The sequence below is a fragment of the Onychostoma macrolepis genome, chromosome 01 (genome assembly GCF_012432095.1).
Source record: "Onychostoma macrolepis isolate SWU-2019 chromosome 01, ASM1243209v1, whole genome shotgun sequence".
Classification (NCBI taxonomy): domain Eukaryota; kingdom Metazoa; phylum Chordata; class Actinopteri; order Cypriniformes; family Cyprinidae; genus Onychostoma; species Onychostoma macrolepis.
The window spans coordinates 24,788,022-24,860,110 of NC_081155.1; the positions used below are offsets into that span (position 1 = coordinate 24,788,022).

General features: G+C 38.0%; 1 protein-coding gene across 1 annotated transcript; it reads right to left on the reverse strand.

The window, feature by feature from the left end:
* Window positions 1–5,536: 5,536 nt before the first annotated feature.
* Window positions 5,537–43,506, reverse strand: pudp (pseudouridine 5'-phosphatase). Its single transcript, XM_058772284.1, has 4 exons — window positions 43,354–43,506; window positions 42,813–43,031; window positions 42,409–42,638; window positions 5,537–5,921 (listed from the first exon to the last, which is right to left on the reverse strand). Exons 1-4 carry the CDS (start codon window positions 43,406–43,408, stop codon window positions 5,745–5,747), a joined length of 681 nt encoding a protein of 226 aa, XP_058628267.1. The 5' UTR covers window positions 43,409–43,506; the 3' UTR covers window positions 5,537–5,744.
* Window positions 43,507–72,089: the final 28,583 nt, after the last annotated feature.

Below are 72,089 nucleotides of genomic sequence, written 5' to 3' on the forward strand. Positions count from 1 at the left end.
ATTAAAAGAAAGAAACAAAACAACCAAAAAAACAAAACTAAAAACAATGAAAAAGTACTAAGAAATGTTAAAGATTATATCATCTGAAATCGTAATCTAAAATAATATTAATAGTGATGTAACATTTTGTATTTTTTCAACATTTGTTCACCTGACTTCTCTACATGCTAAATGCGTAACTTTACTTATGAAATTAATTTCAATATATGCAACATACAAGATACTTTTTTATAGCTTTTATTTCATAGTAGAACCTAGCAATGGCAAGTCTGAATGGCGGTTTTAAAATATGAAGAACCGTCAGTCTTATCAGATGAGTTCCTTTTTTTTTTATTAAAGAATAGAATCACTTGTCCAATAGGGTTTGACAGTCTCTAAGAGGATAAAAAAAAAAGAAAAAAAAAAAAAGGCTTTTATGTTTGAAATGAGGTCATCTATACCAAGAGTCTCTTGGAAGAGCGTGTTCTACTGGTCCACGTAAGGGCCGGATCCCTGAGTGTTGATAAAATCCTGACAAAGACTGACATTGTGGATGGATGTAGTCCACACACTCTGCCCCTTCGGCATTGCAGTGAATAGAGGAAGAGAATGTCTGAAAAGAGCCATCTCTCCTAGTTTCTGCTCCCTGCTCTGTTTCCTATACATCACTGTCACCCTCCTGCATTCTCTCCTAAAGCTCCATTCCCTCTCTCCTTATCACTCTGCTTCTCTTTAAGCGTTCCTTCTCCATATCTTTACTAACCATGTATTCGCCGTCTCTCTCTCTATCATTTTGCTTTTACCCTGGCTATTTAAACCGGCCTCAAATAATGCAGGCTGACCTCCCTACAGACCTGCTTATTATACTCTGCCTCTTGGCGGTCAGGTGACAGTCACATTCCTGACCAATCAAAGTGTTCCCAGGATGGATTTTCAGTGCTCCGGTCAGGCAGAGGTGGCTCATTTTTACATAAACTGAGGACATGGCCGGTGGCCAGCCTAAGGCATCTCCCCCTCTCCGTCTGTCTCGCTGAGCATGGACAAACGCAACAGCTTCTACACCAGTGCACAGTGACACTATGGATTTATGTCATTACATAATGCATTTTATGGTTTCCTTTTAAAGCAAACAAATTCCAAACATAAATGAACTCCTCAAAGTACTGTGTAGGTCAATTTAAAGAGTAGTTCACACAAAAATGAAAATGCACTCATCCTTAGACCATCCAAGATGTAGATGAGTTTACAGATTTGGTGAAATTTAGTATTACACCACTTGATCCTCTGCAGTGAATGGGTACCGTCAATACTGGAGAAAGCAATATTATGGTTAGAGGACTCCAACAGCCAGAAGTGACAGTTAAAACTATTTTACTATGGATTTGTTTCATGCAAACACACAGATTGTTCGCACAGATTTGCTTCACAAGATGTTAATTGATGGACTGAAGTCATGTAGATTACTTGTGGATTATTCTGATGGTTTTATCAGCTGTTCAGACTTTCATTCTGACGATACCCATGCACTGCAGAGGATCCAATGGTGAGCAATTGATGTCATGCAAAATTTCTCCAAATCTATATCTTGGATGGCCTGGAAGTGTGTAATTTTTGTGCAAATTTTCTTTTTTGGGGTGAACTATTCCTTTATATTTTGTGGTGTTACTATGCGAATGGCAAGGCCAATAAAATACAGTTTGCTCATGGAAAAAAAACACTAGCCTATAAAATGTGTCCTTACATTATGCAAAATGACATTGGAAGCAACCCTAACAAGGGTTATGCATTTGTGTATATGTGTCAGTTGGGGATTTAACTCACGGGTGCTCTTTCAGTCACAGCTGTGTTTTCATTCCTGATTTGTATTGGTTCAGCACTGACATCAGTAGAGTCAGGTTGTATTCACATAAACAATTTATTTGGAGATAAATGCAAAAGAAAAAGAACAAGACACTTTCATAAAATTATGATGTGTCATGCTTGTGACATGCTGTTCCTCATTAAGTTGCTTTGAATAAAAGCATCTGCTAAATAATATAACCCTGCAAGGTCAAGTCTGCACACACAAACACTGCACATGCAGCTTATGAAAAACTGGACCTTGCTTAAAGGGGTGTTTTTGTTGTTGTTTTCAGAATCTGCAGTGTTTATGCACGAGAGTGCTCTTTTAATCACAGATGAATGCAGAGTATATTATGCATGTTTAATAGAAGACTTTTTAGGACATTTTAATTTAAATTAAATTAATGGAAGACTTTTTTAGACATTTTGATGCAAATTAAATGAAAATTTAAGACCTTAAGATCTTAAGACCTTTAAGATTTTACAACCCGAATTCCGTAAATGTTGGGACGTTTTTTATTTTTTATTATTTGAATAAAATGAAAACTAAAATAATTTCAAATCACATGAGCCAATATTTTATTCACAATAGAACATAGATAACATAATTAATGTTTAAACGGGTAAATTTTAAAATTTTATGCACAAAATGAGCTCATTTCAAATTTGATGCCTGCTACAGGTCTCAAAAAAGTTGGGACGGGGGCATGTTTACCATGGTGTAGCATCTCATCTTCTTTTCAAAACAGTTTGAAGACGTCTGGGCATCGAGGTTATGAGTTTCTGGAGTTTTGGTGATGGAATTTGGTCCCATTCTTGCCTGATATAGATTTCCAGCTGCTGAAGAGTTTGCGGTCATCTTTGATGTATCTTTGACACTGGAAGGTCTCCCTCCTCTTTAGCCCGGGGTACAAGGCGTCCGTGATTTCCAACAAGAATGTAAAATTTGGACTCGTCTGACCATAGAAAACTTTTTTCACTTTGAAACAGTCCATTTTAAATGAGCCTTGGCCCACAGGACACGACGGCCCTTCAGGACCATGTTCACATATGGCTTCCTTTTTGCATGATAGAGCTTTAGTTTGCATCTGCAGATGGCACGGCGGATTGTGTTTACCGACAGTGGTTTCTGGAAGTATTCCTGGGCCCATTTAGTAATGTCAATGACAGAATCATGCCGATGAGTGATGCAGTGTTGTCTGTGGGCCCGAAGACCACGGACATCCAACAAAGGTCTTCAGGCTTGTCCCTTATGCACAGAGATTTCTCCAGTTTCTCTGAATCTTTTGATGAGGTTATGCACTGTAGATGATGATATTTGCAAAGCCTTTGCAATTTGACGTTGAGGAACGTTGTTTTTAAAGTATTCCACAACCTTTTTATGCACTCTTTCACAGATTGGAGAGCCTCTGCCCATCTTTACTTCTGAGAGACTCTGCCTCTCTAAGACATCCCTTTATAGCTAATCATGTTACAGACCTGATGTCAATTAACTTAATTAGTTGCTAGATGTTCTTCCAGCTGAATCTTTTCAAAATGTCTTGCTTTTCAGCCTTTTGTTGCCCCCGTGCAAAGTTTTTTGAGACCTCTAGCAGGCATCGAATTTGAAATGAGCTAATTTAGTGGATAAAAGTGTAAAATGTATCCGTTTAAACATTTGTTATTTATATGAATAAAATATTGGCTCATGTGATTTGAAAGTCTTTTAGTTTTCATTTTGCTCAAATTTTAAAAAAACGTCCCAACATTTCCAAAATTTGGGTTGTACATTTCAAAGAAAGATTAAAAAAAAAATCATTAAATAATGAGGGAAATGTAATCAACTGTACTGTATTATTAGTAAAGGGCTGGAATATAAAGAGGGAAAAGTAGAAAATAGTGAGCCTTTGATGATACTCTGAAAATTAACAAATGCACAAATGCATTAAAAATCTTGTTAACATAATAAAACAATAATCAATGTTTCAGAAAATTCACTAAATTATTTATGGATGAATAATATTTACAGAGTAATAAAGTAAACTGTAATGCTTTTATAAGTATCTCATAAAAATAATTCTTACTATAACTATTAAAGAAATTGCAGGTACATATTTCTTCTTTTGGCTTATATTTCTTAGTTGAATGCCATACTCCAATGTGATATTAAAATCACATGAAAGAGGTCAATAAGATAAACAAGTTATTTAATTTGCTGAGCCATACGTTTACAAAAGAGAAAAAATAAAGAACACACAAAGTGTGCTTCATTCAAGTATGCTTCAATGAAACGGAGAGCATAGTACACACATAGTAAGCTCACAATTGGCACTATTCACAATTGACACTGCTTCAAATTCATGTTGTTTCATAGGTCTCATCCAATTATTATTGACACACAGTACAAATATTGCCCTGGCAATGCATTAAAGTGAATGCACTTTATGCAAAACTGTGTGAGCACCAGGGTAAGAAATTTACCCAGGGATTGGGACAAACACATCACCGATAGTGACAAAAATGGCCTAGATATTAAATCACAATTTATTCATCCGTGTTTTCTAGAATTTGATATGTTTTGCTATATGCTGTTCTAGGCTATAATGGGTTTTGGTATTGTTTAAAAGGCATTCCAGTATTTATTGTTCAGATTGCCAATTTATTTAAATTAACTGATTCAATTGAAATATTTGTTTATTTTTTATTTATTGGTTTATCTAATCAATTTGACAAAAATTGATAACGTTGTGTTTTTATACATATGAAAAAAAAATCATAATGTAAAAAAAATGCCCCTGAAAATCAGTTTTAGCAAGGCAAATTGTTATTGTTTAGATTGATTGTTTGTTTCAATTAACTAATTCAACTGTGAAGTATTTGAGAAATGGGTGTTACTTTGTGCTTTACATGAAAGAATATGCCTTTGTAAAAGTAAAAATGGCCCTTAAAAACCAATTCCACCAGTGTTAATATTGCTCCTTAATAAAAAAAAAATAAAAAAAAGTTAATTTCTAACACTGGTGTATGCACACATACCCCAGTCGCTCACACCCTAAACCTTAGATCCTTCAGGTGTGAAATGACATGTAAAAGGCCTTCTTGGAGTGGAAAGTCCTAAAGAAGGAAAAGCTTTCCAGATTACCCCATCTTTAAGGATGAAAGAACGTGGCATACGCGTAGGAGGAAGAGGATGCTGGCAAAAACCCTTTTCTTCCTACCAGAGGGGAAAGCTGAAAGAAGACAGGCTTGAACTCTCTGAGATGTTGGACAGCGCTGAAGTGAGTGAACATGCTAACTCTAGCTCTGTGAGGGCGGACACTGGAAGAAGATGAAAGACGACTGTGCTCTCGGATCCCCTTTATTGGATTATGCCACATGGTTCAAACTCAAAAAATCTCTTTGGTATTTTAATAGACCTCTGCAAAGAGGAAAGGTAACGCTAATAGAAAACACGGCTGGTCGAGCGGGACTGTTAAAACCACCACTTACTGTAAATTTAAACCATGACCGGAGAGTTGTGAGCTTGAATTAGAGATTTATACACTGAGACACAAACACTCAAGACATCTGCATTTGGAAGGAAAAAAAAGAAAAAAAGAAAATGACACCCTGTAATTGTTTGAAATGCAAAATGTCAATATGGCCTAATGGTTCGACTGAGGCTAATTGAGCAGCATAATCAAAATTTGTCTTGGTGTCATTCGGGTGGTCAAAGGAAAGAGATCCACAGTTGTGATTGGCTAAAAAAAAAAAAAAAAAAAAATCGAAACAATCAGCATTCTGTTGTGTCCCTGAACAGCAAATCCATGGCTGACAGAAATAATGGTTGAGATTAGTTTCTCTTGTTTTTGATTGCAGGAGCTACACTGCAGCCTGATTCCATTTTTAAAAAATTGACAAGATATAGCGTAGTAGAATTTAAATCACTGTGGTGATTACTGTCCTTATGGGTAGGCTGGGAGACCGAAAAGTTCTGGTCTGAACTCTTCCATGCTTCTAAGCAGCAAGGTGGCCTCCTGGGTGAGGCTGCGGTCCAAGTTATCATCCGGGATCATCACCACCTGCATTCCAGCTGCCAGACCCGCCTTTACCCCATTTGGAGCATCTTCAAAAACCAGGCACTGTGAAGGCAGAATCAGAACAGACTAATCAATTAAAACATAAATGCATGCCATTTATGCTCATAGAACTCAATATACTGACTAGAATTTATTTATTTTTATTATTATTATTATTTCATTTTTTACAGTCTATGATAGAAACCTTTGACGCTCTTCACAGAGCGCTCACACAAATATGAGAGCATCTGAAATCAGTCACCTATTGGTCGGTATCGGTGGGTACTCTGCATTACCAGTTCTGCGAAAGGGCTGGTATTGTTATGCTTTTATGACTGAAGTATTGACTTGGTACCAAAATATTGGTACTTTTGACAACACTAATACTGACTATATAGAGAAAAAATCCAAAACCAGGAGATGGAAAAACCCAATATTTCAAATGCAGTGGTACAAAAAGTAGGCCTACTACAGAGCCATATTTTGACATGCATGTCATCGACTGAAAATGATTTTCCTGTTCTTCTACAGGCAGTTTTATACAGGGCAAATGAGGCATCAGGGTTAAGGTCTGAATAAAATGACTTCAATGATTTGTTAAAGAGTTTGACAGCTGCTGTCAAATGCCTTTTAGAAGTTTAAATGTCAGGTAATCTGTCTCTTGATCTAGGCTAGCTCTCTCTCTTTGGTCCTCTCAGTCATTCATTCATAGCATCCAAGTTCAACAAAACCACAACAACATTAAGTTCAGTGAACCACATCGTGGGCAAAGAGTTTCCAAATATCGGCCCACAATGTCAAAACTGTGCAGTGCACCACACAAACCATCACCCTTCCACTCTGTTGTAGCCACCATTTACAACTGTTTGATATGGACAATTTGTGACCACCATATGACACAGCTTGAGACGGGAATGTCTCGCATACAACACAGCTTTTCCAATTCTCGAGCAGGAGATTTCATTGTGTTAGTGTATATTAAAATAGTGCCTGAATATATACATATACACACGCACACACATATATATATATATATATATATATATATAGTGACGGGAGGAGCCAACGACAGACACAGTGGGTGTGGCGTCAGGCCTCGGAGAGGCTTTTATTAAACAAAAACAATAAAATAATGTGTCCAAGGGGAAAAAGTGCCCAAAAGAAACAGGAGATCTGGTGTCCTCGTCGTGCTGCGGGGCTTGTGAAGGAGGGCAGTGTTCTGGAACGGAGGGCCCAGGTAAGGGGCGGAGTCTGGCGGCCACACGCGCTCCCGCTCCCGCACGGATGCGGCTTCTTCCGGACCGCGGGTTCGGCGGCTCATGTCTCCGGTGGCGCGGAAGTCCCTCGACGCTCCCTTCCTGGACCCACGAGGACACCAGCGTGCATGCACTGGGAAGAGACCGGTCTCTCGAGGAGAGGCGCGCTTGGCATTTAAACAGCGGCGGTGATGAGGCTTCATTCAGTTCAGCTGTGCCTCATCACACGCCGCCAGCCCTCGCTGTTTCCACGCCCCTCCTCTCTCACACACCCACTCCAGTCGGGAGCCTGGTGAAGGGCGGCGAATAAGGGACGGGGTGGTGATGACAATAAGGGGGAGGGCAACCGACTCATCACAATATATATATATATATATATATTCAAAATCTTGAGACCAACGGTAGCAGATTCAAAGCAATTAAATAATACATCAAGGTCATTTCTCAAGCTTTGTCTCACAAGTCTACGTTTGCCTTCTGACCAGCTGAGGAAAAAGCAAATCGCGCCTACCAATGGTAATTTAATCTAAAGATCAGTTAACTCATATCACATCATACCGTGCAAAGTATTATTATTGTTATACTTTATTCCCAAATTATTAATGTTAACAACATCAGCATTGCGTGATTATGAGTATAGTGTGTTTTAGCGTGTAGATTTCAGTTTCTGTACAGTCTAATATCTAACCGTCATGCCATTCGAATTTCATATTAAGAAATTATTTTAACCCAAAAAACTAATTATTCTCCCTTCGAATTGGTTTTCTTTAAAATACAAATCTTGTGTAATCACAGGCTATCTGTAATCAGAAGCACATTTAAAACTGAAATATAATTTCATTTCATTCACGTGTTTCATAAACACATAATCCTTTCTGGATTACAATACGCCATCAAAACGATACATTTAATTATTCCAGCTGCTGTGAGAAAAGGCTATAAACCATCCGCCATCTGCAGGATCTTCACATACGATAGCATACTAGCCGGTGTTCTGTCGATTTGTGCTACACTGTCAGATTTTGCTACCTCCCATTAAAACAGTGGGTAGTACAATTCGACAACGAAAAATGCTACCTGTCAAATTATGATTTATTAATGTCTACACCTACCACAACCCTAAACCTACCCTTACAGTAATGCAAATACAGTAATTATTTGTTATATTCGCGGTTGTGGCTAGAAGGGATACAGCTACCGGAAACCAACAATAAATATGTTTCTACCTATTAGATTGTGTTTTATTAATGTCTACACCTACCCCAACCCTAAACCTACCCATACAGTAATGCAGATACATTAAATATTGTTGTTCAGCATGAGAAAAAAAGACGCAATATTGATTTGCGCATGCGCATTAAGCACTGGTAGGAAAATCTGACGGGTAGGATAAAATGTCAAGACACCGGGATAACTTCCTTATGTTTACAGACGTAACGTAATGACGCAGTGCCATGCTACCCGTGCCACTCAAATTAGAAAACATTATTATAAGCTAACCGCTGTGAATCGGGCTAAAGTAAGGCGATAGTTTTGAACACTGGCTAGTTATGTACTTCCTCAAATATTGATTTCGGAACATTTTTAATCAAAAAAAGTTACGGACTGCAGCTTTAAATAAACAATATTTTCTTACAAACACAAATATGCATCATCCGTCGATTCATCTTTCAGTATATCTTTGGTATAACAAGAGAAATTGTGTGTTTCGTTGTAATTAACCAAGTAGGCATATTATGAGATCTCAAAACTGTGAATATCTCACATGTTGGTCTAAAAGCCATTAGAGTCAGAACGCTTGCTTAGGAGCCACCCAGTACATATAATTGACCCTCAGGAACAGAGATTCCACATTTTGTCCACTCATCACAGGAACAAATAAAAAAGGCACTTGAGTTTCCATGAATGGCTGTAACTGACTGATGTCACTAAGCCAGTTGTACGATGAGTGGAAGTGCCTCAACAAAGAGCAGCGGAAGCATGGAGCTCACTTTGGAGAGTAAAGCTTAGCTAATTCCCTTGTACCAGGGGCACAATTAAAACTTCTAATTACGCAAAGAGCCCAGCAAATGACCCATAATTACTAAGGCGCGCATTTCTGTGAACATAAAGGAAATAAAAAAGCTTGAGGACAAAAGCTAAGCGTAGCACAAATGCTGGCTTTTTCTCAGTCAGCAATTTGAAGTGGAGCATCTTGTTGGATTAGAAACGGTCCAGGACATCTAACACAAGAGAGATTCAGTAATTAGTCATAGCTAGTGTATGAGAAGGCTTAAGATTCACACGTCACTTGAGCAGACAGCTGGGGATGAGAGGGTGAGACGACTGTCTCAAACACCTCTAATTAAGACAGTAAATCAGCGTTTTACAGTCAGATTTGCTTCTTACCTCAAAACATGGAGGAATGCTAAAAGGTAGACTTTGTTACAAGTTTATTTTAAATCCTGATTTTAGGCATTCATATTACATTAACAGACAAAGAATACCTTTAAAAAAGTTAATGAGAGAGTGAATGTTTCACAATAAAGAGAGAACAGAAAAAGTGCAGCCATCCATGACATAGCCTTTCCATCACAAATCATCCGTCATGCACCTCCACAAATCTGGATTTCCTGCAGAGCAATTCAGTAGTGCAGCTGCACAGCAAAAACATATAGCTATTCTTATATATATATATATATATATATATATATATATATATATATATATATTGCCAATAACTAGTCATCTTCTGTTGCACTGTCTTCACTACACTAAAAACAAACAGTGTAATGTATTGCCCAATTATGAATGTATGACTGGTGCTGTTCTTTCTAGTGATTCAGTCAAACAGATTAGCGAATAATACTGAACTGAACAAAGGAGTCATGGGTCTGAATCCTGGTTTGGATCACTCTCTCCCCTCTCCCCCAACAGCCACTTAACAAGTTATTAATTGGCCCTGCATTTTGGGGGAAAAAAAAAAAAAATAATAATAAATAAATAAATAATTTAATTAATTAATTAAATTAATTCCGGTCACTGTTTTTTTTTTTTTCTCCCCACACAATAAGAATAAAAGTTTTTCCAATTATATACTCGGGATTGGGCATAAAATGTCATACATGTGAAAATGGGCTGAGAGTTGAACTAACGGTTGTAATCGGACTTAGAGAAAGACAGAAACCATGTTTTTTTGTGGCAGCTATTCTGCTGATGAAAGGATAACACAAGACTTCTTCACCTTACAAATGGTTGTTGAAAGCAAAAATGTCACGAAATGCATATATTTTGTGATTAAAGTGTGACAACTAGTACTATTTTGGAATCAGCATCTCAAAATTAGTAAGAAACAAATATTGTATTTCATTCAGCATGTATGATGTACTTTGTCATCTGTGTCATAATATATATATACAGTATATATTCAACAGTTTTCACATTCATGTAAAAAAAAATATATATATATATATATATATATATATATATTCTTTTTTTTGATTGCGAGAACACAGAAAATAAATCAGGATTTGAACCCAGATCCCCTTGCATAAAAAAAAAAGAAAAGAAAAAAAAGAAAAATGGATGCACTGCTGTCTGCTGTTCTACAACAGAAGAAAAAAGGAAACTTTACTAAAATGTCAAAGGCAATAAATTGAAAACACCTGTTGTACTATGCTGTTGAATCTCTCTCAGCACATGCCAGCCAACTCATATCTCATTGTGTTTAATGTGAGTTGACGTTGTACTCACCATCACAAAGAGTTATTACAGTAATGGGCGTTGATGGGGAAAAAACAGTGAGGGGTCCTTTCACAACAAATCTATTGCTAATAATAGTTACCTCCTACAGATAGCAAAAAACTAAAATTAAAAATGATTTATGTAGCAAGCATCTAGCAGGTAGATGTTTACCTGTTTAATTTCAAATAAAAAACACGGTGGGATATAAACAAATGGTGAGGGTGACGTAAGGCATAATATTTAGCACTTCCATAGGATGCCCAAAAAGCTCTAGCACGCACAGGCAAACGTGCCACACTTAATGACTAGACATGAATTCTAGGATGATGCAAAGATGACCTGACACAGTGGAGTCCATCTACGGTCCAGCGCTCTGGGAAATGTCAGGGGCCAGATGACCATCTCAGCTAGGCAACATCAGAGTGACTAACATCACGTGTTATATAGAGAAGACGCATCACTGATGTGTTGAAGTTAACACACACACAGTGGACTTAAATAAAACTGACGGACTATAAAAAGTCTTATTAAGTTACTTATTCTTGTGAGATCTCACAGATGGATGTGTGCCTATGAAACACAACACACGTCCTATGTGCACTGCATGATGCAGTCCTGAAGGAATATGTTAGTACAAGTCCCCAACAGGGGAACCTCTTTGTGTTCCCTCAGAGAATTCAACAACAACAACAAACATAACTATACAAAACTAAAGACTTTTGTGTACAGTATTTAAAAAAAAAACTGTTTGTGTTTAACCACCCACACTCTAGTTTTACCCATAAAAAGCACTGAGTATTTAAAGCCACTGTCACAATTTTTTAGCACAAACATGCCTATTTTCTATGCAAATTAAGCTCATTATGCATTGTGCCTCGTTCACAAAACTCAGCATTATTTGTCTGGCTCAATTAACATTGTGTTATTACCTCTGACTAATATGCTGATTTGCTGCTAAAAAACATTTCTTATTATCAATGTTGAAAACAGTTGTGCTGCTTCATATTTTTGTGGAAACTTTTATTTTCTCTTTCTTTCAGGAATCATTGATGAATATAAAGTTCAGAAGAACAGCATTTATTTGAAAAATAAACATGTCTATAGCTTTATGAATGTCTTAACTGTCAATTTTGGTCAATTTAATGCTTTTGAAGAAATTATTAATAAAAAATAAAAAAATCTAAATAAAATCGTATTGACCCCAATAGTGCATGTAAAGATTGATGGATGGACTATTTTGATGGATGGATGAAAAAAATTAATTAATAAATTATTGGAATATTTTAATGGGTGATTGGATTAAACATTTTGATGCATGTAGGGATGTATGGATGGAATATTTTAATGGATGGATGAATGGATGGAATATTTTAATGGATTGATGGATGAATGGAATATTTTAATCAAATGACAGATGGATAGTATATTTTCATGGATGGATGATGGAATATTTTAATGGATGACTGGATTAAATATTTCAATGAACTGCCAGATTAATGGGATATTTTAATGGTTTGATAGATGGATAGTATATTTTAATGCATGGATTGATGTGGATGGATGTATGGAATATTTTAATGGATGGATGAATGGATGGAATATTTTAATGGATTGATGGATCAATGGAATATTTTAATTGATTGATGTATGGATGGTACATGTTAATGCATGTAGGGATGTATGGATGGAATATTTTGATGGATGGATGGACAGACAGACTATTTTGATGGATGGATGAATGGATGGAATATTTTAATCGATTGACAGATGGATAGTATATTTTCATGGATGGATGATGGAATATTTTAATGGATGACTGGATTAAATATTTCAATGGACTGATAGATTAATGGGATATTTTAATGGTTTGATAGATGGATAGTATATTTTAACGCATAGATTGATGAGGATGGATGTATGGAATATTTTAATGGATGGATGAATGGATGGAATACATTGATGTATGGATGGGATATTTTAATGGATTAATGAATGGATTGGATATTTTAATGAATGGATGGATAGAAAAATTAAAAGGCTGACTGGATTCAATAATTTAATGGACTGAAACATGGATGGAATATTTTAATCGATGGATGGAAGACAGCAAAAAAAGAGGATGTGAATCTAAGAATTACTGTAGGAAATGTGTATCAGTTCTCTGCACTTGCAGGTGTAGCTCTTTCTTAGTGAAAGAGTTCTAGCATATTCAGTTGTTCTATCAAGGAAACAAATAATAATTTTACCACATGCAAAAATGGCTATACTGTAGCATGCACAAGTGTCATGCTAAACAACGCTCATGACAAGTAACCACGATTTAATGGCTTGGCGCCAGTTTTATAAGGCTGTGGTCATTAGCCCGAGTCCATCTGCTCTGATATGGAGCCAAAACTCAGGCATGACAAGGCAGAGATGACAACAACAGGAGAGGGAAACGTGTCCTCATCATCATGTGGATTAACATGTGAGTCACATAAGTGACTGTACACATGCCACGTGACTATAGGTATGTGTGAATATATGTGCTAGTAAACAAGGTTGTTAAAGTTCTGTAGAGACTTTGACAGATTGCTGACAGCATCTTCTAAATGATCAGTGGGCCTGTGGCTAGCCAGAACCGAGATGACGTGTAATAGAGAGAAAGCAGACTGTCGACACCCACGCTTAACACAGAGCACTTTATTTGGTCAAGATGACCGAAACACCATGGCTACTGTTTCACTCTAAAACTTAAACATCATTGGATAAATGCAATCTTCACCCATCACTGCCTCTGCCTCAGCCTCAAATGGCCTGTTCTACCAAATATGAAAAATCATTTTAAACGGAACCCTCAGAGGTCGGAAAGGCATCTTGGTCAGCATTTTTGTTTTTATAGACGACAGTTTAAATAGACTTTCACAAGTTCTGTGCTTGATGACAAAGTCTATTCAAAAAGCGCTTACTTAATTTCTCCATGGACATATCTTTACATATTTCAAAGGATTCAGCGAACAATTGGGGCCCGTCTTTGGATGATATATTTGGTCTAATCTTAAATTGCATTTCTCAACACCCAGTTGGCATGTTCTTCAGAGGGACTTGGGCGGGTGATCGATATGGCAAAGCTCCTCAATAAACTCACACACACTCCACTTCTTCAGCCCACTCACACTCTTCATGAGGTCTTGAACTCGGCACGGTCTCCACTCTGCACAAAGCTGTGGGTTGATAAAGTGCTAAGAAGGATTGTGAAGCACTGCTTGGTTAAGGAAGATTTCAGTATCAGCCTTGAACACAGACATAAGAAACTAAACACGCACACACTAAAATGCTGTATAACTGACTTAAGCAAGCCAAGATTTCTCTGTATTTATCATAATTTAGAATGTGCACAATACAGCACAAATTCGTTGTTTATTCTTACCTGAATAATATTTACATTTACCAAAAAATTCTACAACTGACTAGTCAATAAGCAAAGTTTTGATCATTTTAATGGAAGCAATTTAATTAGCATGTTTACCAAGTGTTAGATTTGGGAAGTTTATTCTTCAGAATTTTACTATTTTAACCTATCTTTACCACACTGTATGATTTTGGTCACAGTTTGCCATCTGAGACAAATGTTTGGGGTCGTAAAGGATTTATATTGTTGTAGAGCAAAATTATTGTTTTTTGTGATGAATTTTAGCCTCCGACAAATTGCTGGTAGTGTCAAAGAATTTAGGTCACACTTCTGCAGTGTGACAGCTCTTACTGCTCATGTGCATTTAAAGAATAAATAGGGTTAATGAATTTTGAACACAAAGTTTTCTATTCTCCACACACATTGTTATCCAATAAATTACATCATAATTGTCCCAAATTGTTGTTATTGCGCCTAATGATTTCACCTTAGGCTGGAAGATTGTGTACTGTGCATTTTTTAATAATACATTTGTATTTGCACTTATAGTTTTTTTGTTGTTGTTGTTTTTGTCGCAGTGCTTCTCATCCAATGTCTAGATGTCTTGGCTACAATTTATTGTACAGTCTGGCATGAAAGATTGTAACTGCCTTGTCAATCTCTTTGAAGTCACATCATTAAGATTTCAAGAAACAGTTTATAGCGGGCTTTACAATTCTCACTTTCTTTATTTTTTGCCAACAAGTCTCACGTGTGTAACGTTTTGGCTCTGGTGTATGAAACAGTCTGTCTGGTTATCAACTGTACCTGTTTTCTCTTAGAAAAATTGTGCTTTGAAATTCAACCCTTTGAAAACCCTGCCACTACAGCCATACACATGCAGACATGGACATCTTTGTCCACTGAGTCGCATCTTGTATTGTTTTCTGAGTATCCCATTTTGAGTGTTTCACTTCCAATGCAAACCATTTTATGCAAGAATGTGACTTATGTACATGTTCCCAAAGAAATGTGCACAACTGGGGTTAGACAACACCAAATTCAGGCCAATTATACAGTGCATCATTAAGACTCACTGACTAATCACTGAGACAACCCACCAATTAGTCGGTTTCAAAACTATATGGATCCCTAGTTCTCTAGTACCTCACACCACAGACAAATTCACAAAGTTTGAATCCAGTATAAAAGAATCGGTGAGCATTGGATTCCATTCCTCCTAAAAACCACATTCTCTCATCTCAAATATGCTGGATCACTCCACACTTTCTCTGTCATTATGATAGATGACGGCAAAAAATTTGACTTCCCTCGTGTTCACACAAGTACATGAACTTCAGTTCCTCTATGTTTCATCAATCTAAGCCACGGGACTGAACTCACCTTTTATAAAGCTCCACTCCCTTCAATGCACTGCTCAGCACTGAGGGATGCAAAATGCCGGACTCTTCCAGAAAAAGGTGGTCCACTTCCTTGCCTCTGGTCACAATGGAGACAGATGACTGGGCATACATACATTACTCACATGCATGAGAGGGCTTCCATGCCTCTGGAAAGACTACTCAGTATTCATGTCATGGTGGCCTTCCTCACATTGCCACGTGCATGCAATGGATGGAGATCAGAAAGTCGCCTTTAAATTCCTCCTGTAATGCTACTCTGCTCTTAGCTAGAACGAACTTGAAAAGGTTGAGCTGATTAATGGCCCTTATGGTTTGGTGATAGTTGGGCCAGATCCTTGCTATGGGAAATACATTCTTACATGTGCTTGAGACTTATCAAGTTCGATCCTGAGGAAGAAAAAAAAAAAAAAGATCTAAACACCAAAGCAAAACGAGTGTTTTTTTTTTTTCAAAGGAAACCATATATTGACCATGTCCAAAGCCAATGCTTGCACAATGGAGAAGGATTAATTTTTGATCTGAGGTTCCCTTTGAAGAGCAGGAACCCACATATATTATTGAGAGTATTCTGGTGCGGGGTGATGAACAGTCTGCGATCACAGACAGACGTCCATGCTTGGAATATTTTTCTCATTGATATCCAGACCTTCTTTCAGATGTCAGTGCTCTGAAATGACATGAATCGCATTGGTTTGGTTCTGGTAACTTTCGTTACCTGCTACGTCCTTGTGCTTTGATCACAGATATACTGATTTAAATCAGCAGAATGTTTCAGAGGGTTTTCACCTTTGCAAGCTTCCACGTGAGATAATAGCACAAAGTAATGATGCTATTTCTTTGAATTTAAATGTCTTTTCACAGGTTTTAAAGGTTGAAAGATAATTCAAGAGCAACTTCTAAACCGCTGACCTCCTGAAACGACAGCTACATTAGCACCAGCAATTGCCTTAACAAAGAGGTGCCACTCTGGCATTTCTTCTCGAATCTTTTTCGCTTTGCCCCAAGGACATCTCATCTAGTGTGGAAATACATGGCACTGAATTAATCAATTGTCTTTTAAATGCATATTAAAATAGTTAAATGGGTAGATCATTCCAAAACGAATATCCTGTCATGATTTACTCACCCTCATTTCACTCTAAATCTGTGATGATCTTGGCAGAATGTTCATGCTGCTCTTTTCTATATAGTCAAACTGAATGGCAAACAGGAGCTGCCAAGTCCCAATAAATGCACTCATGCATTATACTTCAAAGTATTTTTTTTAAACTTGCTATTTACTGATAATCTCTAAAATAGGTCAAACACCATTCAAACATCAATGTTTCATGCAAACATCAAACTTAATTCACACATCAATGATGCCAAATATCATTGAACAGAGACTTTCAGTTTCAAAAAAAGGACTTTGGAATGACAAGACTTTAGTTCTAAAACAGTTCTAATATAATCCTGTTAGTCAACATAATTCTAACTAACATGAATAAACGGAAAATCGTCCAGAAAAGAATGGGCAAAAAACATATTATAAGGGTGAGAATCTTTGGGTTGAGAGCAAACTGAATTCAATTTAAAATTCACTGATTTTCACCATGAAAAAAATACTAAAATGTATTTGAAATATATGTAAATATGTACTTAATAAAAATGCCCAGCAATTGTACTTTTGGTATACTAAACTGAGTATACCAAACTTAAAAGTCTGCTAAATTGGAACAACTAATTTTGTACTTAATGCACTTTAATTGTGCAGAAGTAATGCTAAAGTCCAACTAAAGATAAACTGAAGTATATTTGATTGTTCTGAAGTGTAACTATTGCAAGTACAATTCAGAAAAACTTTAAACATCTTGCATTTAAAGACTGATATCATTCAATGATCATACAATCCTCATCAATAGTGACATTAAAACACATTTTAGGCTTAATATTAAAAAAATGTGCATTGTGTACAAGTAGTACTCAAAATAAAGTTTAATAATAATTTTTAAATCATTAAGACTCCAGCGATATGTCACTAAATGTGTTAATAGACTATACTTAGTATGAAATTAATTTATTTTAAATACATAATTTTTTTACTAGAGTAATGTTCAAAATGATTCTATTTTATTTGATACTGAAACTTTTAAAATTCATATGATTCATATGATTAAAAAAAATAAAATAAAACACACACTAATATATGGCAAGAGAAAAATGAATGGCAAACAACAATTTTCTGCACAAAATTAAGCATTGCCTATTTCCAGGTACACAAGCTACATACACACTTTCAAACTTGACACGTAAAGGAGTGTCATGCCAGGTTTGCTGTCACTGATGCAAAATTGGACAAGTAAGATATGAGACCTGTGGCGTTATAGGAAGATTTTCAGTGAATAACAGTCTAATCCTCACTCAGAGCTTTCATATGGCTTCAGAAGATGTGCAATATCTCTGTAAGGAGGGGAACAAACTGCAGTAAAATGATAATGAATAATGTTCTGTAGAAAATTACTAGCACCATTTAACTCAACAATTAAAATCACAACAAAATGGAATTCGAAATACACATAAAAAATACAATAAAGATAATTACATAAAAACTGTATATTTGGTGTTATTTTATAGACCTTTCTTATAGAGTAGCACACAAATAATATGGACTTTTTTGGAGCTTAACAGCCCCTGGCCATTTTTTTCCTCTTTAAATGGAAAAAAAAAGCACTATAAACATCTAGCAAAGCATCTCCTCTGTGGTCTACTGAAGAAAGAACATTATTTGGCTTTGGAATTACATGAGGGTGAATAAATGATGACAGAATTTTCATTTTTGGGTGATCCCATTAATATAAAGTGTTCATGGGGATCTGGAAAAAGAGAGAAGCAGAGACAAAGAGAAACAGAAGTCTCTTCTGCATTATATTAGATTTTTTTTTTCTTCAACCATTTTGAAAAGGATAAGAAATTCATGGTGCATATAAAGAGGCAGTGATGCTGCAAACATGCAAAGTGCTGAACGGCCACTCTCCTTCCCTCTTTCTTTGTCCTTTTCTATCAGTCTCTTGGATCCGTCCTCATTCTCAATTCCCCTCTTCGTCCACTGTTGTTTCACCTGCTCTTTCTCTTTTTTACACACACAAACAAGTCAAACATTGGAGCACACACTTCACATTAAGGAATTATTAAGCATTATTCCCTTGATCACTCTGCCGATTGCCTCTCAGCACCACTATCATATTTTATCAGGCGAGATTCAGGTTTTAATCACAATTTAAGACCCAGCTGACTGGACCATGGACCTTTTTAAAAAAGTTGCAAGAAGGGACGACATGCTAGACATTTTCACCTCCATGTGTTCTGGAAAATCACACAATGGCCTATTAAAGGCTACAGCTTTTGACATTAATAACCCAATAAGATGATTTAAGACTGATGAAGCTCTTCTAACAAAAAAGAATAAGGAATGAGATGCTTGATGCAAATATTGAATAAACATCTTGAGAAAAGAGCCCAGTGCCAGCGGACAAATATCAGGATTTTGGAACGCCGCTCAGCCAATCAAACACAAGACCTGGTACTAACTGTTCTAAACTTCGTGGCTACAACACAAAGTATATGTACAGTGGGGCAAAAAAAGTATTTAGTCAGCCACAAATTGTGCAAGTTCTCCCACTTAAAAAGATGAGAGAGGCCTGTAATTTTCATCATAGGTATACCTCAACTATGAGAGACAAAATGAGAAAAAAAAATCCAGAAAATCACATTGTCGGATTTTTAAAGAATTTATTTGCAAACTATGGTGAAAAATAAGTATTTGGTCAATAACAAAATTTCATCTCAATACTTTGTTATATACCCTTTGTTGGCAATGACAGAGGTCAAACGCTTTCTGTAAGTCTTCACACACTGTTGCTGGTATTTTGGCCCATTCCTCCATGCATATCTCCTCTAGAGCAGTAATGTTTTGGGGCCGTCACTGGGCAACACGGACTTTCAACTCCCTCCAAAGATTTTCGATGGGGTTGAGATCTGGAGACTGGCTAGGCCACTCCAGGACCTTGAAATGCTTCTTACGAAGCCACTCCTTCGTTGCCAGGCGGTGTGTTTGGGATCATTGTCATGCTGAAAGACCCAGCCACGCTTTCATCTTCAATGCCCTTGCTGATGGAAGGAGGTTTTCACTCAAAATCTCACAATACATGGCCCCATTCATTCTTTCGTTTACACGGATCAGTCGTCCTGGTCCCTTTGCAGAAAAACAGCCCCAAAGCATGATGTTTCCACCCCCATGCTTCACAGTAGGTATGGTGTTCTTTGGATGCAACTCAGCATTCTTTCTCCTCCAAACACGACAAGTTGAGTTTTTACCAAAAAGTTCTATTTTGGTTTCATCTGACCATATGACATTCTCCCAATCCTCTTCTGGATCATCCAAATGCTCTCTAGCAAACTTCAGACGGGCCCGGACATGTACTGGCTTAAGCAGGGGACACGCCTGGCACTGCAGGATTTGAGTCCCTGGCGGCGCAGTGTTACTGATGGTAGCCTTTGTTACTTTGGTCCCAGCTCTCTGCAGGTCATTCACTAGGTCCCCCCGTGTGGTTCTGGGATTTTTGCTCACAGTTCTTGTGATCATTTTGACCCCACGGGGTGAGATCTTGCGTGGAGCCCCAGATCGAGGAGATTATCAGTGGTCTTGTATGTCTTCCATTTTCTAATAATTGCTCCCACAGTTGATTTCTTCACACCAAGTTGCTTACCTATTGCAGATTCAGTCTTCCCAGCCTGGTGCAGGTCTACAATTTTATTTCTGGTGTTCTTTGACAGCTCTTTGGTCTTGGCCATGGTGGAGTTTGGAGTTGGACTGTTTGAGGTTGTGGACAGGTGTCTTTTATACTGATAACGAGTTCAAACAGATGCCATTAATACAGGTAACGAGTGGAGGACAGAGGAGCCTCTTAAAGAAGAAGTTACAGGTCTGTGAGAGCCAGAAATCTTGCTTGTTTGTAGGTGACCAAATACTTATTTTACCGAGGAATTTACCAATTAATTCTTTAAAAATCCTACAATGTGATTTTCTGGATTTTTTTTTCTCATTTTGTCTCTCATAGTTGAGGTATACCTATGATGAAAATTACAGGCCTCTCCCAGTGAAGCATGTTCAGGGCTCGCAAAATTTCAAAATCCCTGGTAGCCCTTCGGGCAGGTACTCTTCAGATTTTGGTAGCCCGAAAATTAATTTAACTAGCCCAAATAAAATTTTTTTTTTTTTTTTAATATAGAAAATCTAAAATATTTTCAATACACAAATATAAACAAATATGAAGGAAGGAATCTTATTTCACTATTTACAGGGTATCTGCAGAATTTTTAAAATGAACAAAGAATGAGCGGGGTTGGACAATGTCTATGGTAACATACAGTATTGAGCCATAAAATTACATGATTTACAGTTCAGATACAGGTATTATGTTAATTTAAAACTTATGAATATTACTGTCTTAATTGTTTAAATTTTTAAAAGGCACATAACTTCTTTCTCATTTACAACTCTATGTGTTTGCTGCGTAAAAAGTTGATATTTGCATTGATCTGACCATAAACAGCAAGAAAGGCTTATTGGAAATGCAAATTCATTCTCTGCCACGAGGTGGCGCTTTAGGAGCGCTGAAATATTGCGGTTTCCCCGGAAACGCTGTACACTACTCTGCTCTTCGCTCATAAACGCTGCTTTATCAGGAATTATAGGTAAAATGAAATTAAATTGCCAACGACACGTTTCTGAGGACAGTCGGTTCCCTTCAGATACATTCACATAAAGACATCCACGCCGCGTTTTGACTTGAAACGTGCAGCGCTCATTATTTATGCAATGACATCATTGCCTTTTGAAGTTTAATCCAGCCGTATCGCGACTTTTGTCTTTCCGTCCCCAACTGTAAGACCTCTAGAAATTATAATTAAGACATTTCTTATACCATTTAAAGTATTTAAAACTTTAAGTGTGATACAACTCACTTTAAGAGTTTTTAAAGACCCTCGGGAGATCTGTATTTAAGGAGCCCGTCGGGCAGGCAGTGATACATTTTGGTAGCCCGACTGGAAAACACAATAGCCCCGGGACGTCGGGCTAGCGATTTTGCGAGCCCCGATTGTTGGTGCATTGCTAATCAAGAACAGAAAGCTACATCAAATTCTCCTGACACATACAAAAAAATAAAAAATAAATAGTAGTAATAATAATAATATTAATAATTCAAATATAATGACAGCTTTGTATGTAACACTGGCCTGTATGAGAGAGTGGCACAAAAATGGTATTCAAAAATAACTACTTTTAGAGTGATCAAGCTACCAAAGTAAATACGCAAATAAATAAATATGGATGAGACCAAAATGGACATTGTTATCCAACATTTGAAGAATGTGACAGACATCTGACACTAACCACAACATAAAAAAATAAAAATAAAAAAAACTGACTGAGACTTAAATACAGGGCAATCATGCACCAGAACCTGTCTGTAAAATAACGTAATGATTTAGTTCACCAAAAATGACCTCTGATTATCATTTACTCATCTTCATGTTGTTTCAAACCGTATCATATCCTGGCAAGTGGAGTGTTCAATCCTAAAAAGGAATTGTGTTCCATTAAAGAATATCATACAGAGTTGGAATGACATGAGAATTACTAAATAACGGCATTATCTGCATTTTTGGATGAACTTCCCATTAAGCCTGGAAGTTTCATCTTTCAGCAAAACATATTTTTGGAGTGAACCAGACCCAAAAATGGTCCTACAATGGCCCGTATAAGCTGGTCTCTATCCAACTGAGAAACTGTGCTACTACAAGTTGGATCTGTATTTCAGCATTTCATCTCTGGTGACCCTGCCAGTGAACTGTGACGCTGGAACATGTTCAATGATGCTGCGGAAAAGCTTATCCATGGATTTATTATTTTATTTATTGTTTTAATGTGTGTGTGTGTGTGTGTGTGCCATCTCACCTGAAAACAAAAAATAATCTGTGGACTAAAACATGAAACAGAGGCATGTAGACTCAAATAAGTAAAAACCGCTGCATTGATTTCTTCTTTATTTAGAAAGAAAGTTCTTAAAACCAAAGCACAATACTGCTGACCATAGACATTCTGACTTGTAGTTGACTTGTCAGCATAAGAATTGTGTAATTTATATGGTTAAAGTAACCATATTACCATTATTTTCTTTAAATAACGGCTATTTTAAAGATGTAGTCTAAAGACCCTCATTGTGTTCCATTCAGATGCACTGAAGAACATATCCTGTGAGCCTCTCCAGACGGTTGAGAACTGTTGCTGCACCATATGCAGTGCTAGAGAAAACTGCTGTCTAATGAATTAGACTGCACAATGTTCCTGAAAATTATGCTATAATCACAAAGTTAAAAATGAACTTCTTTTTGACACATTTGTTTATAGCTGTAGCGTGTTACTGAATTTTGAATTAGGTTAAAAGCAGGATAATGGCTGATCATTGTTTTTATGATCGATCATTGGTGTCACTTACTTGAGTTCTCAGGTAACTTGTGCTATGTAAATATACCCTCACATGAAAATGATCTATTACTTCTTTAGCATTTGATGGCTCTCAAAAAGAGACGAAATTTCAGCACCATCAATAGCCTTTCATCATTAAATGCATAGTTCACCAATAAATTAAAAATGTCATAATTTACTCACCTCTATGACGTTCTAAAGCTGTATGACTTACTTTTCACTGCAGAACAAAAAATAAAAAGATATTCTGAAGAATGTTGGAAAGGTTTTTGTCTATACAATCAAAGGTAATTGAGTCCAAAACTACTTTGGATGTCAATGACTTCCATTGTATGGACAAAAAAAAGGCATTTTTTTTCCTGAAAACTCTTCTTTTTCTTCCACACAAGAGAGTCAGTCAAACAGGTCTGGAACAACCCGAGGGTGAGTAAATCATAACAGAATTTTCATGTTTTGTGTCATCACTTTCACAATGTCCTATTGTATGTATTATGCACACACGTATTACATTGTATTACATTGCGAACTTCAAATTCTTCAACATAAGCTTTGCTAACTGATACAATAAACTCTTCTTTGCAATAAAATACGTTCTGATGTTCATTCATGTTTATTTTGTGCTTTAAGCAGGGCTCGACAATAAGGACTGCCTGATGGCCAGCGTGAAAGACGTTCGGGACAGCATAGACGGATTTGTCACTTGCCCGATTGGGCCACTGCAGCGTCGTCGTGAAATTTTATCATTTGCATGTGTTAATTAAAGCCTTGTTAATTTAAAAATTCAAGCGATTAAAAAGCATTTCTGCGTGAAAGACAACTCCATTCAGTACTCGCTCACTGTGTTCTGTTCTATGTGACAGTTCTGTGTCTCTCTGACTCGCGCGAGCCACCTGAACAGTGTTGCCAACTGCTTTCAATTGAAAGTAGTTAAAACTGGTAGCTAAAATATTACGTTATTATTATAATTAGTCTGTAAATGGTCGTTAACAGAGGCCAGAGACGTGAAGACAAAAGCAAAGAGGAAAAAATACTGTAGCAGTCCGATCAAGATCACTGTTCATGATGCGCGAAATATAGGAAGAAAATCCAAATACTGAATTTTATATGAATGTGTTTCTGAGGACAACTGGCTGTTTTTTAGAAATGGCGTTTTCTTTTCATTTTGTCTCCGTATAATGCATTTAATTTAGTGTTAATATGCGCAGTGCTGCTCTGTTTACAGTGGTAACCAAGGAGTTGTTCTATAAGCGCCACCTGCTGTAAGAGAGTGAAACTGCGTCTTATTCAGCCCGCCTGCTGTTTCTGTGTCATGTATGCAGATGTTTTATGTAGCATAATTTCACAAAGCTAAAGTCAGGTCATTCTGCTTTTGCTTCAGATTTTGAAATTATACAGTCTAATATAAATCAAACATTGCACGTTTTATTTATTTATTTTTTGGATCAATTCATGATTAAAATGCAATGGCTGCCTCTAATTTCAAATGGCTATGAAAAATCAATGTGCAACAAAGAGTGAAGAATATGCAAATGTTATTTAATATGTGATTTTTCAATTTCTGTGCCCGAACATCTACAAACATAAAAACCTAAAGAATCATTTAACTTCTATATTTGTGCTATAGGCCTATGTTTATTTGTGCTATTACTTGTGCTATACACTTTTAATAATGCTTAAACTTTATATTTATGTTTATTTCTGGCTAGTGATTTTTGCTGTTTTATCGAAATTGGGATTGAAAATTGTAAAATTTAATTGGTATCTAAAATATTGGTGTCATAGAGAAGCATTGCTTGACCTAAAGCTCTACTGGGGCACAGCCCCCCTTTACTGTTTCTATCACTTTTTTCTTGAAAGCCTGCTGTGTGCAAGAAGTGTGCAACACAATGCACTGTATAAACTTCCGTTGCTTAAACCACTATTCTTACAGTGCAACAATACTGAGGAAGGTAAACATGTATGTATTTTAAAATGTTTAAGTATCTTTAATATACTTAACATGAACATTTACATTGATTAAGGCATAAATGGCATACAACATATGGAAATAATAAAAGCAGGATAATTTTTTCTTCTGCATTCTTCTACATTACACAGTGATAATGAATAATTACATATTTTCAATAATTTGCAATTACAATATTTCAAGAAACTAGTCATTTTATGGCTGCAACTAAAATAAAGAGCATATTTAATCTAAAAAAAAATGTATTCCCCGGTTTCCCAGCCAAGTCCAAACAAGGTTGGTTCATTTTTTTGAGCATTAAACTGTACTGCCTATAAAAGCACATACTTATCTCAGCCATACTGTACTTACTGCCAACTTTTTATGTAGGCCTAATGTCCTAAACTAGAGCTAGTGAATTAAATATTAATGTCATATCTGAAAGTACAGAACACATAAATGTTTTTTTCTCAGCAACAATGCAATTCTACAGACTTGACAGGTTTTCCTGAGACTTTTTCTTCTAATGTCTGAGATCTGTCTGGCTGGGGATGTACAGTAGTTTGTTTATCAAGTCTTACCTCCCTCAAACTCATCATCTCTCCTTTATGCTTCCCTTTCCCTGCTTCGCACAAAAATAAATAAAAAAATCTACAGGAGCCAATGATGATCAAGTCAATCATTGATATTATTTAGAGACTTTAGATTATTTTGATCACTGTTTAAGCAAATATGAAAAGACGATAGGTTCATGTGTCGCTTGAACTGAGGCAATATAGTGATCTGTCATGACAACTTAAAGAGCCACAAAACAGTATTTATTGTTTGGATTTCTCTAAAAAAAAAAAAAAAAAAATACAAAATTTGAAAGCTAAGATGTTGTTTCATACCAGAAGTAACCTGCTCTGTCTTGTCTGTCGGCATGTTGTCAGTTTCCTCTTTGCTCTGCGTGTATTTTTTACTGTGTATTTTTTACATGATGTGTAGTGTGAAAGCGGCATGGCTTGTCAGACATAGCAACAGTAACAAAGGAGGGCGGGATAAATCCAGCAGTTAGGTCTACCATAATCATATTGCAAAGGAATTCACAGAGTGGTGCCTTACAAACTTCTCTCTCTGCAAGTTGCTCCTGCAGTCCAGTCATCCACGGTATCCAACTGGCTTAACTGAAGCTCAATGATGTACTGTACCAGTAGTTCCCACAACTAACCCAATTATTGGAATATTTATATGTGTTTAAATAAAGTGTGTTGTTTTGGGGGGGTTGTTTTGTTATTTCATGCATTCTGAGTTATTTACACTGTTAAAGAGTTGGATTTCCATGCCAAAGTTTCGAAAAATGTAATTTGGACGTATGACAGAGTTTTTATGTGCCAAATACACTCCTTCTTATAAACAAGGCCCAGTTCGATGCTGGATTTGCACATCATTTGATACTGAAGAATGGAGCGGTCCCAACGATGAAAGATTGTGGTCATGATTCAGAACCACAGGTGGTATGTAAAACTGCATCACATTTCTGTATTTTGTTGGCAATCGGCACAAGTGCTTGTGACTCTTTAGCTCCGCCCATGGCACACCTCCAGGAGCTCGGCTGTTTTCGGAGAGAATCGTAAAGCTGTATCTTTCTTTTATAAATATAATAAAACTAAAAACTCTTTGGAGATATGAAGGATGCAATGCTATTCTATAGGTACTCAACATTAACATGAGATAAAACTGTGTGTTTTAACTAAAAGCAATTCATTAAGATTTTTGTATTTGATAGTGATTACTGACTGATTATTTAGCCATATTGGAGAATATGTTTTTGATCCTGTCAAAGTGCATGTGCATGTGCATGTTTAATCAATGCATTAAGAAATCCAATTAATCATTATAGTAACAATAGTATGTTAAGCTGGTACATACTCTAAAACAGCATTTTCTTGCACCCCACACCAGGGGGTCCATCTCAAATTGCTATGGGGCTAATAGAAAATTGCAAGTGGCAAGTGATATGAGAGTAAAACAGGGGCATGCATTTTCCCATTCATTTACACAAGCTGAATTATTTTCTCTCTCTCTTCAGAATTCTTTAGAGCTCTTCAAAAAAGAACCAAACCAACCAGTTTCAAAAAGAATATAAACATTTTACACTTAAAAAATACACTTTACAGTTTCAAAAATGTTTCATAGCAATTATTGTTGATGTTTTTATTATTGCCCCATCACTTTCTGTGATGCTTAATATTTTGTGAAGATTGGTTGGATTGGGGTGGGGAAGCGATTTGAGACAAAATTTTGAGAAGACTCAAACTAGAGCTGTTTAAATTGCTGAATAATTGCCAATTTTGTCAAAATATTGTGATTTTATTACTTGAAATACAAATGTCACAGAACAACATATTCTGAATTATACTGAATTATCGTGCAGAATATATAACATAGACAGATGTCTAAGATATAGATAGTTCTCAAGTACACCCTCTGTGTTTTCCATTTTGAGCTCAGGTCCTCATTCTCTCCCTTATTACGGGTATTATTGTGCTAGAGGAAGTTGATCCAAGAACAGAACAAAATCCTATAGGAGCAAATATCAGTCTCTCAAGGACAAAAGAAACAAGTCAATTCATAGTCCTGTTTCTTCTTCCTGCCACTCTCTTCCCTTCTTTCAATGCTTAAAACCCCTTGCTAAAAATGGTAAAAATAATTTATGGCAGTGTAAAACATGCATCTAGTTAATCCCTATTTGTGATTGATTATTTCCTGCTAGACTTTGTTAGCAAGCATCATGTAAGGCAATTAAAGAAGAAAATTAGCAGCTTGCCACTTACAGAACAGACAAGCGGCTTTAAACTGTTCATCTCACCATACAGATTTCCAAATGAATTAATGGCATTATCATTTGCATTTTAATACTGCCAATGAAGAGGCATGTGAGACATTGATAACTCAAAAATTCAGTTTCACAGTGTTCACAGATTCACAACACTTTAGCATGTGTTGGTTTGGGGGATGCAATGGCTTGCTAATTCTCTCATCTCACAATCAGTTTTAAAGTATTATATGCAATTAGTTGCTGACTTACAGAAGAAATTAAAAGATGAAGGAAGGAGCATTATCCACTGATTTGAAAAAAAAAAAAAAAGGATTTGTAAACACATGGAGTCAGTTTGCTTTTGTTTAAAATACACAGCACAAACACACCTACTTAAACAGCTTGGGGAATGTCAAAGGCCATAACATTTGACTACTTTACTGATTAATTTAAACAATTACATTATGCAACAGTTAGTCCTGGTCCTCTAAGGTGCCATGCAAAGCTGGTTCCCTATCTGTCGGTCACTACGAGTTATGTCGTGACGACATAGGGGATTTACTTCGAAGCCCCAATCATCTCTGACTTGAGAGAAAACGCCAATGAATATTGGCTAGAGGATTTTGCATACCTGCGCCACTCCCCGTGCACACGGGTATAAATAGGCGGCAGGTGCATCCACTCATTAGATTTTTGCTTCGGAGCCGAGTGGATGAACATGTTGATCTCCACAAAGAGCCATTCATCATCTGTCTGGAAGCTGTTCTGGTCGGCGTTATGGTGCGAACAGCGGTGTCTCTGTCTGCAGCGATTCCCCTGGGCACTTCAACTAAAAGAGCAGATTTCCTAAGAGAGCAAATCACGATTGGTTCATGATTGGTTCCTCGGCACGGGCCGTGGCTCGCGACCACTCCCTGCTCCGGTTCCTTTCTTCCCGGAAGTGCATGAGGAGCTGATGAAGTCGTGGATGGCCCCTTTTTACGGCCAGAAGCGGCTCGTCTGCCTCCCCCATCCTTGCTACCCTCGATGGCGGGGCAGCTAGGGGATACGCTGACATTTCCCAGGTGGAGAGTACATTTGCGGTGCACTTGTGCCCACAAAACGCCGCCACTTGGAGGAATCGTCTCGTCTCCCGTCCAAAGCCTGTAGGCTGACGGGCGCTCGCGGCCAAAGCTTACAGTGCTGCGGGCCAAGCTGCCTCTGCCCTGCATGCCATGGCTATCCTGCGAGTACACCAGCCAAGGCATTAAAATGCACGAGGGTAGTACCAGCCCGAGGTTGATGCAGGAACTGCGCTCGGTGACTGACCGTGTCCTACGGGCAACAGAAGTCACAGCGCAGTCCCTCGGGAAGGCGATGTCCACACTTGGGGTCCAAGAGTGCCATTTGTGGCTCAGCCTGGTTGAGAGGAGCGGTGTCGACAGTGCACTGTTCGACGCTCTCGCCTCCTAGGCTGGACTGTTCGGCGACACTGTCGAGGACTGTGCCCAGCAGTTCTCGGCAGTACAGAAGCAGACCGAGGCCAATTGGGTACATCTTGCCCCGGCGTGATGCACCGCTCCGCCGCAGGGCAAGCGCCAGTCTGCTTGTCGCCATGGGCGCCCTCCCGCGTCCTCCAGAGCTGCTCCGCCCTGTGCTGAATTGTCCCATATGCCGGTGCGTCGAGCAACTCGCAGGAGCGCGCCACCCCCCGTGTCCCAGTCAGCCCCTAATCGTCCAAAAAGGCGACAAAGCGGCCCTGACATGGGCAACCCGGAGGTGTGGGAAGCTGCTCTTTCTCAGGAGACGGCGGGGACAGCGCCGGACCAGACCCCACGGCTCAGCACGCATGGGATTTGCGGGTTAACTGTTAAGTTTAATCATCATAGAGTGAAAGTTTCTCACGTGTTTTGTCTTGCCAGTTTACACATTTAAACCATTTTAAACCATTCAAGCAAGAGAACAGCTGAGAAAGAAACCGGATGTGTATCAGTATTAGATACGTGCATTTTGTCTTAAAGAGACAGCAGCCTATAAATACCTGCAGTGAAGAGCACTATTGTATTTTTGTTTTGTTTTTATTACAATTAATTATTACATTTCTGCACCCGAATACTAGTGTTACTGACTTTATTAGTAACTTTGTTGTATTCATCTATGCTTGTAATTTGTGTAATTGTTCTTGTTTTATTACTGACTTTATTAGTTCAGCTAGTAGTTGTTGCTGTGGTATAGAAGTACTTAAAGTAAGCTTTCAGTAATTAATAAAAACCAAACTTTTTTTTGTTTGTTTTTTGCTGATCTGAAAAATGATCCGATCCGTGACTCAAAATCTGTAATATGATCCGAAACCGTGAGTTTTGTGATCCGTTGCACCCTAGCGTCTTTAGTAAATCATGACATTACTATTTTAACGCCAAAAGATGGCTGGCGCTGTAAGTAAATCTGGTCCTTAATATCTTTTATAAGGAAATATAAAATTTTGAACAGTGGTGTATAATGTCTGTTGCAAATAAATGTTCTTTAACTTTCTAATTAATCAAATAACAAAAAAGATACTGTTTCATGGTCTCCACACTTCATTTCAGAACAACCATTTTAATTATAATAAGAAAGTTTCTTGAGCATTAAATCAGCATTTTAGAATGATTTACGTACGAAAACAGTTATTTTAAACTAATAATATTTCATGGAATTACACTTTTGATTACTTTATTGATCAATTAAATGTAGCCTTGGTGAGCAGAAGTAGCTTCTTTCAAAAACACGGGGAGGGAGGGGGGGGGGGATAAAGTTTCCAAACCTATACAACAAATCAGAATGACTTGTATAAGGGTAGTAGAAGAAATAGAAAATAACTAAATGAACAGAAAAACAGTGTGTCTACATTTATGTCATTATTCTTATTCTTATTATTTATTTATTTTAGTAGTAATGTATCTTGCACCACCTCTTGACAAACCTATATTACAATTCCTGACAGAGCTTGTAGGGAAACCAGAGCTTTCAATTATGCATCATACTTCAGGATGCCAGCAAGCTGTTTAGCTATGCTCTTGTTGTACAAATCTACTCTTGCTAAGGAATTACCTTTTCAACAGCAGCTACTGTTTGTACTTGATTATATACTGTCAAGAAAGAGGTGACAGCCAACATACAAACTCACAAACGGCTGGAAGCTTCACTCTGCTGATTGGCTAAATATTTAAAACAACTTGCTTCAAGTATGCTTCAAGTACACTGTAAAAAAAAAAAATTCCGTAAAATGTACGGTAAAAAACCAGCAGCTGTGGTTGCCAGCACCTGTAACAGCATTTTAGGTTTTAACTTAAATTTACAGTTAAATACCGTAATTTCATTAATTGATGTAATGTTAATATACCAACCTATTGAAGTACTGACATCTGTTTTGTACCTTTGAAATACACTGATAACCACCAAATGCAGGTGGTGATGAGAAAGTCACATGATGAACCAAAGCCCATCACAAGCAGCTTTTAAATAATAACATATATAGAAGGTGCCGTTCACACAAGCACTAAACACCATCATTGTGAGACTCATTAAACTGAAATATTCAATAAACATTAATTTAACAACATTAGATGTAACATACAACCCTAATAAACATAACTGATAAGAAAAAACTAAGAAGAAACATAGTTATTTAAAAGAAAAAAACATAAAATTCAAACAAAATTTGAAATGCAACGCAGGGAATTCTGGGAACATCAGTTTACGTTTTTTCCCTGTAAATTTTACAGGAACTTATCGTTATCCATTTAACAGATTTTTACCGTTAAAATCGCGGCTTTGGTAATGCATGTGCAAATTTTTAAAAAAGCAGAAGAAACGTTCTCCTGAATCTCCTCCCCATTTTTCATTGGAGCTGCCTGGATCATAATCTATTTGCAAGGTGAGATATATCTTATCTGTACTCAGTGTATATTATTTAACAGATTTCATTGTATATACATGTATTATTAGTGCGGTTGATATTGTATTACACTAATATCAATGCACGGCCTATGGTTTATTTCACTAGCTAGCTAATGGTACTAATTAGGGGTGGGTTGAAATCTGTTTTTCGATTTTAATTGTTTCTCATTGTGACAGTGATCTCGTTGTAAATCCTAAGAATCAACAGATGCTGTTTTCACTTGATGCATGAACAAAACTTAATGAAACACAATAAATAACAGTAAGTTTTGTTACTTATGATATGAAACAAAGTGTCAGATTTCAGATTCTGTCAATTATATCGCTAAAGTTAAACAGTAAATACAGTTTTGATGCTAAATGTAACATGAAAGATAATTTTAGCGCCTCAGTACAAGCAACAGTGCAGAACTCGCATGCACCGATCATCTCTTCCTCTTTACTTCTAGTTACCACAGGAAATAAACATGAACGATCATCAGAAGGTGTTGAAAGAAACAGAATCACATCTCATGTAATCGCTCAGAGTTTCATGATGTCAAAGAAACGGCTTGTAAACAATGTTACAGAAAAGCCATTGAGTGAGTAGGAACTCTAAACTTGTTACTTAACTAGAAAATAAATAAATAAATAAATAAAAAGAATAATTTTGCTAAATATATGCACTAGATGACATTCATTATATTTTTTTACTTAACCTGTTCTTCAATATGAAATGTAATTTTGAGTAAATTAGTTAAAAAAAATAAAGTAATGACATCCACTGTTTAAATGTTTGTATTTCAGCAAACTGGAGAAGAAAAATAATATCATTAGAAATATTATTTAAAATAATAATAATAATAATATAAAAACAGCCTTACATGCAATTTAAATATTTCTTTACAAATCACTGTAATATACTATTGTACCAATTGCCTTGAAAAAAAATAGATGGACAAAAAAAATTGAGATATTAAAATACCAGTATACAGTATGTGGTAGTTTTGCCAATGGTATTGAAAATTATTAAAGTTGTCATGAAATCAAAAAATGACCCTACTTACTTTTTTAGTGCACATTACTAGTCTTGTGGTGAACAATTAAACTGTGCAAGTCAATACACCGAGAAAAAAATTAATAAAAATGGTCTGCTGTCGTAATCTTTAATCAAAAACTGAAAATTTGCTTCTGCTCTGGAATGGCGTTCTCGCTCTGATGACGTCAGTTTGACAGCTTGGGGAGAATCCTCTTGTTAAGTCATGATGTAAGGACGGCTGTTTCTGGGTCCATGCCTCTACTTATTTCACTTGAGAATACTATCTCAACAGCCATCTATGGGCACTATTTAATACTACATATATAAGCTAAGCGTATAAAAATATTGCTGTGCACACTACAGTCTCCGTGCTCACAGTGTCCCAGACACTAATATTTTAGTTGAAACACTGTCTGGTCATCTGGGATTTTAGTATGGAGATAAAGGTTAGGGTTATAATTTTTCAGTATTACATGACATCGTGGGTGTATATTAGCACAGTTTGTTGTTTTCTTGGGGCGTCTGGCAGAGCGTTAGAACCCAGAAGTGGTGAAGCGTGATGTCAGACTTAACAAGCAGATATTCTTAACCACTTCTATCGAACCGTGAATCTGCTATGAGCAAGAGGTGGAGAGGAGTTGTGCCACAATAAAACCCCGCCCTTTATTCAGTATTCTGTTTCACTTGAAAATGCATCACAACAATGATGTCAGTTGCAATGTTCGGTTCATGGGGACCTTAATATTGATATTTTTCAAGGTACTGAAGTTAGAAATAACTATCATGACCACTAATTCACGTACTTTGCTAATAAGTTAAAAGTGGGTTTTGTTCAAAGCAGCTATTATCCACATAGATCTTTGATATGAATGAATACGAAAATCATTAAATATCGCTGGCCAAAAAGTAACTAGTAACTAGTACTCTGAGTAGTTTTTGAGAAGAGTAATTTGTACTTTTACTTAAGTACTGTTTTGACGCCAGTACTTTTACTTGAAATTGAGTATTATTTCAGCAATGTAACAGTACTTGTACTTAAATACAAATTTTCAGTACTCTTTCCACCACTGGTATCTACCTGTCAGACCTGTGCCCCTATGTCTTATGTTTCCCTCCCTCTTGTGCCCTTATTTGGTTAGTTTCCTGCCATTAGTTCATTATTAGTTAATTTAGTCCCATCCGTGTTTGATTTGATTCCAGGTGTGTCTCGTTTTCCTCTCGTTAGTTCTGTCTATTTATAGTGTGTTCAGCCCCTTGTTTCCTGTCTGCTGTTATACGTCTGTTCCCCCTCCTACATGTGCATCTACCTGTATGTGACTCTTTATTGGGATAATAAAGATGGTTTTTGTGGAATTATCCGATGTGTCCTCGCTTCCTCGTTTCCCTACACAGTAGCAACAGCCAAATCATGACACTACCTCAATGAAGACATGGAGACAATCATTAAAGAATATGTGGTAAGTGTATGTCAACCTGCTATTTTTACATTATAAATGTCTTATGGATATATTTACATTGATAGTTATGTTAATTTTCTTATTGGCATCGCAGTCTCGTTTTGCCCATGTGTGTGTAGTATGCAGCAACTTAGCCCTTTTTTGATTTGATAAAACTCACGATCTCTTAGTAGAGGTAATGGAGACGTCACGTCAGATGGCTGACAAAATTGGGATCTCGCCAGAAAGACCAATCCACTTCGAGTGTAACTAAACGAGCCAATGGACACTGGCATGCGATTATTGCATCCAGCTGCCGCTGATCACAGCGTGAGTATAAGAGGCAGAAGGTGCACCGCATTAATTCATGCTTTCGCTGAGTCGTCGAGCCGGTGACCCGACAGCTCAGCGGTGGTACAGTGACTGTGGCGACGGGATGTGACGTCTCCATTCCCTCCTTCAGGGAATTAGGGTTACACACGTAACCGAGACGTTCCCTTTCAGTCGGTCACTCCGAGTCACGTCGGATGACCGACGAAATTGGGATCCCTACCAAAGCGCCACAGGAGCTGCCCCTTCCAGTGCCGTGTAGGCCTCCTGATCCTTCCTATAAGGCAGACGATAGGACCAGGCTCTACACAGAGAAGGTCAACTACTGTTGTTCCTTGAGCAACCCAAACAGTAGGACTTGGATAACACTGGGAAGCATGCCTCCTCCCAGAGGGGGTTAAGTGACATTTAGACATGTGAAGTAACCCCGTAGGGCCCTATTGCACATGGAAGTCTCTGAGATGGCATCATTAGAGACGGCAGAACATGGTCTGCCAGGGGAAACACGGATCTAATAAGCATACCGTGGAATACACATATGGGATCCCATCAGGGTCTCTCATATGGGCACTAGCCTCACACCAGATTTCAAGAATTCATTGGCTGAAAGGCCTGGCACCGGACGCGCCGCCATGTCCGGACGCCGAAGTGCTGGAGGACTCCACAGGGTTTGCCTGGTTAAGGAACTCTCTAGAAAATTAGGCGTAAGAACGCCGCAAGCCGACTCTGAGCCTGGCCTCTCAGTGCCACTACCCGTTTGAGGTGAGAACACAGGAGGAAACTGGTTCGACATGTAGGCTATAAAACCTACTGAACGTGTTGGGAGTCGCCCAACCCGCAGCTCTACAGATGTCTGCTAGCGAGGCATCACGAGCCAGCGCCCAGGACAATGCAACACCCCTAGTGGAGTGAGCACGCAACCTGAGCAGGCAGGGCACACCTTGTGCTTCGTAGGCCAAGGTGATGGCATCCACTATCCAGTGGGCCATCCTCTGCTTGGAGACAGCCTTGCCCTTCCGCTGTCCTCCGTAACAGACAGAGAGCTATTCTGAGGTCTATCCACGTACTGTCGCAGTGCGCATACAGGACAGAGCAAAGCTAGGGCTGGGTCTGCCTCCTCCAGGGGCAGCGCTTGCAGGTTCACTACCTGGTCCCTGAAGGGAGTGGTAGGAACCTTGGGCACATAGCCGCAGTGTTGTCCGTATGGACCAGAACGTCCTTGCCCCGAAGGTGCCCTCTGAGGTGGCTCAAGGCAAGGCGTACTTGCCAGCAACTCGAGGCGATTGATATGCCATCACAGTTGGGGACCCGTCCATACCCTGACACTGCGTGCCCGTTGTACGTGGCTCCCCAGCCGTTGGCCGAGGCATCCGTGAATATCACAGCATGCCTGGATACCTGCTCCAGGAGCACTCCTGCCCGAAGGAACAAGGGATCTGTCCACGGGCTGAAGGTTTTGCGGCAAGCCGGTGTAATCTGAACCCGGTGAGTACCGCGTCTCCACACCCACCTCGGGATTCGGCCATGAAGTCAGTGCTGAAGTGGTCTCATATGGAGCAGACCGAGCGGAACGATCGCTGCAGCCATATGCCCGACCGACTGAGCACGTTCCTGGGTGAGGCGTGCTGTCTGGTTGACCGAATCCAACTCCATTCCGAGAAAAGAGATCCTCTGCATTGGCACGAGCTTGCTCTTTTCCCAGTTGACCCGAAGACCCAACTGGCTGAGGTGCCTGAGCACCAGGTCCCTGTGTGCGCACAACTGTTCGCAAGACTGTGCAAGTATGAGCCAGTCGTTGAAGTAGTTGAGGATGCGCACACCCCATTCTCTCAGGGGAACAAGGGCAACCTCCGCGACTTTGGTGAAGACGCGAGGCGACAGGGACAGCCCGAAGGGCAGGACCTTGTACTGATATGCCCGACCCTCGAACGCAAATCACAGGAATGGCCTGTGTCACAGGAGGATCAAGACATGAAAGTACGCATCCTTCAGGTCGATCGCTGCAAACCAATCTAGGGGACGGACGCACCTGAAAATGCATATCTACGTTAACATCTTGAAGGGCAGCTTGTGAAGTGCATGGTTCAAAACTCACAGATCCAAGATCAGTCGTAGCCCACAGCTTTTCTTGGGCACAATGAAGTAAGGGCTGTAAAACCCTGACCTCATATCGGCTGGAGGGACCGGCTCTATTGCATCCTTCGCCAGCAGGACTGCCATTTCCGCACACAAGACTTGTGAACTTGGGGGGACACCGGGCGAACTGAATCGTGTAGCAGAGTCTGATGGTCCGCAGGAGCCACCTGGTAGCTGGTAGCGCTTGCCAGGCTCCGAGAGACCATGCCAGCAGGACCAATGTACCGACGGTGGGGCAGCGAGGTGGAACACAGGGACCCAGCCTGTGACAGCCTGGCCTATGACGGCAGGGGGCGGGGTCTGGGTGTGCAGTGTAACACTCACCTGATTCCTCCTCATTTGGGAGGAAACACAGGAACCTGGCTTGAGGCTTGTGACAGCCCGGCGTGTGACGACTTGAAGCGGTGACTCGAGTGCTACCGCCCTTACCTGGTTCCACAAATGGGCAGGAGGGGTGCTCTTGGGCAACCACCCGCAGCCTGCTGGTGAGAGAGGAGGAGGGAAGTGATCCTGTGATGCACGGTTCACCACTCTCCTCCTCTTGTGACCCAGAGATTGAGGAAACTTCTCTTTCATTGATGTTTTGGGTACTGCTGGCTGCTGGGCCAGCGGCGGAACAGAAACAAAACTAAACAAAAGATTCTCCACCCGGCCCTCTTCCGGGGGAAGGAGTGGTGCGGTCACCATCTCCCAATGAGCAGTCTCTTCCATCTCTGGGTCGCCTGTCTCAGGGCCTCTTGCACTTGCGCTTGCCACCAGGTTTGGCGGGGGCCTGGATGGGCTGCGCATCCCGTCTGCGACCGGCTCCATGACACTGCTTGGCGGAAGGCTGCTGCGGTTGCGCGAGAGCGGGGGTGGCCGGAGGGGGGTGCCCACAGCGACTGTTGTCGCCTATTGTAGTAATTTAATGTTGTCTCTGGTATTCTGCTCTTTGAGCATACAGTATGTGCATTCAGGGGGTGTGGCTTTGGATGGCGATTGCAGGGAGGGTGGGCCGTTTGCTTTCAGTGCTATCAGGCTAAAGTTTGCATTTTCCGAGATCTCCTATTGCACCTTTAAGGATTGACTCATTACTTGAATTGATTAATATGTTTCTGGCATGTTGTGTTTGGCAGCAATTATTTATATATATATATATATATATATATATATATATATATATATACATATATATATTTTTTTTTTTAAGCCCTAACTGATGCAGTATATAGTCTTCTATTTCTCAAACAACCAGGTCGGAAGTCGTATCCATGCCTATATTCCAGGATAACAATGTCAAGATTCATCAGGCTCAAACTGTGAAAGATTGTCCACCACAGAGTCCTGACCTAATCCTTATTGAAAGTCTTTAGGATGTGCTGGAGTCAACTTTACACAGCCTGTCCAAAAAGTAGTTGCACACTCTAAATTTCATTGGACCGCCTAAATAGCTTTCATAACATTGTGCTGTGTTGTGGCAACATTACAACATTTATTTCCATTAAGAGTTGCATTTATTTTTGGCCTGGATCTTGTATTGACAATGGGAGAGTCTAGCCACTCTGTAAAGTCAACTCCAGCACATCCTCAAGACGTTCAGTAGAGTTAAGCTCAGGACTGGTGATAAATTCATACATGAAAATTATTCCTCGTGCTCACTGAACCACTATTTCAAAACTTCTGATGAATTTTGTTATTGTCATGCTGGAATGTGTACATTAGTACATCCTCCGACATGGTTGTTTAAGAAATGAAAAGCTACACATTGCATCAGTTTGGGATAAAATAATTACATTTGAATGAGTCTACATATCCAAAATGTCAGAGTTTGTAAACAATGTGCCCTTAAATGTCTGAATATGGCACTGTGACTGGCATTGGAACACTACTCATTCTCTTTGTTTATCCTCCAGGACTGTGAAAGTGCAGAGGCTGAGTCTGGAATTGCATTTTTTGTTCAGAGGGTGCTGGTGTTGGTCCTGGTGACCAACCTACGGATGTTGGTGTGGAAGTTCTGCATTGTCACTCTTGGGTGTTTGATGCTTTTTGGACTGATTTATGTGCTTAACTGAAGCTACATAACGGAGCTCAAGAGCACATTTGAAGAAAATCCTGGAAGCTGTCACCAAAGAACTGTTAAGTAATGATAATTGAGATGTCATATCTGATGTCATTTGAGACGTAAAATTTTTGTACTTGAGTCCATTTAAGTGTTAAAAGTTTAAAATGTAGATGTAGAATGTTCCTAACATGTAACTGAATATGCCTGGAAAGTGTTGTGGTGCAGAGCCTTATGGCATTTTTTCTGACCATTATCCTATTGTTCTAAATAAGCAGTACTGTTATCATTGATTTACCTCATGTATCTGTCTACCTCAAATTTGCATAGTTCTTGAGGAAACTGATCTTATTTCTGCACTCTGTTAAAAATAGTTAAAATTGTTTTTTTTTTTTTTTCTGTTAAAGGTGGTTGTGTTTTTTGTTTGTTTGTTTGTTTGTTTTACATTTATTTCTGCAGTATGGCTGATTGCTGCAAAAATGTTTGAAAATAGTGTTTAACCTTAATGTGCATGTGACTATGAAGGCACTTTTTGTTTCTTATTGTTGCACGCAAGTGTATGAACACTGTGTAGTATGTCTTCCTAGCTCATATATAGCCAAATGCTTTGAAGCATTAATAAATTGATATAATGTAACAGGGTGGTCTTGCTGTTCTTTTTTTTGTGTGTTGTAGTTAGATTTTGTTGTAGCACAGTGTGATTGGGTGGGGTAGGATTGAATATATGAAATACGTTGGGTGTATGATAAAAATTATGTAAATATGATGCATTAAGTACATTGGGTTTATGTAAGGGATAAATCAACTTCGCGGAGGCAACCACCCTCCGCTGCGCGTCGGGCGGTTCTTCGCCCTTCACGTCGTGCATTCAAATTGTTTAATGCACAGCTAGCTGTTAATTATCCCGTTTATGCCATGGTCATTTGCCAGCATTCACATATTAAAGATGTTAATAATATTTGCGCTGCAATATTTGACCGGAACGATAAAAATGACGGTTATTTTCGTCTGTATTACTATTCAACTGTAACTGTATGTTACTATGGTTACCAATGTTTATAGGAAGCGCATTCATATAGAACGTGATTAAACTGACCTGGAACTACCTGTGCAGTTCAACGAATTTAATCAACACCTGCCAGCCAATCAGAATCAAGTATTCAGACAGACCATGGCATAATACCTAATAATACATATACATGTTTCTTATGCATTTAAAACAAATTGGATTTATTGTTACTATTACATACGTCTTATTACTTACTTCATTTACATAAGGTTGGCAAATTTGCATCACAAAGTTTATTAGTTTAAGTAAAAAATATGTAATCAATATGGATGGAAATTTTATATGCAATTGAAATACATAAATCTTAAGAATTGGGCCTAAATATATATATATATACAATAGGCACGGAAAGTATTCAGACCCCCTTAAATTTTTCACTCTTTGTTATATTGCAGCCATTTGCTAAAATAATTTAAGTTCATTTTTTTTCCTCATTAATGTACACACAGCACCCCATATTGACAGAAAAACACAGAATTGTTGACATTTTTGCAGATTTATTAAAAAAGAAAAACTGAAATATCACATGGTCCTAAGTATTCAGACCCTTTGCTCAGTATTTAGTAGAAGCACCCTTTTGATCTAATACAGCCATGAGTCTTTTTGGGAAAGATGCAACAAGTTTTTCACACCTGGATTTGGGGATCCTCTGCCATTCCTCCTTGCAGATCCTCTCCAGTTCTGTCAGGTTGGATGGTAGCGTTGGTGGACAGCCATTTTAGGTCTCTCCAGAGATGCTCAATTGGGTTTAAGTCAGGGCTCTGGCTGGACCATTCAAGAACAGTCACGGAGTTGTTGTGAAGTCACTCCTTCGTTATTTTAGCTGTGTGCTTAGGGTCATTGTCTTGTTGGAAGGTAAACCTTCGGCCCAGTCTGAGGTCCTGAGCACTCTGGAGAAGGTTTTCGTCCAGGATATCCCTGTACTTGGCTGCATTCATCTTTCCCTCGATTGCAACCAGTCGTCCTGTCCCTGCAGCTGAAAAACTGATGCTGCCACCACCATGCTTCACTGTTGGGACTGTATTGGACAGGTGATGAGCAGTGCCTGGTTTTCTCCACACATACCGCTTAGAATTAAGGCCAAAAAGTTCTATCTTGGTCTCATCAGACCAGAGAATCTTATTTCTCACCATCTTAGCAAACTCCATGCGGGCTTTCATGTGTCTTGCACTGAGGAGAGGCTTCCGTCGGGCCACTCTGCCATAAAGCCCCGACTGGTGGAGGGCTGCAGTGATGGTTGACTTTCTACAACTTTCTCCCATCTCCCGACTGCATCTCTGGAGCTCAGTCACAGTGATCTTTAGGTTCTTCTTTACCTCTCTCACCAAGGCTCTTCTCCCCCGATAGCTCAGTTTGGCCGGACGGCCAGCTCTAGGAAGGGTTCTGGTCGTCCCAAACGTCTTCCATTTAAGGATTATGGAGTCTACTGTGCTCTTAGGAACCTTAAGTGCAGCATAAATTTTTTTGTAACCTTGGCCAGATCTGTGCCTTGCCACAATTCTGTCTCTGAGCTCTTCAGGCAGTTCCTTTGACCTCATGATTCTCATTTGCTCTGACATGCACTGTGAGCTGTAAGGTCTTATATAGACAGGTGTGTGGCTTTCCTAATCAAGTCCAATCAGTATAATCAAACACAGCTGGACTCAAATGAAGGTGTAGAACCATCTCAAGGATGATCAGAAGAAATGGACAGCACCTGAGTTAAATATACGAGTGTCACAGCAAAGGGTCTGAATACTTAGGACCATGTGATATTTCAGTTTTTCTTTTTTAATAAATCTGCAAAAATGTCAACAATTCTGTGTTTTTCTGTCAATATGGGGTGCTGTGTGTACATTAATGAGGAAAAAAAATGAACTTAAATGATTTTAGCAAATGGCTGCAATACAATAAAGAGTGAAAAATTGAAGGGGGTCTGAATACTTTCCGTACCCACTGTATATATATATATTTTTTTTTTTTTTTTTGAGTGTACTATACGATGCATCATTAAAAAAGTCAATTAACTAGTCACAACTGTTTCACAAAACAATGTAGCAAATTTGTCATTCAACCACGTAGCTTAATAATGGCACACAGTTGGTAGAGTAATTACTTTGGCAGATGTTTTGCTATAAATTACAGACATGGCATGTGAGGGCTAATTCTCTTTTTTCCTCAGTTATTCTGCTTTATTTACAGATTTAATCATCAGTTTTTTCTTACATACTAGAGCATGCATGCACATGCGCACTCTTCAAAAATGGCGCTTTAAATCTCTAGACAAACTAAAAGACGTAAATGAAATTTGTATATACTAGAAATGAAAGATACAGATTATACTGAATGTCAGCTTGCTTATTTTGCTCAAGATAAGGATTTAGAAAGTCCACATGTAATACAAACAAGAAACTATGCTCCTAACCACAGGCCAAGAGCTGTCATTCCAACCACACAACTTTGTGATGCTGTTTGCAAATGTTAATTTGAACTACAACGGAACTTGCAACCATAGTTCCAATGCTTTGGAAGAATGCACCACTGAATAGCAGAACTAGAATAGAATAGCTTCACTCCTACCTGTTCAGGGTTGGCTGGGGGAGAGAATCTCTTGGCACAAACCACAAAAATGTCAGGGTGTGGCTTGCCATTCTTTACTTCAGGATCATCTCCAAGTACAATGTGACTGAAGAGGCTAAAGAACACTTTATGACGGCTGGTCTTCATCTCGAAGGTTAGACCTGCTGAGCTTGTGCCAACAGCAATAGGAATCCCATGCTTGTGTAGATGATTGACAAGCTTTTCTACACCTGAAAAGACATTAGAAAATGGTCACTTAAATGAATAACCAAGCAGTTTGACCTGACCTTCAACCAGCTTCTTTAATTCAGATGGAGACTTTGTGGTCTAGATGCTTTATTGAGTTCCTCCTTCACCTTCTGTTTCAAAATCACCTTCCAGTTCCGATCCCGCAAGTACATTACCTGGCAATAGAGAGGCTGTGGGAAATAATCGCTCCTGAATTTGTCTGGTCTCCTCCAATAGCTCTTCGGGGGTCATGGGGAGATCAATTTTGTCTCTTATGATCCTGGCAGCCTCCAGAGCTTTCTTGCCCATCACAGAGGACTTCACTTCCCAGGTATACTGCTTATTGAACCTGTCACAGACTTGCTGGTAGGCAACAGTGTACAACCTCTCTGTATCTGAAAGAGATACAAAGTACAAATAAAAACATGCAATAATACAGTGTAAATTGATTGGACGGATAAAAAGGCATTATATAAATAAAGTCTAATACAGAAACTGATGAGTATTAATTAGGACTGCTAAAGATTGGGTGACAACTGCAAATTAGATGTATAAAACATTATAGATGTATAATATACAATTAAAATCTTTGATCTTTGAAATGAACAGAGACAGACTCAATGAATAGCTGGTGTTCTTAATTTGCTGCATGCAAACAGAAACACAAGCGCTGAGTTGGTTTAAGATCTCGTTTATTTTAACATGATTCTCACCCACCTAATAATAACCCGTCCATATCAAAAAGCACGTGTGTTACTGGTTTATAAGACATTTTAAACGATACTTTTGCTTTACTGTGTGACACGGAACTTGTACAGACACTTGACAGAGACAGCGACGCGAAAACTGCTGGACAACCGTAGTCACTAAAACAAAACATAAAAAGCTTCAAGTTCTGGGATTCTTCAGTTCATATCTTGTTTAATCGATTTGAATGATAAGTCAAATGTAGGCTACATGCTTGTCGTAAAACATATATGAGTTCTACTTAACCCTCTTCTTATCTGCGATTTACTTTTGAGTAAAAACTCAGGACAACTTTTAACTCGCCATTCTTGTTGCAAAGGATTATGGGAAATGCAGTTTTTCAACTCATCGCACTGAAGCTTACAGTCAAACAAATGTATTCATACACCTTCAACATTTCTCACATTATCACAGTTTATTCGCTACAGTTTAGAAAAATAAAATATGACAAGAACTCAGAGTTAAACTGTGTCTGAACAAATTCTTGTTAAAATCTTTATAATGTCAGTAACTTTGATATGAATTAGGTTAAACAGCTGTCTGCTGTCTGTTGTTAAATTTAAGTACACAATTAGATAATACCAATTTAGGTCAACCAACTACCAAGCAATGATTAATTTTGTTCAGTCTGTGGTGTAAAAAGGTCGCATTGGCAATTAAAGAAAAAAAACACTTAAGCAAAACATGGTCAGGTCAAAATGTCTGAATAATTTTTGGTCCTAAATATTTATCAATTTTATTGGTAGTCCACTGTATGAAGGAATTTTTCAGGTATAATATGTCACAGTTTACTTTATTTTGTTTATTTTGTTATTTTGCATAAATGAACTAGTGTCCTGCACCCACTAGTAAAAAAAATATATCTGGTGCCTGAATAATTTTTGGTTTGACTGTATGCTATTTGTGTTAATAATTTTGTTTTATTTATTATTTTATTTATTTATTTTTGGTCCTAAACCAAAATTGCTCTGTTCCCTTTCAGTCAGTCACGTTAGACGTTACGTCATAGTGACTGACGTAAATGGGATCTCGCCCAAGAGCCCAATCACCTTCGAGTGTTAACAAAACAAGCCAATGACAGTTGGCGTGCGTGCTTTGCAGTGCGGATATAAAAGGAGAGCGCATGCAGACGCACATCAACTTTTTGCTTTGGAGACGAGCCTTCCTGCTTGTGCAATCACCGAAGAGAGTATCTACAGACAGCGAGTGTGTTGGTGTTATGGCGCATCAGCGGGTGTTGCCGATCCAGTGCTGCTGCTTCTTCCGGGTTGGACGCCGTGCTGCAGCTCATCAAACTGCGGTTGCGCATCGACCTCTCAGGCGTTGCTTCGACTCATGGTCAGGGTGAGAGAGCTTCCCCGTCGTGTACGTCTGGTTCCTCGGACAGGGCGGGGCCCAGCATCTCGTTCGGAGCGCCAGCGGATGACAGGATGTTGAGGCTCTGGAGCTGACTGCTATGCTTTCCCGGGCTGCCGAGAGCATCGGGCTGCACTGGAGGCCTCCTCCTTCTCCCGAACACACGAGGCTGGACGATTGGTTCCTGGGGGCGCAGGCCGATCGCCGGCAGCCGCCTCCAGTTCCATTCTTCCCGGAGGTGCATCAGGAGGTGACTAGGTCTTGGAGGGCACCTTTTTCTGCCCGAAACAGGCCTGGCCCCTTCTCCGTCCTCACCACCCTCGATGGTGGGGCGGCCCAAGGGTATGTGGAGATCCCCCCAGTCGAGTGCGCTATTGCCATGCATCTCTGCCCGCAAAGCGCCGCCGCCTGGAGGGGTAATCCAAGCCTTCAGTCCAGGGCCTGTAGGTTCTCGTCCACTCTAACGGCCAAGGCTTACAGTGCTGCTGGATAGGCCACTTCCGCCCTGCACGCCATGGCCCTCCTGCAAATCCACCGGGCCAAGGAGTTAAAGCAGCTGCACGAGGGTGGTGCTGACCCAGGTGTGTTGCAGGAACTGCGCACAGTGACGGAAGAAAGTCACAGTGCGGGCCCAGAATCAGACGATGTCCACATTAGTGGTCCAGGAGCGCCACCTATGGCCAAATATGGCTTACTTCATCGTAACCAAGAAAGGCTTTGGGTTACGACCAATCTTGGACCTGCGTGTTCTGAACCGGGCCCTTCACAAGCTCCCGTTCAGGATGTTGACGCAAAAACACATCTTTCAATGCATCCGTCCTTTCAACTGGGGACCTTCGGGCTATCCCTGTTGCCTCGTGTCTTCACCAAGGTCGTGGAGGCAACCCTTGTTCCATTAAGGGAAAGAGTCATTCGTATTCTCAACTACCTTGACGACTGGCTCATATTGGCCCAGTCTCAAGCACAGTTGTGCGAACACAGGGACACGGTGCTCGGCCACCTCAGCCGGTTGGGACTTCGGGTCAACTGGGAAAAGAGAAAACTCTCCCCTGTGCAGAGGATCTCTTTTCTCGGCATGGAGTTGGATCTCACAGCACATCTCTCAGTAGAGCGTGCTCAGTCGATGCTGAACTGCCTGGAGTCTTTCCAGCGCAAGAGGGCGGTTCCACTGAAACAGTTTCATAGGCTCCTGGGGCATATGGCATACGCAGCTGCTGTCACGCCACTCGGATTGCTTCAAATGAGACTGCTTCAGCGTTGGCTTCACGACCGGGTCCCGAGATTGGCATGGCGAAGTGGCACGTACCGGGTCTCAGTCACCCCATCCTGCCGTCAGACCTTCAGCCCTTGGTCGGACCTTGCTTTTCTTCGGGTGGGAGTTCCCTTAGTGCAAGTATCCAGGCATGTTGTTGTATCAACAGATGCCTCTGCCATGGGCTGGGGAGCCATGTGCAACGGGCATGCAGCTGCGGGGCTCTGGACAGGGACCCGACTGCAGTGGCATATCAACTGCCTCGAGTTGCTAGCAGTGTGGCTTGCTCTGCACCGTTTCAAATCACTGCTACACGACAAGCATGTACTGGTCTGTAAGGACAACACTGCGACCGTTGCGTACATCAACCACCAAGGCGGTCTACGCTCCCGTCGCATGTCGCAACTCGCCCGCCATCTCCTCCTTTGGAGTCAGGTAGACCTGTTTGCCTCCCCGGACACGTCCCACTGCCAGCTGTTTTACTCCCTGTCCGAGGGGATCCTCGGCATGGACGTGCTGGCACACAGCTGGCCTCGGGCATGGCAAAGCACGCACACCAACTGTCATTGGCTTGTTTTGTTAACACTCGAAGGTGATTGGGCTCTCGGGCGAAATCCCATTTACGTCAGTCACTATGACGTAATGTCTCCGTTACCTCCTTCAGGGAATGTGGGTTACATACGTAACCGAGACGTTCATGTTACACATTATATAGAGATTAGCATATTTTTAAACAAAATAAAGAAATTGTTTTAAAATTTAAAAACAAAAATAAAACAAAAAATATAATGATGCAAAATTAATAAGAAAAATAATACTCTGCACTATTTCTGGTTCATTAATCAAATAAGAATATTTGCGGCATTGCCCATGTTATCTAATTTGTACAAAAGGTCAGTCTCTTTGCTTCTGTTGAAGCAAACAAGATGCTCTTTAGAAAATCATGCTGGGATGGCATGAATCATCAGGTTTTGCACAAACATGAGGAGACCATGCCAGCTTGAAGGGCACCAAATACTAAGAGAAATTCTTTATTCATTATTATTATTAAAATAGAGGGGGGAAATAAGAAATAAGCATTTTCACTAGTGATTTTTTGGATATAATTAAATACCTAGTTGTGTTTTATGGTTGTGACTATGAGCTGTTGCAAAACAAATTTCTTGGAGGTCAGACAATAACGTTTTATGATTATGATTATAATGATTATTAATAATAGCAGTGCCCAGTAAAGAAAGCAACACTATTGCTATTGGTCATACAAATGATTTTTCTCTTAATATTTTCTGCACGTAACTCATCATGCATACATGTGCATGAATGGTTCCTCCAATTGTGCAGCTTAATTGGGGTGTGCTATACTTTTCTAACCTATCGAAATTACAGTTTTAATATTGAAAAGGGGGTCATTACTTTACAGAAGGACTATTATTATTATTATTTTTTTTCATCTGGACCAGTAATAGCCTATCTTCAAATCCCCCATAACACTTTAGAAATAACCTAGAGCAGCACCCTAGCAACATAACTCAGCCATATCTTACCATCAAAACAAAATCAAAGTATCAGAGAGATGTGATGGCCTTCTTTTGCTCGAGGCAAGCAGCTGTGCATAAAAATTCAAAATCTTAAAATTTTACTATTATTGTGTGTGTGTGTGTGTGTGTGTGTGTGTGTGTGTGCGTGCGTGCGTGCATGTTTGTTCATCACTTCTATTTCAGCCTGGCTTATGCTCGGCCTGAAATTCACACACCAGCATCATTGAGGGTCATCCCACTGAAGCACCTACCTAGACACACCTGCCATGCTTGCACTCCATCCACATTTCACAAGGTAATTGGAAGCACAATGTAAAGTGCGAGAGCCTCGTTAGGAGCAGAGGCATGTTTGGGGAGAGGGGGTGTCCTCCAGCATGGGGCAGCTAATGAGGCTATGGATTCCAGGTCTAATTGGGTGTAGCGGAAAGTAGCCCCACTTTCAACTCTGGCTTGGCTCTGGTCTATTGTACTGGCTGCCTGTTGTGTCACAGTCACACTGAATGCCCAGGCAAGAAGTGCGCCTCATGGATAAACAGAATGAGAATGCACATCCAGAAGGGTGCATTGTGCTTTTTCTCTAGAGGGCTGCATTTTGAAATGGTATTTGAATGTAAAACTATGGATTTTATTTGTATTTATTTTCTCCACTTGATCATACTGCTGTCTCAGTGACACAATTTTTATTCGATTTTTTTTCTTTGTATTAATTTATCGCAAAATACATTACAAATGCAATTCAGGTAACACTTTATTTTAATAGTCCACTTATTTTAATAGACATTCTACTAACTATCTTCACAACTACATGCCAACTAACAGTCCTTGGAGTATTAGTAGACTGCTTAACATCTGCTAACACTTCATTTTGATGGTTCCCCAACACACATTCTACTAACTTTTGTAAGTACATATCAGCTTATTCTTCTAACCCTAACATAACAGTCTTTTGAGAGTTAGTTGACATGTAGTTGCTTATTAGAATATATAAAGTGGAATACCAAAATAAATTGTTACCACAATTCATGCATAAAAAATGACTGGAATTCTATGATAAAATTTAAATTTCAGAATTAAAATTATTTTTGATATATTCAGAGGGTATAAAGTAAAAAAAATGTGTCCATATGTTATGAAGAAAAAAGCTGCATTAAAATAATAAAATTATCTGAAACCTTATTATGTACTTTGGCATAATCTTTTATGTTTTCTTAGTGGGAAAAAAAAAAATATGAAAAACTTTTGTTTGCCAAAACTGAAAACTTGTTTGTCAAAGTCTGAAGGTTTGGTGCAGGTAAAATGCACGAAAACAAAACAAAACAAAAAAGAAAGAAAGGAATCATGACGTGGACCTTTGCAGAGAATCTATACTGTGAGTATAAATAAAAATAAACTTTTCAAATCTTGCGAAATCTCAAATAATTTGACCATTTCTTGACAACATACCAAGGTTACTTCAGGTTATAAAATGCCATGTGGTGCAACTTCCCGAAAATCTAGTAGTTAAGAATTCATATACTTGTGTAACAAACACACACACACACACACACACACATATTGTACAAACAGCATATTCTATCGCCTTACACCAACACTACCTAAACCTATCCCTTACAGAAAACTTTCTGCACATTTACAATTTAAAAAAAAAAAAAAAAAAAAATTTCTTTATTTTTATACCTGTTTTACAAATGAGGACATCCCCAAAGGGAGGTTTTTGGAGATTTTGTCAGGTTTAGCACATTTGGATACAAATTTGTCCCCAAAATATAGTTTATCTTAAATTTAATTTTGTGGTGTGTCATGTTTAGTGGTGTGGAAATGTTCCAACAATAACAGACCCTTACAGAAGATTTCTGCATTTTTAGATTTTCAAAAGGAAGAAGAAGAAGAAGAAAATAACACCATTTAGTATGTTTTTTAAGCCATTTGAATTGCGGGGTCACAGGAAGTGTCCTCATAAACCACCTTCCCATTGTAATACCTATGCCTTACCCATGTCATTATGCAAATGTGTGCCCTCATAAACCACCTAAACCAGTGAGCACACACACACACACACACACACACACACTTTATCATATGCACATATGTTTGTTTGTTTTGTTTTTTGTTTGTTTGTTTTTTTAATCATAAGGACATGTTATTTACTCTTCTATATCATTACATGCAGTAGATAATTTCAATAGCGTGGGTTATTATACATCCTTCAAGCTTCTTTTTATTGGCTGCTTATCAATATTGGTAAACACACACATTACACTGGCATGTTGTGTGATATTGACATAGCCCTAAATGATTATAAGGCCATCAGTCTTTGGATAAACAAACACAATAGATTTAATCTACAGCACTCCATCATGTTGAAAAAGTGTGCTGTCAGTCTGAGACATGCAAGAGCGTGCAGATATACTCAGTTCTATTTTTAGATGAACTCCTGTGAAATTAGCTATTGCTCTTTGCCATTAACAGTGATCTGTTTGTTCACTGTTAATGGCACATATTCTATATTTGTGAGAAATATGAATAATTGACCTTCCAAGTAAACTTTTTATAACACTCTCTGCTTGACACATCAATCCATGGTGTTAATGAGTATTTGTGTGCAAAGGTCAAAAGTGACAAACCCTCATCCATTAGTGAACTAAAGAATACAACACACAGTGTAGGAGTTACGTCTCAGGTAGCAGCTCATGTTAATCAAATTTAAAGTTTTGTGCTGGTAGGGAAAAGAGTCACATGGAGAAACAAATGAAGGAACAACACACACAAAAAAGCAGTGATTAAATATAGATGTGCAATTAATAGAGCTGAATAAAAATGGTGAAAAAACCTGGGGGACTTAAAAGCAGGTGTGAGTCAGAGTGATAAACATTAATGCCATTAAATGTTTCCTTTTGAACAAGGTGAGCAAGTGGAGATTTGGGGGCTCAGAAGTGATTGGTGAATTGAATAAGAAGAACATTTGTCAGTTCCTACTCAAATAATTATGCTGAACCTGCTGGTTTTCACAAAATATGAATATGATATCTTCAAAATAACTCATATTGTTGAACACAAATCAAAACCAGCAGATGCGAAATAAAAGAATCAAAACATGAAGCTGTAAGTAATCTATTCTATTTTGCCAACACATCAAGACTTCAACAGGGGAACTGAAGAGGCCAAATAGACCAATAGCCTCTTTTTATGACAAATTTGTGCCCCATTTTATGTAAAGCAAAACAAATCATTAAATATCACCTGCTTCACTGGGAACTATGTATTCAATGCCAATAAACAAAAAAAGAAAATAATTACATTCTTTAAAATGTTTCACTGCTGTATAGGTTATAACACCTCTTTTAATATGTTCACTAATACAATATTTTGTCCCTGTCTCCCCATGTATTTTCACCAACTTATATTGTTGGCCTGGTTTTGGTTAATAGAGAAAATTCCTGTTCTGTTCAGTTCTGTTCAAATATCAACCAAGCAACACACCCGAGTATATAGATGGATAAAATGAAGATTTCTAGGCATCTAGCCCAAAATTAATTAGCAAATGCTCTTTTTGCATTGACCATGCTGAAACACTCGACAGGGACTGTGTGGCACTTGACTAGCCTCTGTTCTATTCGCCTCTGCAGTGATGTCAAGAATAAAGCAATTAAGTTTTGTCTGTTCCAGGATCTCTACAGTATATGGCCACTCTAAAGATTATGGATATACTCAGAGCAAGTATCTTTGCAAACGAGATATAATGGGAGATAGGCACACCTATTGAAAATTTCACAAAAAGATTATGAACTTGTCACAGCAGCAAATCTGAAAATAACATGGGTCTTCTCCAGTGTATTACACCATAAACCACCAACTGATGCCATACTGTAGAAACGTCCTCTTTCAGGCAGATTTTTAACATCTTTAGTTGATTGGAACCTCTTAATTATTACCCTGATGGAGGAAATGGGGATTTGCAATGATTTAACTCTTTTCTTACAGCCAATTTCTATTTTGTGATTCTCAACAATCTTGTTCTGCACATCATAACTATATTCTTAGGTTTTACTCCTTGTGATGGATGGGAATTTGGGAATTTGGCCTTTGTATTCCTCATATTTATAATCCTGTGGAACAGGAAATCATGGCTGGATAATTTCATGCTCCTAGTCACCCTGGTGTGCTAAAAAAAATGTAAATATGAATGGGAATATACTTCAGAGATATTTTACTCATAAGAATTTCTATAGGGGTGGCAATAATTGTGGCCAACATTCATTGGAGAAAAACATTGATTTCATCATGAGATTCTCTCGCCACTTTCAATTGTTTTACTTCAATGATAGGTTGGAATTTTGTGATGTTTTTTTGAGTGAAAGATCAAAAGGATAAACAATGCAGATTTATTTCCGCAGCCGCCTTTGCTCATATTTATCAAGGGTGCCAATATTAGTGGAGGGCACTGTATATATATATATATATATATTTTTTTTTTTTTTTGCTTTGTTTAGTGGTTGATGTTCAAAATGATAAATTATCTATTAATTTATAAAAAATCTATTAATGAATAACCTGACTGCAATAAATAAATTGCTGTCAGAAGCATCCTACATGATGTAGTATTGTTTTGACATCAATCGCACCTGCTATTTATAAACTGATACTCCTACAGCCGTGTCACCTTCTCGAGTTTCCTATAGAAACTTGACTCTGCCATGATATGTTTGCATCAGGCTGGCCTCTATTATACAAATCTCAAAAAAAAAAAAAGATTAAATCCATTCATTAAAATAGGTTTAGCCAGGTCAGTTTGACTGATTCAGTGTAATGTTTGAAAAGCGATCATGAGTGAGTCAAATCATGTATGAAGGTGTGGATGTTCTTGGAGAGGGATTAATTAAAGACTGTGGTCTACTGCAAACAGATTAAGCATATATTATTTGGGTTGGTTTCATGAAATTACCAATTTGTTAAATTTACATAGATTACTCACCTCCTGAGCTGACCTTGCTCTAAATATACACCATACATAAAACAAATTATTTATAATGGGGTAAAGGATATACGTACAGAAATCTGTTCCTTTCGGATTCTATAGTGTGGAGAGAAGATAGTCTACCTTGCATTCAATTTCCATAAAACAGAAGGCAATTAACAACTGAACTATTTACATAATGCAAATGTGCTCATTAATTTGAGTAGCTGATTTGTATCGCTACTTCAGCAGTTGTTTCTAGACCTGTGAGAAGTATTGGCAATCACAATCTCTGTGGAGGAAAAAGTGAGGTGAAATGCTAATTCAGCAGATACAATCAATATGAAGAGCCAAAGTCAGGACAGACCATCGCAAACACCACTCGAGTCTTTTGTGAAGGGGATATCCATGTTTGAGTGTGTGTTTGTTTATTTGTTTATTTGGGACCAACAAGCATAGACAAACACTGTGAAAATGTCATTGTGAACGTGAAAGGTGGAGTGTACAAATAATAGGTCCGGCAGGTTAGACAGTTCATAAAACTTCTCCTAGGTCTGCAAATTATTACATTTCCAAACAGGTGTTCCGCAATTTCGGGTTTTCAACGTCTGTATCCTCTCAATACAACTGTTACATACATCTGGATCAGGATCCCTGTCTTCTCTATTAGTCTCTGTGAAAATAAGTGCTGTGAAAAATAAGGGTCTTCATAAGACCCTCCGATACCCTTCAAGTGAATTAAAATGGACTGAGAGGAGTCCCAGTTATGGAATCTGGGATTGTTAAGGTCTTTTTTTTTTTCTTTCTTTTTTTAATTGGCTCAAGAGCTGGGTAGCAAAAACTCTCAATCTCTCAACAATTTTAAACAAGAAATTTGAATGGATTTGCTTTGCCTACTTATGTCAAATGTATTTATTATGATATATGATATTGATATGATATTATGAAATATTTGGGATAAATAATTGATGAAATTTATAAATGTATTAATTTATTGATTTACATTTTTAGGAGGCCTTTTAACCCAAAGCTTCTTTTTATTTTTACACTCAACCTGTACTACCAAATGAGACCCGGAGGGTGAAAAGATTACTTTCCTTTTAATTTCTATAAAAATAATTTTTTCTTTTTTTTTTAAATGTGCCATTTCTAATAGGTAGAGCGAGCGTAGGCCATTTTTGGTAAATTATTTAGTGGGTGATAATGTTTCAGCACATTTTCCAGATTGTTCTCTGTGTGTCCAGTCATGCCTTAAAAAACATTTAAAAAAATAAAAATAAAAACAACAAAGCCAAATGGGTATTTAAATGTCAAAAAGTCTCCTTAAATTAGCCACAGTGAATTAGTACAGCAAATCCAATATTGTGGAAAAAAGAAAACTATTTCTAATAGAATTTATAACATGGTATTGCAGGAAATGTATGACATGTATGACATATAATAAATGTTTAAAAATGTGTAAATGTGTAAGAGGTTGCCAGAGGTTAGGTCGATAGAAAATAAACTGAATTTGAATAAATAAATAAATAAATAAAAATGCAACTCCCTTCACCTCATCAATTTATGAAAAAGAATAAATATGAAATATCCAAGCTTACACTGACATTCAAATGATTGGGGTCCGAGAGTAATATTGTAAAACATATTGCAATTTAAAATAACAGATTTTTAGCAGTCATTACTCTGATTTGGTGCACAAAAATATAAATAAATAACTAAATACTGGCCCCAAACTTGAACAGTATATTGTAAATTAATATTCTTTCTTTTAAAATTCTTGAGCAAGTTTAATTACAGCAACCATTAAAAAATACTTAAAAGTTGGTTTAAAATAGGTTATTTAGATATTGAATCTTAAAGAACTCCAAACCTTATCTGGCCTATTTTACCTGACATCTACAGTGGCCGAGAGAGCTCAACACGCTGCAACTTCAGAAAACACATGCAAATAGAAAAAGCACCAGCAAATCAAATAAATGTCTTCATCAGTTTGACAGCAGGTGGTGCAAATGTTCACAACGCAAACAAATAAAGAAACGCGCCGCAAATTGCTCACAACACAGCCAAATAAAGAATAGTATTTGCAGTGCGTTTCTTTATTTGTTTGTGTTGTGAGCATTTGTAGTGCACGTTGTCAAATTGATGAAGTTGTTTTCTTAATTTGCAGGTGTTTTTTTTCTGTTTGCAGCGTGTTGAGCTCTCTCGGCCACTGTAAACATCACTTGACATAAGTCATACAGCTGAGACATATGGGAAGACATAAACGTAAGAAGGCTTACAATTTAAATGTGTTATATATTGATGTTTTATTTACTGACAGGACATTTCCAGTTTGAGAAAATGAAACAGTCATAATCATATTTTTACACGCATAACCTCTCGCTTTAATACAGCTGTTCAAGAAGCCACCATTTCACACGGGCTGATAAGCAGAATGGTAGTGTGACAGGAAACAAACAGTCATTGGGCACATGGGAAATCACAGGCATGTCAGATACGCCTCATACCACATCCAGAAGAGAGTGAAATCATAAAGATGTGTGGAGTTAGGCCTTAATTCAGTATATGAGAGAACAGAGAGGGCAAATGACACGTGACCTACACATATTAAAAACTGCTGGTGCGTTTAACAGTCATCTCTCACTGCGACAGATTAGAGATGTGGTAAGATGTTCCAGGGAATGTGTGTTTTTGTGTAGTTTGCACACACATACACACCATAAGCACAGTGATTGGAAAGATTAGGTTGGGTTTTAAAGTCATGTCTGTTTCTTACAGATCTTTCACATGACAGACATTTGCAAACACACATGAATATACACATGCACCTACATGCACACACACTCCTTCAGACTAATTGAACAGACGGAGGTCTGCGGCACTTAAAATTTAAGAGTACTTTCATCTCTACACTAATGATAATAATGGTGATTATGACTCTCGACTGTGGCTTCTCTTGATTTTTAATTACAGACTCTCTTCCCGTTTAAACAACATGGAGGGGAATGAGGCAGAGTGTGAGCTGTGTTAAACAGCACTGGTGAGGAGTGTGAGGTGCTGGGATCTCAGTAGGCATTTTATAGGACATGAACTCGCATGAAAACAAGTGCACTCACATCGCTGGATAGATGTTACTGGAGGAAAGCACACAAATACAAATACGAGTATTCACTGAGTTTTAGTTAATTTTATTGACGAGTTTCAGATGGATATTCGCAGAGACAGAGAACACAGAGAACGCACCCTGTTTGTTTTCTTTATTTTACAAAAGCACAACATTTTGTTGTTATTGTGAGTTTACACAAATATATATATATATATATATATATGTGTGTGATATGATTATATAACACTTATTTGTGAGACCAAAATCAACAGAGTATTTATGTGTATTTTGCACTGATCTTAAAAAAAGTGAGCTGGTCGCACCGGTGCGACCGCCGACCCCATGGAGTTCACAGCCAGTGATTTTTTCTACATTAAACAAGTTTTACCTGTAAGATGAATAGTAATTCTAGTAAAATACATTTAAATACATTTAGGTTTTTGTTTGTTTGTGTTGTGTTTATTCATTCTTTTACTGTCAGTTTTACCAGAGACAAACTACTGGACATAAGGAAACACACACCAGACAAATTTTGGATCTGGACAGGTCTGAGGAACATCACCAAGTACAATTTGACAAAGTGACAATTTGAATGTGTTTTATTGTCGATTCGTAAAGCCCAGTCTCACACCACACACCACACACCCATTCTAATCTGCACTTAAGACATATACCTACCCTTTTCCCTCTATACAAATGACTCTAAAGACCCCTCTATCAAGCTTCTGAAGTTTGCAGATGACACTACAGTCATCTGCCTTGTCCAGGACAGTGATTAGTCAGCATATGTAGAAGCGAGGTTAAGCAGCTGGCTGTCCCGTGTAATCTTAACCTGTCACAGGAGCTGCTCACCCAGGTCTACTCAGTCATCACTGAGTCTGTCATGTGCCCAACCAAACATCTATAACTGTTTGGTTTGGTTCAGCTACCAAATCAGATATCAGAAGACTACAATGGACAATCAAGACTGCTGAGAGGATTAGTGGTGCCCCCCTGCCTAACCTCCAAGAACTTTACACCTCTAGAGTGAGGAAAATGGCTCAGAAAAGCACTCTGAACCCCTCACATCCAGCCCACTTTTCTTTGAACTGTTGTCCTCTGGCTGGCACTACAGTGCACCAAAACAGCCAGACATAAGAACAGTTTTTCCTCCCAGGCCATATTCCACCTAAACAATACATAACACATATCAGGACTGGACATCTGTAAATATCTTCTCAAACTTTGCATCTGTAAAGAGCACATGTGCACATTTATAATTCTGTCTTTTGATATTTTTTTCTCTATATATTTTATTACCATAGTTATTTTTTATTTATTGTCCATTCTCTTTATTATTAGTGTTACATTTCAGTTTATTACCTTAAATTATATGCATATGTGTACTTTCTGCACTAGAAGCTCCTGACACCAAGATTATTTTTTTGTGTGTAAACACACTTGGCAATAAAGCTCTTTCTAATTCTGCTTTTGATTGTTAAATCCATTTACTCCGATGTAGGCACTGGTCACTCAGGTACCAGTCAAAGCGTCTTGCTCCTCCAGGATTGGTTATGGTTTAGAGTCATCAGAAGGTTCATCCAAGGATGTCAGGAATGCACCATCACCAAGAGTCCCCACCACCAGGCAAACTTTCCCCACTGCCAGTCACCCTTGGGCACACTTATGGGTAGACTTTGTGACCAATTTACAACTTGCAACTGATGGTTGCATCCTGGTCATAGAAGATTGGTTCTCCGGTTCTCCAAAGCATGTTGTCTAATTCCCCTTAAACGTGTACCTATCCCCATGAAAACTGCATAACTTCTCTTCAACCATATCTTCCACAACTATGGCCTCCCGGAAGATGTAGTATCTGATCCAGGCCCTCAGTTTATCTCCTGGGTATGCCTTCTTCACACTCCATCACCACCAGAACTTTTGGAACCACTTCTTTGCCTAAGCTGAGTTCCCATAAAACTCCCTCTGCCAGCCAGCTAAGGGCCTTACAACTTTTCAGTACATACTTGGCTTTCAAACTCTACTATATCCCACGTCAGGGGAGCTTGAGTAAGAGGGTCTGGAACACTGAACACCAACACCTTCAGCTGGCATTGTGCCATCAGAAGAGCCATGCCAATGTCCAGAGATGGAGCCACCATTTTGAACTGACATGACCAACTCAATGCTAATTGGTTTATCTTGGTAACCTGCCTTAGTTCACAAAATAATTTAATAATGGCTAAGTGTTCTTATTAGTCCATTTCAGTATTATTTTTTTTTGTGGCATGATGCTTCATCCATCTTTAGGTGTCAGTACAGATTTTCCATGCCATACTCCGGTTACACTTTATTTGAAGGTGCCCTTGTTATAATATAATTATACATTTAAGTACTGACTGAGTAATATTATTTAACTGCATGTACTTACTATATGGTTAGGGTTACTTGCATGTAATAGTGCATAATTGTTATTAAAATAATAATTACATGTAACCTCCCTGCAAACATGTCCATAAAGCACAGTGGGTTAGGGCCAGCCCACACCAAACCTAAACAGGCGCAGTGTGGGCTTGCCCAGGCGAGGCCTTCAGCTTTGGGATCACCGCAGGCTCTCTGTGAGCAGCCCACTCTATGGGACTGTCCACATTAATCCAATGATGGCCCAGTGTGGGCCAGACATGAGCCTGTTAATAAGAATTTTGTGGGCAGTTTTCTTCCATACCACTAGGGGTGCTAAGGTGTTTTAGGTTTCCTTAAGTAAAGCCATGTGGTAAAGAGAGTTAGCAATAGCAAGCAGCAGTAGCCAGCATGGCACATCTGCTGAACACGTTGTGCTGTGTCCTGGTTGGTAAATGTATAATTTCAAGCCCAGTCAAAAGGAGCTTTTTTTTTTTTTTTTTTCTATTTAAAAATGTACATTGCTTATGTTTTTTGCAGAGATGGTACATGTATGTATGACCTATGTTTGGATTGATGCTAAGAGTTTAAGACAAATAAATAAAGTGCATTTGTATGCATTTTAGAAGGACTCTTTATTGGTGAGGTCACTACATCATGGTCCAGTTTGAATATGGATATAAAGTTATTTTAGACATGAGACCATATTTTTGATTGTTCCTGATTAGGAAGAGTCTGGTTTTTGAGAGCTGTGGCATGTTTTCATTACAAGAGGTTGGATTATTCATTTGCTGTCAGCCAACATCAGCTATGGACAGTGTTTGGACATTAATGTACTACAGATAAGATTTTGTATATGCTCCTTCAGATCATAATTAGTTGGTTCAGGTGTGTTTGATCAGGACCAGGTTGGGCACCCCTGTTGTAGATTAATAGTGTGGGGCTGCCTGTGCAGGGCCAGCACTAAGGGGCCAATGTTTTGCCAATGAGCAAAATCTCAGGGGCCCTGCGCTGGCAGCCCGCTGGGGGCCCGTAAAGGGCCAGTGAAGGCTTGTTTGCAGGGCTGTGTAACAAGGACATCTTAAAATAATGTGGTACTTAAATAAACATATTGGACACAAAAAGTTTGAATTTATGAGTTTCATGAGAAATACTTCATTACTGTACTTTATTTTATTTATTAAAAATTTTAATAAAATAAAATAAAATTTTATTTTATTTTTTCTGGTATCAGTACTTTACTTCACTATTTATTTTTCTGACTAGCCTACTTTTTACTTTTACTCCCTACATTTTTACAATCTGTAAATATCTGTACTTTCTACTTCTTACATTTTCAAACCAGGCTCGTTATTTAGCAAACAAATGTTATAAAACTTTGTTTTATAATACGTTTAGAGACAAGGGAGCTAGGGCAGATAACAACACAACCCTTACGAAAATTAAAACCAAAAACCATGGTTATAGTTAAACCATGGTAACCACAAATTAACCATGGTTTTGCTACACTAACTATAGTTTAACCATGAAATGTGTAGTAAAACTTTGGTTGTAAATTAAAGCAGATTGTAATCAATCTGCCAAAAAAAAAAACATGGTTACTGTACTTTTACTGTAATAAACCATGGTTAACTTTGGTAAGAGAAAAATATGACTCATGATAATGCAATAACATGTACAGTATTAGGATTTGTCTTTAAATATATTGTCATGATGTGATTATTATTGTACTAATTTTGACATTTAGGCAATTTAAAAGTATAGTTTCGCTAAATCTATAGCATTTAAGTCATTATACGATAGAACAACAACACATGGTCATAATGTGATACTTTAAATTGAACTAAAAAAAAGTGTTATTGCGAACTCAATGAGGTGGTTGTTTTGCAACAAGGTGGAGACAGTTCTGTTCATAACAGCAGATGGCTGATGGGAAAATTGACAGGTACAAGAAAATTAGTGGGGAAAAAAGTAAACACACACACAAAGTAAGATGTAGAGAGATATCATGGAAAATGAAGAGACTGAAAAGGAAAATGGAAGTGAAGGTGGAGCACCTTTAATTATTTTGCATGGCCCCAGCCTAAGGTTTTAAACCTTTTTTTTTTTAATGTGATGGCCATACAAAAAAAAAATTATTCGTGGTTTCAGAATTTGTTGTGGGTGTATGGGATGGCCTGGATGAGTGTGAGATTTCCTTGCCTGAAATTTTGTCCCAGTCCTACCCTGTTCTACATGGTGGTTGTTCAGCCATGGTACATTCATTAGCTAACAAAATACTGTATTAAATGTAAGTTATTTTGTATTAATGTGTCAGTTGGACATGGGGTCCGGTTACCAGCATGATACTAAAACGGGTAGTTGTAATGGGTCCTTTTTACTTAAGTAAATGTCATAGCCAATACTTCTTTACTTTAACTTGAGTAAAAAAGTGTAGCCAGTACTTCTACTTTTACCAAAGTATTTTTAAACATGAGTATCTGTACTTCTACTTGAGTGAAGGATGTGTGTACTTTTGCCATCTCTGATGAGTTTGGAAAGTCTGGGTTTGGAGTTTGGCGATTTACCTTTTCTATAAAAAAATAAATAAAAAATTCTACTTCTATAATGTACTTCTACAAAATGATGAATGAAGAATGTGTATCAGGTGTATAAAACATTTCTATGTTTTTACTGAATTTATTTAAATTATGAAATTTATGAAAGTTCTTTTGAATTGAACTGAATCATATATACTCATATACTATATATTTATTATATACTGTATCATAAATTCCATAAGTTCCACCCGAGTTTTCCACTCATAATTCCGACTTTGTCGTGGTGTTCATGTGTGTTCAACTCATAAATACAGTGTTTCTGACATGATTTGAACACACCATATGTGATTTTGTGTAATTACATCATGTGATTCAGATGTTTTGTTCTTGTTAACTTAACACCTAAGCACACACCACACAACTGCATACATTTCACATTAAATGTTTGTAAAAGCCCATCAACCTTGAGAGAAAGAAAGAGAGTTCGCTTACCATAAAGGATCTGGTTTCCACAGTATTGACTTTAATAGGGAACAGAGACACAACAGAGGTTACAGTAAGCTCTGGGCCTACGATGGGCCACATTCTGTGCTACAGTCATTATGGTGTCAGACTTCACTATAACACAGCCAAACATAATGGACATCCCACCGAGTATTCATTCAAGGTCAAGTTATATGATGCATGTAGTTTCAGCTCTCAGTGTATCAGAACACATTCAACGCTTGGAAAACTCTCCAACAGCAGATATAGGTTTTAAAGTGAAAAAACATTGTCTTGTTACTGACAATGTTGTTACATTTGGACATTCATTATTTTAAGAAATCTCATACAATATATGTTTATGTTTGTTTAGATTTTCATAGTTTAAAAGATAATATTTTATGTTTTATGATTGATTTTTATTTTTTATTTTTTTATGACCGGGTTAAAAAAAGTCTATACATAAAAGGCATTGAATAGTAGCAAAACTAAATAATGAAGCCATGGTAAAAAAAAAAAAACAAATAATAAAAAATTGGAAAATTTAATGTGACCTTCATATAACTAAGATAAAGAAAGAAAGAAAGAAAAAAAAGTTTCAACAGTTTCTCTAAAATTCATCCCCAGTGGCCCTAAAATGTCAATTTTTAAAGATGTCAGTGCATAGATAATAACAACAACAACAAAAGATGTTTTTTAACTAATTGGTCTGAAGGTAATTTACAATATAAATCCAGTTTTTGACAACCAGAAAATGGCCATTATGTTTTTACTCATTTTAAACAGTGTGCATTACCTTTGGTTTGATGTTTTATTTTATGCATTACAACCATACATTTGAATTGTGGATTTCAATAATTTTACTATCCCTGTCAATCTGTAATACTACCACTTAAAAGACATGACCTTTATTTAGATATCTCTATAAGAAATGTAGCAATTCAACTCTTCTCTGGTGGATTCAACACTTACACCCACATACAAATTAACAAATGCCCTACACATTCCCATGCACTATAACAGATTTGCTTGTATCTTTTCTGTTAGTTATACCCGCAAGAAAATATTTTAGTCTTCCATGTGAAACTGATTAATAACACAGCCTTCACCCTCTGATACCTCAAGCCAGATTACTTTTGCGTAGAGCTCAGTGATGGCTTCATTTAAATGCAAAGTCATTCGACTGCAGATTGTGACAATGCACAAAAGAGCAGCTCTGGCCTCGGCAAACCGTAAAACACGATAGACAAAAGGTTTGACAGGCCTCTGGAGCAGCACAGGAGTATGGGTAATTGGTCTCTGTTGCTTTCGCCTCAGCCCAATTAAGTCCTCATGCTCTCACAGGTATGCAAACACACACACACACACGCGCATGCACACTTCAACCCAGGCATCTGAATGAGGCTTCAAACCTGCATATGAGATAATGGTTTGGATGGTGGTCAGTCACTCGAGGTCTAATGTTGCATGTTTGTTTTTACACACAAAAGGAGACATTTTGAAGAATTTACTGATCATTATTTTTAAATAATAAAAATATATATAATAAAAGGACATGTATTAATCAGAGGAAAAAAGTATCAAATATCATTCATGATTTCCACAAAAAAAATAAATAAATAAAATAAGTATGAAGCAGCACAATTGTTTTTAGCACTGATAATATCAAGAAATGTTAGAGCAGCAAATTAGCATATTAGAATGACTTCTGAATGAGCATGTGTCACTGAAGGCTGCTGAAAACTATTGTAATATATTTTCAAACATATTTTTTTTCAAAATTTAGTAATGTTTCTCAATATTAATGCTTTTACTGCATGTTAAATCAAATAAATGCTGAGAATGAGAGACATTTTTCAAAAACATTTAAAAACAATCTACCCCAAACATTTAGAAGAAAAGCAATTTTGTCAAACAAATTTAACTGCTTAATATAAGAAAATAATAATAATTTAATTAATTATTCAAAGTTCATTAATCAGACAGTGTTGTGTGCATGAAAACTATGGCAGATGTTAAGATTTTTAGAGCAATAATAAATTACATTTGAAGAGTTCAGATGCAAAAGCCTGTAAGTGCCGTCTGGAATTTTCTTCTAAAATGAGCATTTTTAATCACTCTCCTATATTTATGTTCAGTTATTTAGAAAATGACCTATACATTGCCATTAGAGTAAAAGTACTGAACCTAAACATAGGAGCCTGATAAAAATGCTCATTTTAGATGAAAATTTCAGACGGCACTTAGAGGCTTTTGCATCTGAACTCTTCATTTTCTTTTTCTACTTATGTACATTTTATATTGATTATAGTGACTTGGAATTTGGTCTGTTTCTTACACAGAGCTATGTTATAAATTCATAAGACTGAGAGCTTCAGTCATTATACTTGCATGGATAAGAGTATTTCTTAGACAAAATAAAGCAAAACAGGTTTGAACTTTAAAACAACATGAAGGAGACAAAATTTTGACAGTTTTGCATGAACTATTCACGCAGCTATTCATTCAGTTCCATACCGTATGCTCGTTTGTGCATTTGACCTGTTTTTCATGATTGCATTCTTGTATGAATATCTCATATTGTAACAAGAAGGAGCTTATTCTATGATCACACTGAATTCCCAGTATCAATAGTTTCACTGTACTGCTTATCACTGCAGATTAGCTCTTAACAAGCACAGTTTAAGATACCATAATCACTATGCTTCTTCTCAGCCACATGTGCATCAAAGCAGAAACGCAACAGCATCACCAGCCACCTAATTGCCTCCACCCATCATTTTATAACGGTGCAAGTCATCAGTGAAGCTATAACATTAATTGACTAGAGCTCCATTTACTCATGAAGCTCAATTAATTTATGCCGGTTGGAGATGTCATGCTACATGCGGTGCCGTGGATCAATGCATTTTAGCCTTTGTTCTTTGGATTTGATTGATCATGTTTGCATTGACTTTGGATATGCTCTCCATCAGCTCTCTGAGGGTGGTCGAATACGGAGGGGAGTCTCATGGGATTGGATGTGGATAATGTTTTTGAATTAAATGGACTGTGTGAAGAGTGACATTTTGTTGATGAAAGTTCATGGGGAAAAAGATATGCTTATGACATACCGTGAATCATCAACTGTTTTAGTACATACTATAAATAATAAAAATAAATATAAAATAATTTAATTCAGTTGAATTTTCAACCTAATATGGGATTTCCTTTCCTTTTTTCTAGTTTTTATTTGCTGACTTTTACTCATAAAGATCACCCATCTTTTCTATATTTAATTTCTATCATTTTGCACTCAAAAGACCCACTTTAATGAATCTGGACACATACCCACAATTCTGTTCAGTTTACACATGGGGCAACGACTACAGAAATAAACATGTCTGTCATTAATAAACAGCTAAATCAGAGAACTGAAGTGCCCTGAAAAGGATGCAAAAAGCAACAGGGTGCCTTGCAACTAGGGATATGCAGCTCCTTTAAAGTCCCTCCAATACACATTCATTTGCATGTGCAGAAAAGGTTTTGATCATTAAACCACACAGATTTCTTTGGGAAAGTCATTTGGAACTGTAGTCTCCATGAGTCAATGCATAATGCAATTAGTTCAAGATATTTCTTTTCTGATCTTAACTGTTGGGGGAAAAAAAGTTGAGATTTTATAATGCTTCAAAAACAGGGTGAATTTAGTTTTAGAAAATGTTTAAAAGGTGTTGTCTTTCTCCTTGGAGTTTATTATAATCAATCAAGAGGCAGTTATGTTAATGTTAAGTAAATTGTTTCATACCAACAACAAGGTTGAGTCTTCAAGGTCATGCTCATTTCAACATGAGAGGAAAAGAGGCTTATTATTGGCTTATTTAACGTTTCTCACATTTTGTTATGTTGCAGCCTTATGTTAAGCTAAATTACTTTTTTTTCAATCTATACTCCATACACCATAATGGCAAAACAAAAACAGAACTGTCACAACTTTGTAAATTTATAAAAAATAAATAAATAAATAAAATGAAATAAGTACATTGCATAAGTATTCAAACCCTTAAGTCAGTACTTGGCTGAAGCACCTTTACAGCCTCAAGTCTTTTTTGTGTATCATGCGACAAGCTTTGCACATCATCATTTGGCAATTATCTGCCATTCTTCTCCTCGCCTTTTCACCTCTCAAGTTCTGTCAGGTTGGATGGGGGCAGACACACATTTTCAGGTTTCTCCAGAAATATTTGATTGGGTTCAATCCCATGCTGTGGCTGGGCCACTCAAGGACATTCACAGAGTTGTCTATAAGCCACTCTTGCTGTGTGCTTAGGGTCATTGTCCATTGTCATTGTTGAACCATGACAGTCTGGGGTTCTGAATACTCTGGACTGGGTTTTCATTAAGGCTATCTCTATATTTTGGTGCATTGAGTCCCTGCCACTGAAAAACAGTCCCATAGCAAGAGGCTGCAGTACACTTTACTTTTGGGATGATACTTTGCAGGTGATGAGCAGTGTCTGGTTTCCTTCAAACATAATGCTTAGAATTGAGGTTCATCAGACCAGAGAATCTTGTTTCTCAGAGTCTGAGGGTCCTTTAAGTGCTGTTTTGCAAATTCCAAGTGTGTTTTCATGTGTCTTCACTGATGAGAGGATTGAGTCTGGCCACACCACCATAAAGCCCAGATCGGTGGAGTGTTGCAGTGATGTTTGTCTTTCTGTAGGTTACTCCTATCTCCACATATGATCATGGACCATCAGGTTGTTGGTCACCACTCTAACCAAAGCGCTTCTCCATCAATTGTTCAGTTTTGCCAGGAGACCAGCTCTAGAAAGAGTCCTGGTTGTTCCAAATGTCTTCCATTATGGATAATGGAGGCTACATGCTTCTGTGAACCTTCAATGCAGCATAATTTTTTTCTGAACTCTTCCCCAGTTGTGTGGTTTGATGAAATCCTGATTCTGAGCTATACAGGCAGTTGTTTTTTTCACCTCAGGGCTTGGTCTTTGCTCTAATATGCATTTTCCACGGTGGCCGAGAAGAGCTCAACGCGCTGCAAATAGAAAAAAACACCTGCAAATTAAGAAAACAACTTCATCAATTTTACAACGAGCACGCTGCAAATGCTCACAACACAACCAAATAAAGAAACGCACTTCAAATAGAAAAAAACCCCCCTGCAAATTAAGAAAACAACTTCATCATTTTGACAGCACATGCGCTGCAAATGCTCACAACACAACCAAATAAAGAAACGTGTTGCAAATAAAATACTTTATTTGGTTGTGTTGAGAGTATTTGCAGTGCATTTCTTTATTTGGTTGTGTTGTGAGCATTTGCACCACCTGCTGTCAAATTGATGAAGATGTTTTCTTGATTTGCTGGTGCTTTTTCTATTTGCATGTGTTTTCTGAAGTTGCAGTGTACTGAGCTCTCTCGGCCACCATAATTTTCAGCTGTTAGACCTTTTATTAAAGGGGTGATTTACTGTTTTTTTTTTCTAGGCTTGATTATGTTTATGGGGTGCAGTCAAACATGTGTTCATGCTCACCTTTATTCCACACCGCTCTGTCCCTTCTCTGACAAACGCCTCGATTATTTCCTGTTTTTAAGAAGCCCCTCCCTCAGAAATACGTGATGGGCTCTGATTGGTTAGCTGGCTCAGTGTGTTGTGATTCACTAAACCGCCGAGTGTGCGTCTAAATGTCCCGCCCCTCAGCTCAGCGGCATGTGCTCCGGTTGTATTGTAAACAATGGCGTCGTCTATATTGCTTATCAATTTGAGCCCGATTGAGACGCAGAGGATATTAGTGAAGAGGATCGCGCAGAACCTGTGCAAGCACGGCTCTTAATGGTATGTTTGTTTGTTTGTTGTCTCATACTTTTAGATACGCTGTTATTATGCTACTGCTTATGTTAGCTTTTAATATACGGTTATATTCTGATTAAAGCTTTAATACAGTATGGCAACCGCACACACGTCCATGTATAACGCTTCTCATTGCTATGTGAAAATGTATAATTGGAACAGTTTGTTGGAGCTGATCTGACGATCTGAATGAGAGAGAGAGATGCAGAGCAGGGCGATGTGAGGAACAGTATTAAGAACGGCTGTTTTAGAACATTAATTTTGAAACTTGTGAATCCATTAGAATCGTTAGAAGACAGAATCGCAATTCATATATGAATAGATTTTTACGTGCACCCCTAGTTTTCTCTTCCTCTTCTCTAAAGCAGCTCAGCATGGCCTCGCCCCCTTCCTTACATGTTCCCGAGGGCGGGGTTTATCTGGGTTTTTGACGTAACGGACCCGGGAAGTAACTCGTTGTAGTCCCTTACCAGCCATTTTGTAGGCATTAAACTTCCAGAATTTTAAAAGACGATATCTCTGTTTGCATTGAACTTTCAGCGCTGCAATTTTGCAGATATTGTTTATGCTCAAACAGCAACAGTACACACTAACTAACGTTAAAAAAGTGAAATTGCAATCAACCACCCCTTTTAGACCTGTGCCTTTCCAAATCATACCCATTCAATTGAATTTGCCGCAAGTTAACGTCACTCAAAGAGTGGTAACATTTACAAGCCAAATGAATGCTCCTGAGCTAAATTTAAACTGTCCCAGATAAGGGTACGAATACTTATACAATGGAATCATTTCAGTTTTTTATCTTCAATACATTTGCAAAGATGTTAAAAACCTGTTATTTGCTTTGTCATTATGGTGTACAGAGTGTAGATTGATGTGGGGGAAAAAAGTAATTTAAAGCAGTTTAACATAAGGCTGCAACATAACAAAACGTGAAAAAAAATTAAGGGGTTTGAATACTTTCGCAAGGCACTGTATGTGTATGTGCACAATGTTTTTTTGTTTTGTTTTGTTTTGTTTTTTACATTCACAACTTTGTTAATTGTTTTACATTAATTATAAAAAAAAAAAAAAAAACACATTACTTGTTTTACAACTTAGTACAAAATAGTACAAAATCCTTAATGAGCTGTGGCAGGTTCCATTTAACTTACTCTATAATATACCCAATTCTGTGGCATGTTCTCATGTAAGGGCAATGTGTGGAAATGCTCTGTATCTATAAAGTAAAAGAGTATGAATAAAACATAAAGCACCTATATTGAAAACTGATTCAATACAAATGGTCTACTAGAGTAAAAAGGCCTGATTTCCCCTGTACTGTTCATTAACAATTTTCCAGAGACATTTTAACTGTTTTAGAAGACTATTTACTTGAAATTGGTCTGTATGTTTACTTTCTGGTGTTCAGGTCTCAGAAAGCAGACAGTGATCTCCCATCTTTTGTAAACAGGATTCTAATTAAATATGATTAATGCATTACCATATTAATGCAATCTGCAAATTAAAACTCTTTAGCCTTGGTAGGGAGGGAAAACAAGGCAAATACTGGGAGCGCGAGAATAAGTGATGCATGTGGTTCTATTTTGCATGGAGATTTCAGCCCACTCTTCCTCTTATGAACTTGTGGACATAAGAAAAAGACCCATTGGTATTCTCAACACATCAGTGTTTTTCAATGAGTTTGGGTGTGTATTTGAGGTAGAGATTTGTATTCATTACTGCACAGGCATTTGCTTTAAAAGCATCTCCGCAACATTACCACTCTCTTGCTTAATATGCCACTGATAAATTCTGTCTTTCCTCTTCAATACGCTGTCTGTTCCATCGATTTTTCGTTTAGGAGATCAACCCAGTACCTTTGCACACTTGTCCTGCACCGCATCATAGAAAAAATTGGCCTGGGGGCTGTGGAGAGAAGGATTGATGGAGAGAGAAAAAGAGAGAGAGAGAGAGAGAGAGAGAGAGAGTTTAATGATATTTTCACCCACTGTGTACATTTAGCTGAGGACATTGTTATCCCTTTGAACAACCCTCCATCTCTCCTCCATGATGTCTGTCATCGGCTCTTGCTCTGCCCAGCTCTCTCTTATCATTATGGGCTGGAGATACACCGTCATACCTGTCTTTCTATGAGATCTTCTTCTTCACCATGATATCAACTTGTAGAATCCATGTGAGAGAACAAACCATCCATGTTATGGTTATGTGAATAATCCAATTTTTCCATTTTCATAATGTTGGCTTGAAAATACCAACATGCAGATTTTGTATTTTCTTCTGAGACTAACATTTCTGACTAAATCTACCACACTGAGCATTTTGGATTATTCTGATGCATGCTGCTAAACACCTTTCTAACTGATCCATCTAACAATGCCTAGATGTTTGAACACGCTAGCAACATAAAAAAAAATAAAGGACCATAAAATATTCAGACTTCAACTTTTTAAAACCCTATAAAGCCTACTTTATTATATGGATTTCTACATAGATTTAAGACCTTTAAATTATCAGCAAGATCAAAAGAACTTTTGTACATGATCTTCTACATGTCATCTGTCCTCTGATTAATATTTCATACTTAGTATACTGTAATTATTAGTAAAAATAAAAGTAAAAATGCCCACCTTCAGGTTTTTGTTCTGTAAAAGCTTTAATGGTTTTCATAAAAGTAAACATAATAATAACTTTAATATTGTTATTAACTTTACAAGATGAACATTTACTAAGCTAAATCTATTTGATTTTTTTTTCTTCCCGAAAATCCATGTACAGATGTATCAAATATGATTCATCAGGCTTTTGTGGAACATTTATTTGTTCATCTCTCAGTCATCATTGTATTGCAATGCAATATATGTTTTGAAATACGGAGCTTTGATCATAAAACTAAGCATTTAAATAGTAACCTACATAGACATTATTTTGAGATACAGAGTGACATCTGATATTTATATCATTTACTGTTGGTAAGTAGTCTGCTATACTGTTATAAAGATATCATTGATTTACATTTTACAAGCTATATCAGAATTTCATCTTACTTCTTGGCCATATAAATAATTGTATGCTTCTGTCTTTTTTCTTTTTTTCCCTCAAGTGTGAGAGCAATATTCTTACTATTTCGTAGCACAATATATGGACCACAAAAGCCTGATGTATCAAATATTATGCAAAAAAAAAAAATATTTTATTAAAATATGCATTTGCAAACTTTTTTGTGCATGATTTACTTTTATATTTTGTTTTAAAGTTTAATAAACTGTTCAATTTCTGACTATTATTTTATACTGTATTTTAGGCTTTACAGGGTTAAACATCAAAGTTTATCTAAAACGGCTCCCCGTTTAAAAAAACAAAGTGGTAGCGATCGGATAGGTAGGATCTAAACCATCTTAAAGCCTGCCCTTGAATACCCGTATAGTTTTGTAATCGATCTATGAGTATGTCATGATCTATAGTGTCGAAAGCAGCACTAAGATCAAGTAAAACTAGCAATGAGGTGCAGCCTTGGTCTGACGCAAGAAGCAAGTCATTTGTAAATTTAACAAGTGCAGTTTCTGTGCTATGGTGAGGCCTGAAACCTGACTGAAATTCTTCATAGAGATCATTTTTTTGCAAGAAGCAGCACAATTGAGCAGACACAACTTTTTCTAAAATTTTAGACATAAACGGCAGATTTGAAATGGGTCTGTAATTTGCCATGATGTAATTTGCCATCACATCATGAACAAGAAAGTGCTATAACAGTGTACATGAGAGATTAATTTTGCAGCTTAGTGATATAATGAGTTCTACGTATATGTTCCAATAATGATTATTAATGTTGATTAATAGAATACATGTTTTGTATTAATCAACATAAAAGGGTTAGTTCACCCAAAAATTATGTCATTAATTACTCACCCTCATGTTATTCCAAATATAAATAACAACTTTATACAACAATTCTTCTCCTCTGAGTCACCCTAGGTGCCATTTTGAAGAGTATCACTACGCATGCGCGTGCTGCTGCTGATGTAGAACATATGTGCGCTTGCATCGTGATACTTGCCAAAATGGTGCCTAGGGTGACGTGGAGAATTGTTGAATAAAGTCATTATTTTTATTTTCTTTGCATTCTGATCTGGTGTAAGTATTGGCTGATGACTGTGGTGGCAGTGGAGGCTGTGACTGCGTGACTTCTCTGACAAGAGCATGTTTAAGCATTCACCTGTACATGTATGTACTGTATTGTTTTTTTATGTTTGCATACAGTACATTTATGCATTGTAACAGTAGACTTTACACCAAAGAGTAAAGCACCCTCAGGCCAAACTGTGAACATCTGAGCTTTGTTGATACTGGGGTCACCATAATATGCAGTAGGAAAGTACAGACACCATGGTGACAGATTAAATTAGATTTCAGCACTGAAAGGGAAAAAATAAGTGTTTTAAAGATGTCATTAAATTTGACAGTTTCTTAGAGGTTTTAAATGAAAAAAATTAAAATAGAAAATACGATGACACTTAAATCTATTAAAAGGCTCTCAATCCCAAGGAGAAACAAAATGTGTTTCCTATAAATATTATATAATCAATGACTTGTCTAATATCCTCTAGTCCCATGTATCCTGACCTTTTACCAAAAAGGCCAAAAGGTCTGGTCCACATTGGACATTATTCAGGCTGAGAGCCACTCACTTATGGAGGTAGTACACTGCAAGTTCAGACACTGGGGAGGTTGTGAGCCACTGCAAATGTTACAAGTCCGTTAACCTGATAATCGTGCTCAGTATGGAGTGAATTTTGTGCCAATATACATTTTGCAAATAAACACAATCTGCTTTGCACAGAAAAACTCGACTTTCAAACAAACGCAAACTGATTTGCAAATACAAAACTCTATTTGAGAGAAAATACAGAGGTATGGACAAATATGTATTGTGTGTTACAACTGTGAGACTCATTCGCCTTTTTATGACGAAATGTGACTTGATTTTCTCACAAATGCATGCAGGCAGATTTTCTCACATGTGCAAACAGATTTTCTCACAAATGCAATCCAAAAACAGCAGATGGCGCTGTTGGTCAATTTACGCTAGTCTCTCGAGACCCGGAACACCTGTTTACCTTTTCAGGGAATACAGCAGACCAACATGAGTGGGGAACAGGTGAGTTTCTGTCTTACTATATCTATAATTAACCATTTAGCCTAGGTGTTTTCACAAAGCATCCCCATTACAATGTTAGTGAAATTCACAAT

What these genes read in the sequence shown, in the direction of transcription:
- pudp (XM_058772284.1), bottom strand. Translation starts at nt 43,408, where the DNA reads ATGTCTTATAAACCAGTAACACACGTGCTTTTTGATATGGACGGGTTA. An exon ending in TATGGACGGGTTATTATTAG is followed by an intron (nt 43,032 to 43,353) that starts GTGGGTGAGAAT and finishes TATCTCTTTCAG; the next exon opens with ATACAGAGAGGTTGTACACT. An exon ending in CCCCAGCCAACCCTGAACAG is followed by an intron (nt 5,922 to 42,408) that starts GTAGGAGTGAAG and finishes CTGCCTTCACAG; the next exon opens with TGCCTGGTTTTTGAAGATGC.